The sequence below is a fragment of the Episyrphus balteatus genome, chromosome 2, assembly GCF_945859705.1.
Source record: "Episyrphus balteatus chromosome 2, idEpiBalt1.1, whole genome shotgun sequence".
Taxonomy (NCBI): Eukaryota; Metazoa; Arthropoda; class Insecta; order Diptera; family Syrphidae; genus Episyrphus; species Episyrphus balteatus.
In genome coordinates, this window is record NC_079135.1 from 23,099,127 (window position 1) to 23,171,215 (window position 72,089).

At 33.0% G+C, this 72,089-nt stretch overlaps 5 protein-coding genes and 1 long non-coding RNA gene across 6 annotated transcripts; 2 read left to right on the forward strand and 4 right to left on the reverse strand.

The window, feature by feature from the left end:
• Positions 1-2,135: 2,135 nt before the first annotated feature.
• LOC129910576 (brachyurin-like) lies at positions 2,136-3,354 on the reverse strand. The gene is made up of 4 exons (XM_055988002.1): positions 3,054-3,354; positions 2,822-2,997; positions 2,670-2,768; positions 2,136-2,602 (listed from the first exon to the last, which is right to left on the reverse strand). The coding sequence occupies exons 1-4, from the start codon at positions 3,326-3,328 to the stop codon at positions 2,295-2,297; spliced, it is 858 nt and encodes a 285-aa protein (XP_055843977.1). The 5' UTR covers positions 3,329-3,354; the 3' UTR covers positions 2,136-2,294.
• Positions 3,355-18,458: 15,104 nt separating this feature from the next.
• LOC129909912 (chymotrypsin BI-like) lies at positions 18,459-19,592 on the forward strand. The gene is made up of 4 exons (XM_055987075.1): positions 18,459-18,770; positions 18,832-19,007; positions 19,064-19,162; positions 19,229-19,592. The coding sequence occupies exons 1-4, from the start codon at positions 18,496-18,498 to the stop codon at positions 19,534-19,536; spliced, it is 858 nt and encodes a 285-aa protein (XP_055843050.1). The 5' UTR covers positions 18,459-18,495; the 3' UTR covers positions 19,537-19,592.
• A 3,258-nt stretch (positions 19,593-22,850) lies between these two features.
• LOC129908415 (transmembrane protease serine 9-like) lies at positions 22,851-55,484 on the forward strand. Its single transcript, XM_055984874.1, has 8 exons — positions 22,851-23,125; positions 23,187-23,362; positions 23,418-23,516; positions 23,583-23,886; positions 32,788-32,851; positions 32,900-33,029; positions 54,575-54,815; positions 54,878-55,484. The coding sequence occupies exons 1-8, from the start codon at positions 22,851-22,853 to the stop codon at positions 55,467-55,469; spliced, it is 1,881 nt and encodes a 626-aa protein (XP_055840849.1). The 3' UTR covers positions 55,470-55,484.
• LOC129910249 (uncharacterized) lies at positions 30,935-31,967 on the reverse strand. Its single transcript, XR_008771492.1, has 3 exons — positions 31,818-31,967; positions 31,659-31,735; positions 30,935-30,992 (listed from the first exon to the last, which is right to left on the reverse strand). It is a non-coding gene; the product is annotated as an uncharacterized LOC129910249 (long non-coding RNA).
• On the reverse strand, positions 32,649-33,738 carry LOC129910248 (mast cell protease 4-like). Its single transcript, XM_055987548.1, has 3 exons — positions 33,400-33,738; positions 33,160-33,332; positions 32,649-33,077 (listed from the first exon to the last, which is right to left on the reverse strand). Exons 1-3 carry the CDS (start codon positions 33,630-33,632, stop codon positions 32,686-32,688), a joined length of 798 nt encoding a protein of 265 aa, XP_055843523.1. The 5' UTR covers positions 33,633-33,738; the 3' UTR covers positions 32,649-32,685.
• Positions 40,333-41,585, reverse strand: LOC129910247 (protein tantalus). Its single transcript, XM_055987547.1, has 2 exons — positions 41,414-41,585; positions 40,333-41,353 (listed from the first exon to the last, which is right to left on the reverse strand). The coding sequence occupies exons 1-2, from the start codon at positions 41,482-41,484 to the stop codon at positions 40,555-40,557; spliced, it is 870 nt and encodes a 289-aa protein (XP_055843522.1). The 5' UTR covers positions 41,485-41,585; the 3' UTR covers positions 40,333-40,554.
• Positions 55,485-72,089: the final 16,605 nt, after the last annotated feature.

Here is a 72,089-nt window from a genome sequence, read left to right on the forward strand (position 1 = left end):
AACCAAATCACTTTTCATCAAAAAAGCAAAAAAATCAATCTTTTTTCTCTTTTAACACCATTAAATATATTTTTTTAAATGACAACCTATAGTAAATTTTATATCATCTGAAAGGTTATTTCACCTTTTTTAAGCCAACTATGTCCAAATTTCAAGCTGAGATTACGGTACTTCCTCAACAGATATCCACAGGTGTTTTGAGGTATTTTTCAAGCTTTTCAATTTAAGATTGTGTAACTTGTACGAGGTACAGTTAATTGTGATATATCAAATGGAAGGCTATGTTATCAGCATGCGTATTAAAGTTAAATCAAATTTGTATGTGCACTAGATCAAAAGATCTAACATGTGTAGAAAAAGAACATCTTTTTACCGTTATCTCCGAATTTGACAATGAAATTAATTGAAATTTTGTACATTATTTATAGTTTATTTAATTACCTATCTACAGTACAAATTTCATTCATCTATCTATTAGAACAAAAAAGTTATAACAAGTTGAATGTTAGTGTCGCGTTTTCGTTTCATCTTGTTTCTAATCGGAAAAATTGTGAATATTTCCATTTTTTTTTTTGGCTTTCCCCATATTCCTAACCATTGAAGAATGAAATTCAAGTTAAAAAAATAATGAAATTTCAGGAACTTTTCAGTTGGGAGTTTTTTTTTTCAGAATATGCCTAATTATGACGATTACAACTCAACTTCAACTTTTTGAATCGTTATACCTAAGAAACGGTGGGTCTTTGGAAAAAAAGTGTCATAACACTTTTTATATATAATAATCTGGTCTACAATTTATGCATTGAAAATTTTTTGATAAGACTTACCGTTTTACTGAAAATCAAGAAGTTTTTGTGACCTTTCACCCCAAGTCAATTTTTTTCCAGGTCTCGGATCGATGAGGACTTTTCAGATTAAATTTATGATAGTGTTCCCACCAATCCTGCTAATTTTCAGCTTGCTGGGAATTTATGTAACCTCACCCCCTTATTTTAGTCTAATTTGACTGGACTATTTATTCTTTGATGATATATAGGTACAATTTAAATTTTCAAAAAACGGCAACATCAAATTTAGAATCACAAATAAACATTAGTTTAGATGGGTGCAAACACGAACAGACGCTCGGAGTACATACAAAAAAAAACCACTTTTTTAAACTTCTCCATTTTTGTAATGTTGGTTTTGATTAAAACCCCAAATTTTTTTTTGACACGAAATCAAATTAATACTTGCCTTATAAAATAAGTAAGTTTTACAGAAAGAAAACCGAAATCTTACTTCTTATAATAAATGAATGTATAAGATCTAAAAGAAGCTCGCCACTTGATATACATATGTACATTAGGGTGTCCGTTATTTTCCAAAGTGATGTTTTCGGGGGAGACAACCCCCAGATCGAAAGTTTAGGACCTAAATAAGGGGAATGTAGCAAAAAAAATTTTTTAGAGGTCATTAACCAGTGTCTCTAGATTCATACTTTCCCCATACAAATTTGTATGGGAAATTTTTAACTTTTACATAAAAGTTTTTTTCTCTCGAGTTAAATCATCTATTTTCAAAATGTTTGTTGATTCTGGTTAGAAAATAGTTCCTTTAAAAGATCACATTCACTTTGGGAAATAACGGACACACTAATGTACATTGTATTTGATAAATACTGAAATTTGGTGTTTTAAAATTTAATTTGGGGAAAAACTGGTCATTTTTTTAATGGAATTTTTCAATTAAATTTCAAATAATAACGGTGGCATGGCATCATTCGATCGAAATTTATTTTATATCAACTATCAATTGATAGTTGACTATCATAATACGGGTGTTTATGTATTGTAGTAATATTATAAGTAAAAAACCTTAGAACTAAATTTAAAAATTTATCAATATACCGTGGGGTAAAATCGACTAACGCGATAATCGATAGTTGATAGCCAAAAAACGATAATTTTTAACGGTAACATTTCGACAACGGGAGCTGATTCATTTTTATTTTACCTCGGATTCGAGTTCAGCACACCGAAAACCTTTAGAAAACTATATTTTTGTTCCAGCAACAAAGCCCTTGTAAACTAGTTTTACCGAAAAAAATAAATAAATAAATTAACTACATAGTTCCAAAAAAAAAAATCTCTTCCTCAACAAACATACAATTCAATTCGATTCTTATTTTGTTAAAACGAAATAACATTAACTGATTGTAGTTCAAATACATATTGTATGTGCACATTTTCTATATTTTCCATTGTTTTATTCAAAATGTGCTTCCAAAGATGTCAAAACAATTTTTTTATTTCTTAAGCGTTATAAATTCCAGTATTGATAAATATCCAACTCAAATAAGAAGTTACTCGTGTAAACACAGATGGCCATCCAACTTCACATCCATACTTAACACCAAATGATGTTAATCCAATTATTGTGTTACTATTATCAGCCAATACTAATGGACCACCAGAATCACCATTGCAAGTGGATTTATGTCCCGCGGTGTTAATACAAATATTCGTATCCCTGACTGATCCTCCAAAGTAGGTTAAACAATCTGAGTTGTCCATTATTGGAACTTGAACCCATTGAAGCTTATCAGTTGAACTTGTGGCAGCTGGTATATGTACAAAAAAATATTGTCAATATTAACAAACTAACAAAAGGTTTTTTTTTTTACATACAATCACCGGTTCGTCCCCAACCTGAAGCAATGGCATTTACTCCAGAATAGCTTGAAAAAAATACACTGAATTTTGGCAACTGAGCGGGTTGAATGTATTCTGGAAGAAATTTACTAATATGATGCCAGTTTCTTTATGATAAATATGTATACCATTGAATTCTATGGGTTTAGGCAATTTAATCAATGAAATATCATTTTGAACCGAAACTGGATTCCAATGCTCATGGATAATTATATCCTTTTTAGTAACGCGAATAACTTGTTGTCCCTGTTCCTTACGATTGGTACGATCAAAAGCTCCAAGGTAAACGTCAGCAGAGTCAATTCTTAAAGTTATTGATTGTTAAGTACAAATTTTTATGTTTTTTTAAATGTTTCTTACGAATCAGTACAATGAGCAGCAGTCAGTACCCATTGGTTAGAAATTAAAGTACCACCACACAAGGCATTTTTTTTCTGCAAGTGTACCATCAATCCAACTTGATAAGGGAATTGCTTAGGTTGTGCAAGATTTCCATTAGCAATACGACCCTCTTCTTTTGGTTCTTCTGGAAGGTTTAAACTTTTTTGATCATCACCATCTTCTGGAACAATAGTATCCCAATCAATTGTGGCTGCCACAGAGGCAACACACAGTGCCAAAACTAAAAGTTTCATTTTGTAAATACCTACTGTTCGAATTTTCTATGCATGTTGGAATATTTATAAAGTTTCCAAAAGGTAAATAGAAAATATTAAATCTCACATGGAATTATTTTATGTTGAATTAAGGATTATTTATTGGTTAGTAGAGTGGCTTTTAAAAAAAAATTGAATAATCTCATATACATTATGATGTAACATCATATCAAGTTAGTTACATTTGAATAGATTTATTTTCAAGTATCAAATTTAATAAGTGCAAACATACGCAGACATTTATAAACGTTTTTGCCACGAGCACTTGCAAAGTACCTACTTGAAAACTTAATCTTTGCTGACGTCAAAATGTAAGAAAGTAATGCGTATAACTTTTTTAATATGATATTGGGAGAGGTAAACTTTAAATCTTTGGTTACAAACCCGAGTCGAACATTTGGCACTATTTAAAACCTAAATATTAACTAAACATTCTTTGTTTAGATTTAATAGGTCATAAATATCACTAGATTTCTAAAGGAAATAGCCTCTACTTAAGACCCCAAATAGTCGGTTATCGGAAAAAATCCCATTTTGGGTAGTTATTTAGGACCAAAAAAAATTTCATTAAAGCCTGTTTAAAACCTAAATATTCTACGAAAACGCATTAAGTCCTATTTATTCTACTTATATTTCCAAAAATTCTATAGGCCCTTTTCTTCTCTCTAGGCTTACTTAATATTTGTTTTTAATAGTTTTCATTAAAAAAATGCGACTTTATTGCGTTAAAGGGTCTTGCAGCTAGAATTCATCCGCGGCGGTGGTCCCAGACATAGTAAGAAAAATTCACAGGTCAGTTTTCATGCGTAATCAATAAAAAAAAGTATTAGTTGCAATACTGTGTCACTGTATTGTATCCTCATAAAACACTGAATGTTTAAAAAATAATAGCGGAAAGATTAATGTTTGTTAAATTAATTTACCAACAAGTCCAGCAATGTAAAAACAAATAAAATAATCGACATATTAGTTGTTATAAGAATCATTCCAATAATGTAAAATTTTAAATAGGTAAATAATATATATACGGTGATCATCCGTCCCGGTTTAGCCGGGACAGTCCCGTATTTCTATAGCTTGTCCCGGGTTTTTATTTAAGAAACCCGGGGCGTATAAATGTCCCGTATTTTAAAATTTGTCCCGTAATTGTTCTGTATTTCCACATTCTCTGATTTTTGTATTCAATATTTTAAATACGGAAAACAAGAAAACAGTGGTTTTACTAGTTTTTCGAATAAGCCATTCGTTTTTTAAATCTTTTCGTCAATTGTTTAGTTCTAGCTTGTGTTTGTCAGGTTGAAAAGTTACGTTAGAAAAACTTTTTTCGAATAAGGAACAACATAATTATGAAAGAAGAAAGAATTCAGCTAAATTTCAACAGTTTTAAGGACATAAAAATGTTGAATTAAATATTACAAAATAAAATTAAAATGTTAAAAAATAGCTCTCACTATTTTGATTAAAAAAATATTTTTTTTAGAATTTATTAACAGTTTACCTATTATAAAACCGATTTCTTAATTTCTGACATCCTCGCAAACAACTTAAATGATTTTAACGAAAATGTTCCCATAAAATAATTTAAGAAATCTTGATACAAAACAATTTCATTTATTTATTTTTTTTTTTTAAACCAATGTTTTCAAAACAATCCAACGAATTTTTCACCGTCACCGTTAATATATACCCTCTAATTTTATCAGAACTCTATTTATTTTTTATACAAAATTGGTAGAAATTCAGTGAGGTTTTTTTTACAAAAAAAAAATGAGTTGCCATATTTCAACTATTCGTATATACCCGTTTTCGAGAAAATTGCAATAACTTGAAAAAACTGTAGGCATGAGAGGCACTTTCTAAAGGAGAAAAAAAAAATTCGCAATTTACAGTACAAATTTCAAAAACTTCGTCCATTCGTTAAGTTAAGCTTCTTGTAGGCATTGATGAACGCACGAACGACACACGGACACAAACCGACCGACCGAAGACGCGAAGAACCAAAATCGTATGCATGCATATTCATGTTCGAAAATCATTTGATTTGTAATTAGTAAAAGAATTTTGTTGTTACACTCATACGACTTCTTTTATTTTGTCCCGACCATTAGATTGAAAATCTTTTTTTTTTCACTTAAATATTAAATTTTATTTTCTTCCACTATCACTTCCACTTATTTTTTATTTTATTTTAAACAAATTTGTTTTCACATTTTTCCTCATTTTTTCAATAAATCATAACAAAATTTGAACCGACACCGATCCGCACACTCCGAATGACGAATGAATTGCACGCGGCAATGACCAAGGTTGTTTCTTGTCTGAACTTGTACTTTTAAAACTTAACTACTATTTGGAGTTTTGATAGCCTCACCCTAGATTTAAGAGTACAAATTGAGGAGTTAAACATTTTCGACACATGAAGAATATTTAGGACTTTAAAAGTGTTTGGTGTTTTAATAGTTCAAACCTAGCTTAAATAGTGTTAATAGTTTCTATCAAGCTTAAAGAGCTTTACAAGTACATATTAGGGTCTAAAAATTCTGGACACAAACAGAATATTTAGGATTAAACTAGTATTTTCAGTTTTAACATTCGTTATTTATCAGTCGTGTAGGCTTCTCAGGAGATACTGAGCCTAGTAAGTTTAAAAAGTCCATATTTAGGTTTATTTTAAAATGAAAAGTACTTGAATAGCATCTGTTAAGCATATTGAGTACTAAATTCGTACATAAAGTTCGACTCGGGAATAAACACGCAATATTATGTTTCAAGGAATGCATCTTCATTTAAATCATATAGGTACTTTTTAGCTAAGAAAACTGCTAAAAAAATCATGAAATATGAACATTATTATATCCACTTATTAAACATTTTAAAAATAATTTATACTTGTTAATTCCCCGTACAAATATTTAGTAGTTTTTATGCATTACAAACAATATAACATTTTGTTGGGCGCCATTTAAATATTGCGATGTTTCTTAACGTTTTATTTAATCTTCAGGTTAAAATTTGACTTTAAGTTAACAAAAACAACGAAAATAGAAGATTTGTAAGTTTTTCAAGTTGAGTTTGCGTTAAAATTCGAAGTTTTGTCTGTAGCTCCCTACACAGAGACAGATAGACAGAAGGGCTTGCGGAACCAACTTTTTTTCGCACTCTCTGCCATTGGGTGATATGCATACAAAATAGTAAATGCTTTTACTTGAAAAATTGTAAAGTATGAACTTTTTTATCCACATTTTGTTCATATTAAACCTAGTTTATACTTATTGATTTCCTATTGCTAGTATTTACTATTTTTTATGCCAACGACGGGCCATTGAAATGTCACGTTTGCAGAGTTTCAAAAGATTGCAATCTTTTTTGAATGCTATATCTTTAATGACTTCAATTAAAAGATTGCATTCATTCACATGTACCTATTTGATACTAACACTTTTTTGTAACCATTAATTTGACTACATTCACTGACTGAATGCAGTCTTTTGGGAATGTATTCTATATGTATTCCTTGGTAGTTTTCCCATTTTTTTGCAATCATTTGCATTCCTTGGCAGTCTTTGCAATTTTTTTTTGCATTAAATTTTAATATTCAATAGTTAATAGTACTTTTTTTTATTAAATTTTAATATAAAAGTTTTAATATAATTTGTATTAACTAAAAAATTTAAATATGTGTTATGTATTAAACTTTAGTACATTTCTGGTGTAGACCCAAAAAAATATTAAAAAATACTCCACAATTTTTAACGGTGTACACATATAAAGCTTACCTATTTTTCTCAAGAGACTGAAAGCGACCTCTAGACAAAAAAAAAATTTCTAAAATTTGTATTTTAAAAGGCATCCTTATGCACATTGCGCCTGCACACATTTATCAAAATCCTCAATTCACCAAATAAAACTTCTCACAATTATTTTACAAATAAAGGATTAAATTAAAAAAAAAAAATATTCATTGGGCGCCATTTATCAACATTTACTAGCAATAAAGGTTTATCTTTTAACTTCTTCTTTAAAGTTGATATACGATTTGAATTTTTTGATGAAACTGCGCTTTATTTAGTATATGTTGGATGCCATTTAAGAATTTATGACCGATTTAAGTTCCTAATATTATTAAGCTAAAATAACACATAAGACTCTCAAAATTTAACAGAACTACTGAAACCTAAATTATTGTAATGTTATGTTTGCTTATTATCTGGATTTTATTACAGATGCAGAACTGAAAGAGTCTTTTAAAAAATCTGCTAAAGCGCATTCATTCATTCAATGGAATTGAATTAATGAGTGCATTCTAATGCACTCTGAACATGCTCATCCAACTACATTTTAATGAGATTTAAATCCTTGAGTAAACAAATTGGCCCTCAAACAATATCCTACAAAGGTTAGATTAAATATAAAAAAGTATTCATTGGGCGCCATTTATCAACATTTAATAGTTATCAAGGATTATCTTCGAATTTAATTTACGGTTTGAAATTTGTTGATGAAACAGTGGTTTATTTAAATGTTGGGCGCTATTTAAGACTTTAAGAGCGGCTATGGTCCTGTCCTAATATAGTTAAGCTAAACGAAACCATATAAGAGACTCTCTAAAGCTTACAGAGCTGTTGAAACCATTGAATAATTACAAATAGAAGTGGACACCCAGGGAAACTTCCGCTGTAAAATTGTCGTCGCTAGTATCGTGCGTTGAATTAAAAAAGCAAATCCAACAATCCAAAAGCAAAGCCAACAATCCAAAAGCAAATCCAGCAACCCAAAATCAAATCCTAAAAAGCTTATACATATGGATAAAAGTTTTCCTATTTCAAAAAGTGGAGATAGCCTAAAGGATAAGGTGCATGCTTGTTAAGTTTACCTGCCCAGGTTCGAATCTGACGGGAGATTGAGATTGTTTTTTTTTTTTTTTCATTACTAGAATAAAAATTAATTAAATTTCTCAAAAAAAATCTCCGCAAAAAAAAAAGTTTCAAATTTTACCGGTATTCGAACCTAGGCCAGTAGGAGTAAAAGGCATCGGCCTTGTTCTCTAGACTAATACGACTTTTTAAAATACCAAAACTTATATCAACAATGGACCAACAGGCCCCCGTGTATGCAACAGCTTAGCTGTGCACCACCCTATTAACCTAACCTAACCTAACCTATATCAATATAAGCTCTTTGAAATGTATAATAATAATTATTAATTTTTTTATGAAGGTTTAAAAAAATTATTAGTTAAGATTCAACTCGAAAATACATGATAGTTGAGGTGCAAACCTGTAGTTCATCTATCTTCCGGTACTCTTATAGTCGCATGAGTAATCTGCGGTGTCACTTCTATTTATAATTATTCAATGCTAATACTGCGTGGAAATTTGATTTTTTGGTTATTTGTTGGAAATTTTCCGTTCGTGACTTGGCCTTACATTTATCGCAATGACTTAGGTAATACACTCTAGTGTCGATTTTTTTTTTTTATTTTGTTCAAATAAGTTTTTGAATTTTTAATCTATAGAACTTGAGTAGTTTTTGAATGAATAAGTTATAGTTATTCAAATGTGCTTCTTGCTACCGCCCCTAAAATTTATTTGTTTATTGCGCATTTTTAGAGACGTGACCTTTCAAAGCAAAAGTTACTTTATAAAATAAAAAATGGTACAAATTAAAAGTTATTTGTATAGAAGATTAGCGTATTTCTTCTTAAACCAAAATATTAAAGGACTTTTTTGCGTTCGCTGAAAGAGCGTTGTGTTGCCACTTTCAAAAAATTTGCGCAAAATAAAGTAGATAACAAAATTTCGCAGTAGATTTTGGAGTGAACACAGTGTCCCGTTTTGATCAATTTTTTTCATTGGGAACACCTGAGACTTACCTGAGAATTTTTCTTACTATGTCTGGGGTGCTAGCCGCCCATGGATTCTTGCTGTAAAGGCCTTAAGTAAATTAAATCGCAATTTTGTAATGAAAATTGAACAACAAATAATAAATGTAAATTTTTTTCGAATCAAAAAAACTGAGTAAAACAAATAGAAAATCTACTGACATACAAAAAACTCCATATTCACCTTTAGGGTTTTTTTCATTTTTTTTTTTCAAGTGACTTGTGAACCCTCTAAAACTTCTTTGATCGATCGGAAAATTTTTTGCAGTTATTTAAGTTCCAAATGGCACCCATCCTGGCTATGTATTTAAAAAAGTAAGACCACTTTTTTTACTCCAACCTAGCGTACACATCATTGGGGCAGCAACATAAAATTTAATCTAAAAAAAAATATTACCTCAGAGGTCCCAAAGAAATAAATTTTTATTTTTTAAAGAAAAATAACATAATATCTTGAGGCCTCAAACAATATTACTTGAATAATCTTAGCGACCAACAAATGATAGGTACATCAGGGTGTCTAAAAAAAATGAAAGCGTATACGTACATTTTTGTCTGTTCCCCAGATATCAAAGGGTCCCCAAAATTAAGTCTTGCCCCGGAGCGGAGGCCCCGACAACTCAACGTACGCCCCTGAGGAGTATGTACATTAGTAAAACCATGGAAAATATGTTATTTGTCTCTTTTGATGAACAGTTTGTTTGTCATTTATCATTTATTACTCAAAATATATGTATACGCAAACGCTACACAGCGCTACACAACGCTTCACAACGCTACGCAACGCTACACAACGCGCCATAACGTGAAACAACGCGATACAAAGCGAACAACAAAATTAAAACACCACACCCAGGGGCGGAGGACTACTAGACAAAAATAAAAACATAATTAAATTAAACATTTAAATATTTCTCTGGGGGGAGGGGTCATATTTTCCTATAAAAAGGGCTACACCACACACAAAATATTCAGTCTGTCCGTGGTCGTCGACCAGTGCACATCGGTAAGCAGCTCCTGGAGATCGGTAAGTGATCGCATGTCACATGAGACATGCATGCATGTTGCATGTTGCATGTTGCATGTTGCATGTTGCATGTGCATGTTTCATGTTACATGTTGCATGTTGCATGCAGCATGTTGCATGTTACTTGTTGCATGTTACATGTTGCATGTTACATGTTGCATGTTACATGTTACATGTTACATGTTACATGTTGCATGTTACATGTTACATGTTACATGTTACATGTTGCATGTTGCATGTTGCAAGTTGCAAGTTGCATGTTGCATGTTGCATGTTGCATGTTGCATGCTGCATGCTGCATGTTGCATGTTGCATGTTGCATGGTGCATGGTGCATGTTGCATGTTGCATGTAGCCTGTTGCATGTTGCATGCAGCATGTTGCATGTTGCGTGACACAACGCGACACAACGCGACACAAAGCGACACAACGCGACAAAAAGCGACACAAAGCGACACAACGCGACACAACGCGACACAACGTGACACAAAGCGACACAAAGCGACACAACGCGACACAACGCTACACAACGCGCCATAACGTGAAACAACGCGATACAAAGCGAACAACAAAATTAAAACACCACACCCAGGGGCGGAGGACTACTAGACAAAAATAAAAACATAATTAAATTAAACATTTAAATATTTCTCTGGGGGGAGGGGTCATATTTTCCTATAAAAAGGGCTACACCACACACAAATTATTCAGTCTGTCCGTGGTCGTCGACCAGTGCACATCGGTAAGCAGCTCCTGGAGATCGGTAAGTGATCGCATGTCACATGAGACATGCATGCATGTTGCATGTTGCATGTTGCATGTGCATGTTGCATGTTACATGTTGCATGTTGCATGTTGCATGCAGCATGTTGCATGTTACTTGTTGCATGTTACATGTTGCATGTTACATGTTGCATGTTACATGTTGCATGTTACATGTTGCATGTTACATGTTACATGTTGCATGTTACATGTTACATGTTACATGTTGCATGTTGCATGGTGCAAGTTGCAAGTTGCATGTTACATGTTACATGTTACATGTTACATGTTACATGTTGCATGTTGCATGTTGCATGTTGCATGCTGCATGCTGCATGTTGCATGTTGCATGTTGCATGTTGCATGTTGCATGTTGCATAGTGCATGTTGCATGTTGCATGTTGCATGTTGCATGTTGCATGTTGCATGAAGCCTGTTGCATGTTGCATGTTGCATGCAGCATGTTGCATGTTGCGTGACACAACGCGACACAACGCGACACAAAGCGACACAAAGCGACACAAAGCGACACAACGCGACACAACGCGACACAGCGCGACACAACGCGACACAACGCGACACAAAGCGACACAACGCGACACAACGCGACACAACGCGGCACAAAAAGACACAACGCGACACAACGCGACACAGCGCGACACAAAGCGACACAACGCGACACAACGCGACACAAAGCGACACAAAGCGACACAACGCGACACAACGCGACACAACGCGACACAAAGCGACACAAAGCGACACAAAGCGACACAACGCGACACAAAGCGACACAAAGCGACACAACGTGACACAAAGCGACACAAAGCGACACAAAGCGACACAAAGCGACACAAAGCGACACAAAGCGACACAAAGCGTTGTGTCGCTTTGTGTCGCGTTGTGTCGCTTTGTGTCGCGTTGTGTCGCGTTGTGTCGCGTTGTGTCGCGTTGTGTCGCGCTGTGTCGCTTTGTGTCGCGTTGTGTCGCTTTGTGTCGCTTTGTGTCGCGTTTTGTCGCGTTGTGTCGCGTTGTGTCGCTTTGTGTCGCTTTTTGTCGCTTTGTGTCGCTTTGTGTCGCGTTGTGTCGCGTTGTGTCGCGTTGTGTCGCGTTGTGTCGCGTTGTGTCGCGTTGCGTTGCGTTGTGTCGCGTTGTGTCGCTTTGTGTCGCTTTGTGTCGCTTTGTGTCGCTTTGTGTCGCATTGTGTCGCTTTGTGTCGCGTTGTGTCGCGTTGTGTCGCGTTGTGTCGCGTTGTGTCGCGTTGTGTCGCTTTGTGTCGCTTTGTGTCGCGTTGTGTCGCGTTGTGTCGCGTTGTGTCGCTTTTTGTCGCGTTGTGTCGCTTTGTGTCGCGTTGTGTCGCGTTGTGTCGCTTTGTGTCGCGCTGTGTCGCGTTGTGTCGCGTTGTGTCGCGTTGTGTCTTTTTGTGCCGCGTTGTGTCGCGTTGTGTCGCGTTGTGTCGCTTTGTGTCGCTTTGTGTTGCGTTGTGTCGCGTTGTGTCGCGTTGTGTCGCGTTGTGTCGCGCTGTGTCGCTTTGTGTCGCGTTGTGTCGCTTTGTGTCGCTTTTTGTCGCGTTGTGTCTTTTTGTGTCGCGTTGTGTCGCTTTGTGTCGCGTTGTGTCGCGTTGTGTCGCGTTGTGTCGCGTTGTGTCGCTTTGTGTCGCGTTGTGTCGCGCTGTGTCGCTTTGTGTCGCGTTGTGTCGCTTTGTGTCGCTTTTTGTCGCGTTGTGTCGCTTTGTGTCGCGTTGTGTCGCGTTGTGTCGCTTTGTGTCGCTTTGTGTCGCGTTGTGTCGCGTTGTGTCGCGTTGTGTCGCGTTGTGTCGCGCTGTGTCGCTTGTGTCGCGTTGTGTCGCGTTGTGTCGCGTTGTGTCGCTTTGTGTCGCGCTGTGTAGCGTTGTGTCGCGTTGTGTCGCTTTGTGTCGCTTTTTGTCGCTTTGTGTCGCTTTGTGTCGCGTTGTGTCGCGTTGTGTCGCGTTGTGTCGCGTTGTGTCGCTTTGTGCCGCTTTGTATCGCTTTGTGTCGCGTTGTGTCGCGTTGTGTCGCGTTTTGTCGCGTTGTGTCGCGTTGTGTCGCTTTGTGTCGCTTTTTGTCGCTTTGTGTCGCTTTGTGTCGCGTTGTGTCGCGTTGTGTCGCGTTGTGTCGCGTTGTGTCGCGTTGTGTCGCGTTGCGTTGCGTTGTGTCGCGTTGTGTCGCTTTGTGTCGCTTTGTGTCGCTTTGTGTCGCTTTGTGTCGCATTGTGTCGCTTTGTGTCGCGTTGTGTCGCGTTGTGTCGCGTTGTGTCGCGTTGTGTCGCGTTGTGTCGCTTTGTGTCGCTTTGTGTCGCGTTGTGTCGCGTTGTGTCGCGTTGTGTCGCTTTTTGTCGCGTTGTGTCGCTTTGTGTCGCGTTGTGTCGCGTTGTGTCGCTTTGTGTCGCGCTGTGTCGCGTTGTGTCGCGTTGTGTCGCGTTGTGTCTTTTTGTGCCGCGTTGTGTCGCGTTGTGTCGCGTTGTGTCGCTTTGTGTCGCTTTGTGTTGCGTTGTGTCGCGTTGTGTCGCGTTGTGTCGCGCTGTGTCGCTTTGTGTCGCGTTGTGTCGCTTTGTGTCGCTTTTTGTCGCGTTGTGTCTTTTTGTGTCGCGTTGTGTCGCTTTGTGTCGCGTTGTGTCGCGTTGTGTCGCGTTGTGTCGCGTTGTGTCGCTTTGTGTCGCGTTGTGTCGCGCTGTGTCGCTTTGTGTCGCGTTGTGTCGCTTTGTGTCGCTTTTTGTCGCGTTGTGTCGCTTTGTGTCGCGTTGTGTCGCGTTGTGTCGCGTTGTGTCGCGTTGTGTCGCGTTGTGTCGCGTTGTGTCGCGTTGTGTCGCGTTGTGTCGCTTTGTGTCGCGTTGTGTCGCGTTGTGTCGCGTTGTGTCGCTTTGTGTCGCTTTTTGTCGCGTTGTGTCGCTTTGTGTCGCGTTGTGTCGCGTTGTGTCGCTTTGTGTGGCGCTGTGTCGCGTTGTGTCGCGTTGTGTCGCGTTGTGTCGCGTTGTGTCTTTTTGTGCCGCGTTGTGTCGCGTTGTGTCGCGTTGTGTCGCTTTGTGTCGCTTTGTGTCGCGTTGTGTCGCGTTGTGTCGCGTTGTGTCGCGTTGTGTCGCGCTGTGTCGCTTTGTGTCGCGTTGTGTCGCTTTGTGTCGCTTTTTGTCGCGTTGTGTCTTTTTGTGTCGCGTTGTGTCGCTTTGTGTCGCGCTGTGTCGCGTTGTGTCGCGATGTGTCGCTTTGTGTCGCGTTGTGTCGCGTTGTGTCGCGTTGTGTCGCGTTGTGTCGCGTTGTGTCGCGTTGTGTCGCGTTGTGTCGCTTTGTGTCGCGTTGTGTCGCGTTGTGTCGCGTTGTGTCGCTTTGTGTCGCGTTGTGTCGCGTTGTGTCGCGTTGTGTCGCGTTGTGTCGCGTTGTGTCGCTTTGTGTCGCGTTGTGTCGCGTTGTGTCGCGTTGTGTCGCTTTGTGTCGCTTTTTGTCGCGTTGTGTCGCTTTGTGTCGCGTTGTGTCGCGTTGTGTCACGCAACATGCAACATGCTGCATGCAACATGCAACAGGCTACATGCAACATGCAACATGCAACATGCACCATGCAACATGCACCATGCAACATGCAACATGCAACATGCAGCATGCAGCATGCAACATGCAACATGCAACTTGCAACTTGCAACATGCAACATGCAACATGTAACATGTAACATGTAACATGCAACATGTAACATGTAACATGTAACATGCAACATGTAACATGCAACATGTAACATGCAACAAGTAACATGCAACATGCTGCATGCAACATGCAACATGTAACATGAAACATGCACATGCAACATGCAACATGCAACATGCATGCATGTCTCATGTGACATGCGATCACTTACCGATCTCCAGGAGCTGCTTACCGATGTGCACTGGTCGACGACCACGGACAGACTGAATATTTTGTGTGTGGTGTAGCCCTTTTTATAGGAAAATATGACCCCTCCCCCCAGAGAAATATTTAAATGTTTAATTTAATTATGTTTTTATTTTTGTCTAGTAGTCCTCCGCCCCTGGGTGTGGTGTTTTAATTTTGTTGTTCGCTTTGTATCGCGTTGTTTCACGTTATGGCGCGTTGTGTAGCGTTGCGTAGCGTTGTGAAGCGTTGTGTAGCGCTGTGTAGCGTTTGCGTATACATATATTTTGAGTAATAAATGATAAATGACAAACAAACTGTTCATCAAAAGAGACAAATAACATATTTTCCATGGTTTTACTAATGTACATACTCCTCAGGGGCGTACGTTGAGTTGTCGGGGCCTCCGCTCCGGGGCAAGACTTAATTTTGGGGACCCTTTGATATCTGGGGAACAGACAAAAATGTACGTATACGCTTTCATTTTTTTTAGACACCCTGATGTACCTATCATATGTTGGTCGCTAAGATTATTCAAGTAATATTGTTTGAGGCCTCAAGATATTATGTTATTTTTCTTTAAAAAATAAAAATTTATTTATTTGGGACCTCTGAGGTAATATTTTTTTTTAGATTAAATTTTATGTTGCTGCCCCAATGATGTGTACGCTAGGTTGGAGTAAAAAAAGTGGTCTTACTTTTTTAAATACATAGCCAGGATGGGTGCCATTTGGAACTTAAATAACTGCAAAAAATTTTCCGATCGATCAAAGAAGTTTTAGAGGGTTCACAAGTCACTTGAAAAAAAAAATGAAAAAAACCCTAAAGGTGAATATGGAGTTTTTTGTATGTCAGTAGATTTTCTATTTGTTTTACTCAGTTTTTTTGATTCGAAAAAAATTTACTTTTATTATTTGTTGTTCAATTTTCATTACAAAATTGCGATTTAATTTACTTAAGGCCTTTACAGCAAGAATCCATGGGCGGCTAGCACCCCAGACATAGTAAGAAAAATTCTCAGGTAAGTCTCAGGTGTTCCCAATGAAAAAAGTTGATCAAAACGGGACACTGTGTTCACTCCAAAATCTACTGCGAAATTTTGTTATCTACTTTATTTTGCGCAAATTTTTTGAAAGTGGCAACACAACGCTCTTTCAGCGAACGCAAAAAAGTCCTTTAATATTTTGGTTTAAGAAGAAATACGCTAATCTTCTATACAAATAACTTTTAATTTGTACCATTTTTTATTTTATAAAGTAACTTTTGCTTTGAAAGGTCACGTCTCTAAAAATGCGCAATAAACAAATAAATTTTAGGGGCGGTAGCAAGAAGCACATTTGAATAACTATAACTTATTCATTCAAAAACTACTCAAGTTCTATAGATTAAAAATTCAAAAACTTATTTGAACAAAATAAAAAAAAAAAAAATCGACACTAGAGTGTATTACCTAAGTCATTGCGATAAATGTAAGGCCAAGTCACGAACGGAAAATTTCCAACAAATAACAAAAAATCAAATTTCCACGCAGTATTAGCATTGAATAATTATAAATAAAAGTGACACCGCAGATTACTCATGCGACTATAAGAGTACCGGAAGATAGATGAACTACAGGTTTGCACCTCAACTATCATGTATTTTCGAGTTGAATCTTAACTAATAATTTTTTTAAACCTTCATAAAAAAATTAATAATTATTATTATACATTTCAAAGAGCTTATATTGATATAAGTTTTGGTATTTTAAAAAGTCGTATTAGTCTAGAGAACAAGGCCGATGCCTTTTACTCCTACTGGCCTAGGTTCGAATACCGGTAAAATTTGAAACTTTTTTTTTTGCGGAGATTTTTTTTGAGAAATTTAATTAATTTTTATTCTAGTAATGTAGAAAAAAAAAACAATCTCAATCTCCCGTCAGATTCGAACCTGGGCAGGTAAACTTAACAAGCATGCACCTTATCCTTTAGGCTATCTCCACTTTTTGAAATAGGAAAACTTTTATCCATATGTATAAGCTTTTTAGGATTTGATTTTGGGTTGCTGGATTTGCTTTTGGATTGTTGGCTTTGCTTTTGGATTGTTGGATTTGCTTTTTTAATTCAACGCACGATACTAGCGACGACAATTTTACAGCGGAAGTTTCCCTGGGTGTCCACTTCTATTTGTAATTATTCAATGTTTTTATTCTAGTAATGTAAAAAAAAAAAAAAACAATCTCAATTTTCCCGTCAGATTCGAACTTAGGTAGGTAAACTTAACAGACATATGGATAAAAGTTTTCCTATTTCAAAAAGTGGAGATAGCCTAGAGGATAAGGTGCATGCTTGTTAAGTTTACCTGCCCAGGTTCGAATCTGACGGGAGATTGAGATTGTTTTTTTTTCTACATTACTAGAATAAAAATTAATTAAATTTCTCAAAAAAATTTCCGCAAAAAAAAAAGTTTCAAATTTTACCGGTATTCGAACCTAGGCCAGTAGGAGTAAAAGGCATCGGCCTTGTTCTCTAGACTAATACGACTTTTCAAAATACGAAAACTTATATCAATATAAGCTCTTTGAAATGTATAATAATAATTATTAATTTTTTTATGATGGTTTAAAAAAAATTATTAGTTAAGACTCAACTCGAAAATACATGATAGTTGAGGCGCAAACCTGTAGTTCATCTATCTTCCGGTACTCTTATAGTCGCATGAGTAATCTGCGGTGTCACTTCTATTTGTAATTATTCAATGGTTGTATATGTTAATTTTTGTTTAAGTACCATCATCATTGATATCGTTACTATTGTTACTTTCAATATTTCGTTACTTTTTCAGTATCAGTAACTAAACAAAAGAGTAATGACGTTGTTTAGGATGTGACGTTTCGTTACTCGTTATTGTAACGAAAAACACTTTCCCTGTCACCACAGATCAAAGTCATTTAGAAATGCCAATAAACAAAACGAGTTTTTTTATACGTTGGGCGCCATTTAACTCCTAGGGTACTGACAGTTTCCTTAAATAAAGTTCTTCAAAAGCCGAAGTTTTAAATTGATTGTTATTTTTAGGAAAATAAAGATATAGTTTATTTACTTGTAGGGTGCCATTGAAATCTTAAGTTATGCTAACAAAATCTTCTAAAAGCTATGAGTTTTCTACTCTAGAGCCTTCAAAACATATGGGTGTATATTGAAATGTTCTATTTGACAAATTGAATTAATTTCAGTTTTAGAACAGAGATCAGGACCTACTAGCTCGTTGGGCGCCATTTCAGATCTGTAAAGTACAGATAAACTGAGTGCCAGAAATTCATTCTTTATGTATAATGGCAAGTCATTATCATAATAAACCCTTTCCTCCTTCTTTATCCATATTTTAATCGCAGAACAAGCCCTAATTTAACTCTTCATTAAATCATGTTAGGAATTTTAGCACAAGAGGCTAATTCGTCCAAGAAAAATTTGAAGTGTGTCTGAGTACTTTTAAACCAAGCACACTTACACTTCAAAAAATTAATTTTTCAACAAGCTTAGTTAAAAGTGAAGTGTTACTTTGTAAAGTATAAATAAGCTGAAGAAATTACATCAAATTATCAGTATTCATTTGATTAATTCACAATGAAGTTCTTGATTGCTTTAGCACTTTTCGTAGCTTCCACCGCTGCATTGGATTGGAATCAAATCCTTCCAATGAGCGTAGACCATAGGGTCGAAGCTCTTCGTTCATCTGCAGCTGGTGATAATGGTCGCATTACCAATGGCAACCTTGCTAATCCTAAACAATTCCCATATCAAGCTGGTTTGATGTTGCATTTGGCTAAGGGTTCCGCCTGGTGTGGTGGTACTTTGATTTCAAACCGTTGGGTACTCACTGCAGCTCATTGCACTGATTCGTAAGTTGACTCTTGTTGGAAATAATAGATCTATTTGACATATTTTTTTTATTGTTGATAGAATCAACTCAGTTGATGTCTACCTTGGAGCTACAGATCGTTCCAACCGCAACGAACCCGGTCAGAAGATCATCCGTGTTGACAAAAAAGATGTCATCGTTCACGAACAATGGAATCCAAGCACCCTCATGAATGATATTTCTTTGATCAAATTGCCATCTCCAGTATCATTGAACGGTTAGTGTCCTTTTCCAGAAACCTGTATTTCTTGAACTAAATAACATCAATTTCAGCTTATATTCAACCTGCTAAATTGCCAAAGATGAATGGCAAATACTCCAACTATGCCGGATCCAAAGCTATTGCTTCCGGTTGGGGAAAAATCACCGACTGTAAGTCTCATTACATTTAGCAAAAACTTTGAAAACAATAATTTTGTTCCATGTTTCATTCTAAAGCTGCTACCTCTGCCACTGACAAACTTCGTTGGATTGAAGTTCCAGTTATGACCAACTCTGCTTGCAGCCCCTACTTCGGAGGATCCGTCAAGGACACTCATGTTTGCATTAGCACCAAGGGGGCCAAGTCCACCTGCAATGGTGATTCTGGTGGCCCACTTGTTTTGGCTGACGGAAGCAACACTGTTATTGGAGCCACTTCATTCGGTATTGCCTTGGGCTGTGAGAAGGGATGGCCAGGTGTATTCACCCGAGTCACTTCTTACTTGGATTGGATCCAAAAGAAGAGTGGTGTTGTCAACAAGTAAATTATTTTGTAATATTTTAAATGGTTCATTAAAAATGACATTTTAAAAGCTACAAATGTTGGTTCAAATTACGTAACGTTATATTTTATGTAACATTACACTCCGTAACGTTATGTAACGTTTTCGCTTCAAATTTGTATGAACATTTTTAATTGTTTATTGCTCAATATTTCGTAACGAAAGGTTCAATATTTCGTAATGAAAGTTAACAATATTTCGTAATGAAAGTTACTAAAAGCGGTAACTTAAGAAAATTGTGTTCAACTGTAGGATCAGGTTTAAGCATCGTCGATAAGAATCGAACATTGGAGAAATATAATTGTGAACTTAACGAAAGATTGCATCTTAAAGTTTGGCAAAATAAAAAGTAACTAGGGACAAAAGACAGTAAATAAATTGATAGTTTAACTTTGTAGCAGCTTTTGACATCTTCGTTAAAGATCTTATATCGATATCAGTTTATAGTCAACTTAACAAAAGGCTAAATATTTTGAACATTACTTAGATAAGGGAAAAAGTCAGTCATTTAGTGTTTCAACTGTAAGATCTGTTTACTGACATATTCGCTAAAAATCGGTACCAACTTAACGTAAGACTCATCGTTCCAGTATGTTAATTGCTTGGAGTGAAAAAGTGAAGCAGTAACGCAATATTATTGGATGAACTTTAACAGCAGTTTTTACTTGCCATCTTCGTTAAGTTAAGTATTTGTGGTCAACTTAACGAAAGAATCATCGTTTTATCTTTAAAACTACTTAGCCCTGATTTTTCAATCGTCAGTTAGACTATCAGAAGAATAAAAGTCAATATAAAAAAAACTTTTATTCCTACAAATAAGCTCTATCTGAGGTTTATCTGACTATTGAAAAATTGGCCCTTAGAGGAACAACATAAAAACAGAATATTTGTTTTAAAATTGTCATTAAAAACAGGTAGGTACATATATCAATACCAACTTATCGAAATACTTTAATACCCTATGTATTCTCCCACACAGTCACAACTTATAAGAGTCACAATTTTTCGTGTTGTGAGTTGTGATGTGCTCCATAGGAGATCACAACTTTGAGAATTTTTGTGACTGTCATAAGTTGTGACATTCTCCTGACTTTATTCAAGTAAACTACAATCTCATATAAATGAAACTTTTTCTTAAAACATAGATTAGAAATTTACAGGGATATTTATTAGATTTTTGTTCTTCTTAGACACTACTTAACTTTTTTCAAATTGTGGGAAATATGCTTTATTTAATATAAATAAATATCAAATTTTTCAATGTTAACACAATCTATACTTAGACACAATTTTGACAGCCATGCCCATAAGACAACAACGTTCATAAATAAATATAAAAGTGCAATATACATGTTAAATTATTAAATTGTAAATGTCCCATAAGGATTTCATATAAATTAAAAAAATGTAAACAACATAGTAAGTAGGGTGGGTCAAAAAAATGGAAATTCGTTTTTTTGATTTGGTACTTCAAAAACTCGATTGCTAGACACCTCTAGAATATACTCACCAAATATGAGCTCTTTATCTTAATGGGAAGGTCCTCCGCTTTTCAATTTTCCATTTTTACATCAAGCTTCTACCAAAAAATAAATAATTTTTTTATTAATTGAATTTTTAGCCAATTAGAAAATTGAACGCTCTACAAAAAAGGTTAAATACACTTTTTTGAATTATCTAACCGTTTAGTAGATATTTGAGGTCCAAATATCGAGAAAATCTTTAAAAATTATTTTTTCTTCTTAATTTTGTAACAAATTGAAAAATTATAATAATCAAACGCGCATGACATATTCTTGTAGGAAACAAATTGCTCCACAAAATATTCGCATCCAAGTCGCAATGCATATCATAGGGACCACAAGAAAACTATTGAAATCAGTGGGCATTGGTTTGGATGCGAATATCTTCTAAACGGTTAAAGCAACCAATTTGAAGCCAAGGACTTTTTTGTAGAACATTTAAGCCCCTACAATAGTCCATCTTACTAATTTAATAATAATGACTTTTCAGTGAATTAGAAAATTTTTAAAAGTAAAAAAAAGTTTTTATATTTTTGTTTAACTTTGACCTCGAATATCTTTCAAATCGTTAGATTAATAAAAAAAGTTAATAAGACCTTTTTTGTGAAGCAATTTGTTTCCTACAAGAATATGTCATGCGCGTTTGATTATTATAATTTTTCAATTTGTTACAAAATTAAGAAGAAAAAACGAATTTTTAAAGATTTTCACGTTTTTTGGACCTTAAATATCTACTAAACGGTTAGATAATTTAAAAAAGTGTATTTAACCTTTTTTGTAGAGCGTTCAATTTTCTACAAGAATATGTAAAAAAAATTGGCTAAAAATTCAATAAAAAAAAAATATTTTTTTTTTAATAGAAGCTTGATGTAAAAATGGAAAATTGAAAAGCGGAGGACCTTCCCATTAAGATAAAGAGCTCATATTTGGTGAGTATATTCTAGAGGTGTCTAGCAATCGAGTTTTCGAGGTACCAAATCAAAAAAAGAATTTCGATTTTTTTGACCCACCCTAATAGTACGTCAAACAAAATTTATAACAAATAATCATTTTTAGCAAAAAAACAGAACCGACTTCCATGGCTCAAAACTGGGTTTTATGATTTTTAAAATAGTTCCTATGGCTAAATGAAGATGAAATTGAAATGGGACCACACTGCAGCCACCAGCTTTCCAATACAAAAAGATTTATCAAAATTTGTTCACTCAGTCCAAAGTTACATAACAAAAAAAACATAAAAAAAAAAAAAAAAAAAAAATACAGACGAATTGAATACCTCCTCCTTTTTGGAAGTCGGTAAAAACTATAGAAAATTCAAATATTGTTAAACGTTATAGGCCCAATAAAAATTACCCTTGAAAAAGTTGGAAAATAACCAACGAAACGTCGCGAATTTTTTTTTTAAATGGATTAATTTGTTTTTATTAGGTATATCTGATATTTTATTACATACAAAATAACAGATCAAAAAGCCTAATTAAAATACTTAATAATTAATTTAAAATCAATTGATCAAATTCTTTAAAATAACAACAAACAAGGTTTTTGAACACATTTTCAAATTTAAACAGTTGTTTAAAGTTAAACAACGTTCATAAATTAAGGTGTTAATATACTAGGCTTATTTGTCAAACAAAAACTTGAAGTGTGTCTGAGTAATTTTGAAAATTAATTTTTCAACAGACCTAGTTAAAAGTGAAGTGCTACTTTGTTAAGTATAAATATGCTGAAGAAATTACATCAAATTATCAGTATTCATTTGATTAGTTCACAATGAAGTTCTTGATTGCTTTAGCACTTTTCGTAGCTTCTTCTGTCGCATTGGATTGGAATCAAATCCTTCCAATTAGTGTAGATCACAGAGTTGAAGCTCTTCGTTCATCTGCAGCTGGTGATAATGGTCGCATTACCAATGACAACCTTGCTACTCCCACACAATTCCCATATCAGGCTGGTTTGTTGTTGCATTTTGCTACGGGTTCCGCCTGGTGTGGTGGTACTTTGATTTTAAACCGTTGGGTACTCACTGCCGCTCATTGTACTGATTCGTAAGTTGACTCTTCTTGGAAATAAAAGATCTATTTGACATATTTTTTTTATTGTTGATAGAATCAACTCAGTTGATGTCTACCTAGGAGCTACAGATCGTTCCAACCGAAACGAACCCGGTCAGAAGATCATCCGTGTTGACAAAAAGGATATCATCGTTCACGAACAATATAATTCAAGCACCCTCATGAATGATATTTCTTTGATCAAATTGCCATCTCCAGTTTCACTGAATGGTTAGGTCCTTTTCCAGAACCCTATATTTTTTTAACTAAACATAATCCATTTCAGCTTACATTCAACCCGCTAAATTGCCAAAGATGAATGGCAAATACTCCAACTACGCCGGATCCAAAGCTATTGCTTCCGGTTGGGGACAAATCACCGACTGTAAGTCTCATAACATTTATTGAAAACTTTGGAAACCATAATTCTGTTTCTTTTTTCATTCTAAAGCTGCTACCTCTGCCACTGACAAACTTCGTTGGATTGAAGTTCCAGTTATGACAAACTCTGCTTGCAGCCCCTACTTCGGAGGATCCGTCGAGGACACTCATGTTTGTATCAGCACCAAGGGAGCCAAGTCCACCTGCAATCTTGATTCTGGTGGCCCACTTGTCTTGGCTGACGGGAGCAACACTTTTATTGGAGCCACTACATTCAGTATTGCCTTGGGCTGTGAGAAGGGATGGCCAGGTGTATTCATCCGAGTCACTTCTTACTTGGATTGGATCCAGAAGAAGAGTGGTGTTGTCAACAAGTAAATTATTTTGTAAAATTTTAAATGGTTCATTAAAAAAATGACATTTTAAAAGCTGCAAATGTTGGTTCAAATTACGTTACGTTATATTTAATATAACATTACACTCCGTAACGTTATGTAACGTTTTCGCTTCAAATTTGTATGAACATTTTTAATTGTTTAATGTGATAGTGTACGTTACGTTACTTATTCAACTTATAACGAAAGGCTCAATAAGAATAAGAAAATTGTGTTCAACTGCAGGAGAAGTTTTAAGCATCGTCGATAAGAATCAAACATTGGAGAAATATAATTGTGAACTTAACGAAAGATTCATAATTATTGCATCTTAAAGTTTGGTACAAAAATTAACTTAGGACATTAGACAGTAAATAACACAGTAGTAGCAAATTTTTACATCTTCGCTAAAGATCTTATATCGATAACAGTTTATAGTCAACTTAACGAAAGGCTAAATACTTTGATTATTACATAGATAAGTCACTAAAGGGAAATAGTCAGTCATTTCTTGTTTCAACTGAAAGAGATATTGGCAAATTCGCTAAAAATCTGTATCAATATCAATTTATAGACAACTTAACGAAAACCTCATCGTTCCAGTATTTAAATTGCTTGGAGTCAAAAAGTGAAGCAGTAACTTAATTAATGGTTGAATTTTAAGAGCAGTTTTAATTTTCCACCTTTGTTGAGTTAAAAATTTGTGATCAACTTAACGAAAGAATCATAATTTTACCATTAAAACTAAATACTTAGAGCAGGAACCTAAAAATAGAAAACTTTAATATATGTTTTGAAATTGTCGTTAAAAAAAGATATACAGCTATAAAGCTACAATGTTGATTCAAATTACTTTACGTTACATTTTACGTAACATTACACTGCGTAACTTTAAGGTACGTTTTCATTTCAAATTTTGATGATAATTTTTAATTGCTCTAAATGACTATACGTTATGTTATGTTGGTTTACGTTACTATACATTTTCACGCAAGCTTAGGTAAAATACAACACGTGACTGAAAATAAGAACCTTGCATGAGAAGTTTATGGGAGTCCTTATGTATTGCGTTCAATACATACGGCCCTATTCTGCTATTCGATTCACGTGAAAGTCTAAAATGAGAAGCCTTTAAATGGGCGTTAAAATTAAATTTAAGCAAATTTTTTATTCTTTAGAATTTCTAAGATAGTGAGACACATCCCTTTGCTTTCGAAAAGTTGAGATTTTTCAAAGCCAGTTTGACGTCATAAAATCTTTCGATTCACGTGAATCGAATAGCAGAATAGTGCTGAAAGTCTTTGAAATGAAACTAATAACTGGGTAAATCTTTTTATTAAAACTAAGTAACAAAGATAAACTACGAATATAAATACCCAAAACCCTGCGCTGAATCCAACAACTCTCCACTTCCTCCCACATTGGTTTCCTCATTTGATGTCGTAAACTCACTTTCAATACCTGTTTCATCCGATATCCAGTCTAAATATGATACAACTTTTGTATACACTGCCGGGTATCCCTTATCACACCCAAAAACACTTCCAAACGATGTCAATCCAATCAAAACCCTCTTCTTTGAAGATTTCTTTCGAACCACCAATGGACCTCCAGAGTCTCCATGGCAGGTACTCTTTGCATTCATGCCACTCGTACAGATATTTGTCGATCGATAGGTAAGCGGAAAGCTTCGTGAACACATTTCACCTTCGATGATTCTAAGCCTCACGTAACGCAAAGAGTTACTTATTGCATGCACTCCGGTTGCATACCGTCCCCATCCCGATGCAATGGCCAATTTCTCGCTAAAGTCTTTGTATTCGTAACTTCGTCGTGGCAGAGCAATCGGCTGGATATGTTCTGAAAATCAAATCCCCAGAGAGGCATTTGTAAATGTAAACAACTTTCAAAGCAATATAAGACCTATATATTCTTGTAGATATAGGTACTCACTCACCTGTAAATGTAATAGGCTCAGGAAGCCTGACCAACGCTATATCGTTCCTTAATCTCCGGGCATTCCATTCAGGGTGAACAAGAAAATTCCTACTTGTAACTTCGATGCGTAGCTGACCTTCCTCGTCTCTTTTACGAATTTCATGTGCACCTAGAAAGATCAAAGCCCTTCGTACTCTATATATACGCAAAGGTATTAAAGTGTCGTAATTAAGGTAAGTCCTGGGTTTTGAAAATCCTTTCGATATTTAGATACATACGCATCTACACAGTGTGCCGCAGTAAGAATATATTCATCGGAAATCAACGACCCACCACACCAATAAAGTCCCTGGGCTCGTTGCAACATCATTCCAGCTTGATAGGGAAACGCATTCGGCTTTGCTACAGTTCCTCCAAATATCCTTTCCATGGCATCCAAATCTCCTCCTGCTCCTCCTCCTCCTGATGGCAGCAAATCCATTTGTAAACGTTCACTTTCCAGATTAAATACCATTGGTTGACCGTCGTCCGTGGAGTACATGGCCACCATTTGCATGGGCTTCACTTTCGTCCAGTCGACACACTCTATAGCTCTGATTACAAAGCACCAGAGTGTGACATCATAGATTGAGATTACCGTCATTTTGCTTTGTTTTATCAACTTCGTCGTGGTCGCCGCCGACTTTTTTGTCGTCGTTACTATTGTTGTGTCGGTCGTGTCTAACTGATGTCTAGCTTGAAGTCTGCAAGTGGTGCAGAAAAACTAAGCTCTTCGGGTGATTAAGAGACGGCTTTATAGGTTGCGGTTTCACGCACCCTATTCGTTAACATAGCTCAGGTGGTAAAGTGAATAGAGATTTTCAAGTGAACACTCTTTTTCCTGGCTAGCTACATAGTCTTTGTGGATAGGTGATGGAAGGGATAGGGAATACAAAAAAAACTGGAATGTCTAGCTGATTGTTGTGAAATATGATTCGATGTTACAATCAGCGTGACGATTGTAAACATTAATTGAAGACCATGGAGGGCAAATTACATAAACTGATAGAAGATATGTTGAGGGAGATTTTGTACAGTTACCTTGCGTGAATAAGATGCGTAGCTTTGAACTTAACGAAAATTAAAAAAAAAAAAAATTTACTTTTTTTGCGAAGCTCTTAATATGAGTTAGAAGGTTGACGAAAGAAATTATATATGTAGATCAGTTTTTTTTGACGCCTTCGTTAAAAATAGTAGTATATTCATTTTAGTCAACTTAACGAAACACTCAAAACTTCAATATGAAAATTAGTAAGAGCAATAATATTACGGCAAATTGCACTGTACTAATGGATAGTTCAGAGAGCAATTTTTGTTGCCCTTTTATTGAAGTCGGTAGTAATGTATAGTAAGCTTAACGAAAGGCTACATTTTATGTCATGAAATTTATTTAGTAACTTAAGGGCAAATCATTAAATTAAATTGAATTTAAAAAACAGTTTTTGGCATTTTCGGTAAGAGTCGAATATCAGGACCAAATTTTGGTCAACTTAACGAAAGATTCATCATTGTATCATGAAGCTAACTAAGAAATGTAACTTAAAACAAAAGGCAGCAAATCAATTGATGGTTTAACTGCAACAACAATTTAAGACACCTTCGTTAAAAATCTTATATAAAAAACCAACTTATAGCCAACTCAACGAAAGGCTCAATATTTTGTCATGAAACTTACTTAATATAGCCACTAAAGGGAAAAAGTCAGTTATTTGGTGTTTCAACTGAAATAGCATGTTCTTTGCATCTTCGTTAAAAATTGTATATCGATTTAAACTTTTAGCCAGCCTAACGAATGGCTCGTTATTTAATTACCTATGTAAATTACTTGGAGGGAAACGTAAGGTCAAAAAGCAGTAACCAAATTGATGGTTCATCTGTAACACCAGTTTGTTGGCAGTTTCGTTAAAAATTTTATATCGAAGCCAATTTGTAGTCAACTTAACGAAATGCTAAACAAAAAATTAAAACCAAAAAAGTCATCCAATTGGTGTTTCAACTGTATCATGTACCCAAACCAATTTTTAGTCAACTTAACGAAAGATTCATCATTTTGATCTAAGAAACTATTTAGAGTAGTAGCTTTTAAATATAGGCAGCAAATGAATTGAAAACTTTAAAATCAAGTTTTTGAGAATTTCGATAGAAATCTATAATAATTTGAAACAAACTTAACTAAAGACTCATTATTTTTTATCATGTAAATTTCTCTGAGAACTATCTTAAAGACATAAAGGACATAATCGATTGATGTTTCAACTGTAAGGCCAGTTTGTCGACTTCGTTAAAAAATCGTACATTGACACCAATTTATAGTCAACTTAACGAAATACTCATAGTTTCGCCATGAAAATTGCTTAACACAGTACCTTAAGAACTTACCAGTATATTTTTCATCTTTAAAATCCACATACCAATAGATTATAGCATATAAAGTATTCTTTATAGCTCAACGAAAGAGGATAATGAAAAAATAACACACATACAAAACCAAAACGGACATAATTTCGTATCCTGAAAATTCATATCTAGAAAAAATACAAACCCTGTCGTATTCCTTCCCAAGACGCTGTGTTCCGTTTAATTTGCCTTCTGAGCTGCTTGCTTTTGAAGCAATAACCTCCCACTACACCCATATTCTTTAAGTTCCATAAAATCTTCTATAAAAGACTATATCTATAGATGCTCTCTTACTTCTTTAATACACTATACTATACACTGAAAAGCAAATGAGTTTCTTGTGTTTTTCATTAAAAACGGATGGATTGTCCTTGGGGCATAATATCGAGAGACGAAAAAGAGAGACGACATTGAAATGAGCAGAAAAGTTGAAAAGCAAAAACCACTGAGGCTGATGGTAGATGGTATACATAGTAGCAAATAGAGTATAACAAGTCAAGAGTCAGGGTGGAAGAGAGGAAATATATACTTAGACAACACAAAAAAAAAAAAAAAAATATTCATATTCAAAACAGTTTCAAGGGACTTCTTTTGGTTTCCGCCAAAGGATATTTGCGTTTTTTGTAAGTAAGGATGGCATAAATATATAAAGATTAAATCGGTAGAAAAGAATAACATTGAGATGGGTATGAGAAAGAAAGGCTAAAAAGGGTATATTCCCATGGTAAGCTTAAAAAGTACTGTTTATAGGATAGAATATACCCAATTGGAAAGTGGGTTGGGTCAGGTTATGTCAATGCGTGTTGTGTTATGATAATGGTTATGCGATATAAATAAACTGTGTTTTTTTTTTGTGGTCGGCTTTAAACGATTTATAAGGGAAGTTAAGGTATAAGATTTTTTCCCTTTGGGGGATTTCACTTTAAGCAGTAAAAAGGATTTTCAATTGAGATTTGGTTAAATTGCGGCAGGACATGTCCGAAAAAAAGGATGTTTAATGCATTGCGGAGAAAATTTTATTTTTGTAGAAAAAATGTTACACATACACCACAGTGACCCTCTAATGAAATAAGCATTTATTTATTTATTTCAATTCGTTAACGACTAACGTATAAAATACTGATCGCCACGGTCATAAAATACAAAAAAAGTGGTAGTCTGTAAAGTCAATTTGCGGACGATAATTTTACGTGATAATAAAACATGTTGTATTATTTTGATAAAAAAAAAACTTAGGTATTTAAAAATAAATTTTTTTCAACTTTTTTGTTAAAAAATTGTCTCATTGTATAGTACTTAAGCTAAAGATTAAGACTTTAGATAATTATGTCTGCATGTTTGGTAGGAAAACGGAATATTTTTTTGAATCCAATCATAAGCTAAAAAAATTTTTTTTTCTTTTCTCGTTCTATCAATTTCTTATATGAAAAGCTTACAAAAAAATTATACTATTAAAAAGCTTAATATTTCTTCTAACGAATAAAACCATATTTAAGTCTATACATTACGTTAAATGAATAAAAATGATTGAATGAAAACAATCATTTTTTCATGAAAAAGCCAAAAATACCAACTTTTTTTTTTTCTTCCATCACCCTTAAATCCATTTTTTAATTGCGATATATGTAGGTACTATAGGGCAAGTTTAGGATTCGTAAAAAAAAATCGAACTCGAGATAACAATTTTACATGACATTACGATGATGGAGAATGCCAAAAAAGTGGGTCCGGCAATTCTGTCTGTAAGAACCTCGAGCTACAGCCTAAACTACTGAAGCGATTTTCTTCAAACTTGGTAGTTAACAGTTTTGGGTGATTCCATAGAGGACAAATTGAAGTTTTTTTTTTAGGATAAAAACTAACGGTACCTGTCATATAACGGAAACAGAAAAGTTGATTTATTTCAAAAACGGCTTTAACGATTTTGATTAAAATTTTTCTGCTTACTGTTACAGATAAGAGCCTCCTTTGATAATAAAAAAAAAATATTTTTTGTACCGTTATTAACGGTACCTGCCATAGAACGGTTTTTTGGATTTATGAATTTCTCAAAAACGACAAAACAGATTTCGACCAAATTTTGAATACAGAAACGTTTAAACAATCATTATTTAAAAAAAATTTTAATTTTTCAAAAAACACATTTTTGGATTTTTAAAAAATATTTCAAATTTTTTTTTTGAAAAATCAGTTTTTTGGAAACGAGTTGGTGAAAAATTTTGAAATTTTGTTTTTATGTGTAAATTTATTATTCATTCAAAATTGCATATCGACTTTTTTTAAAAAATGTTAGAAAGTTTTTATATGTATATAAAAAATTATTTTTTTAAAAAACGGCTCTAACGATTTTCGAAAACTTTTTTCTAAAAATTCCTTTTTATACTAGAAATAAAATGGCATACTTAGTTTTTTGTAAAAGATCATTTAACGGCATTTAATTATTTATAAAAACAGATTTTATTTTTTTTGCACCACTAACGAAATTCCGTGAAAATATCAAATTTTAAATTTTCCCTTATTTTGTTCAATGAAAAACTTTAAAATTAGAGTAACTGTTACCATAAGAGCAAGTACGTGCGGCCCCAGTCGTGCAATTTATTTTAAATAAAAACCTTGAATAAATTTAATATTATACATATATGTAAAAGGTTATTATTTAAGTTCAAAATATTCACCTCAGTCATGTCTGCACGACATCTACAAAAAGATTTGGAATTTTTTGAATGCAAACACTTTTCATACAAAAAAAAAAAAAAAAACAAAAATTAAACTTTTTTCTTCCATCACCCAAATGTCCATTTTTACTTGCTCTATAGGGCAAGTATTGGTTTCGTGTCGAAAAAAAAATTTGAGGTTTTAATCAAAACCAACATTACGATGATGGAGAATTTCAAAAAAGTGGGTCTCGCAATTCCGTCCGTGCGTCTGTACGTCTGTGCGTCTGTGCGGTTGTGCGTCCATCTGTACACATTTCCACAGCCTAAACGGGTGGACGGATTTTCTTCAAATTTGGTACAGATGATTTTTATAGAATTCTGAAAGTTGGTTTTTTTTTGTTTTTTTATATCTCGTTTAGAACGTATACCTCCCATACAAAAAAATACGATATTGCGAATTTCTCGAAAACGGCTCTAACGATTTTGATTAAACTTTGTATACGTAATATTTAAAGCAGTGGCAATAAAACTGCATTTTTATTTTTTCTCAAAAAAGTCAAATAACAAAAAAAAAATTTTTCATGCAATAAATGTCGGCTCTTCCTCAATATCAATTTTTTTTTTTTTAATTTAGAGCCAGCTTTTAAAATCTACAAGTAGACTAACATAAAAGTGCTTTGAACTGCAAGAGCAAGTACGTGCGACCCCAGTCGTGCATTTTATTTTTATATAACAACATACAATAACTTTTACATCATCTGAAAACTTATTATTTCAGCTTTAATAAAATGCTTCAGTCCAATCTGTACGACGCACGTCTACAAAAAAGTTAGAATCTTTTAAGGCCAACCATGGCGAAATTTAAAAATGAGATTGTGAATACAAAATTTATTGACTTACTTATAGTCCTTTCTATCCTATCTACAGCATAAATTTCTTTCATCTATCTGTTTAAGAAAAAAAAAAAGATAGAAATACAAAAAAGAACGGTAAAAAAATGGGCCAAAAAAACTTGGTTTTCCCGTTATTCGGTAAAAAAATATTTTAGAAATACATTTTTTTTTCCGATAAGTTTGAAATTTTTTAGACGCTTAGAAAAATTTAAAAAATAAAAAAAAACACATAAAAATTCCCCTAAAAAAAGGAGGTGTTTTTCAAAAACTAATAATTCAATGAATTTTTTTTTTCTTTCCTTTGAAATTACACTTTGTCGGATGACTACCTCATGTTTTTGTTTTAAAAAACCCTTCATATCTTGATTTTGAATTTTTTCAAAACCTTTATCAACCTAAGAATAAATTTATCTAACGATTAAAAAACATCAACTTTCTACTAACGTTTTGAAAATATACACTTTTTTACAATGTCTTTTTACCCCTATTTACCCTATTTTAAGATTGAATTTATAAAATTCCTTTATTAGTTTTCACCTTCAGGTTATAAGCTTTCAAATAAGCTATAGAAGATTTTTGTATCTCTAATAGTTTATTTTTTAATTTGAATTGCAATTTATGCCACACTGCTAAAAATTTCACGCGTACGGGAGAAAATGGCGTCACTTTTTTGTTTATGCAGCCATGGTTTATCGATTTATAAGACGTTATCACCTCAAAATATTGCCTTTATCGTTAAGAATCGTTTACTTTAAAAAAAAGTTACACATACACCACAGTGACCCCCTGACAAAAAATACAAAACCCACATTCCTCATTTTAAAAATGACACATTAACATCAATTTTATTCATAAATTAAAAAAAAAAATTATCATCACACTCCACTTATGACTGCAATCCAATCCAAATATGCAACCACCCTCGTAAGTACCGACACATTTTCACATTTCCTCCCATAAGATGTAATACCAACTAGAACGTGTGTTCCAGTTTTCTCATTTGTTGCAACAATCGGTCCACCAGAGTCACCGAAACACGAAGTTTTCTCTCTATTTCCCTCCAGACAAATATTCAAAGTTGGGTCATAGTGGAAGAATAGATTTTTGCATGTGGCATCTGGTTCAACTCTTAATTTAACCGAGTGCAATTTCGTTGGACGGGCAATGGAGGTATTTGTTGATGTACGTCCCCATCCAGTTGCCACAAGCATTTGTCCAGGTGAGACAATAGTTTGTGGGGTTGGTAGAGGAATTGGTTGAATGGAATCTGTATAAAAGAGTATAGAAAATGAAATTTATATTTAAATTTTTGTGGTTAGTGGTCAATCACACAGACGAGAAAGACTTACCACTGAATGGAATGGGATCGGGCAGTCGTATTAATGCAATGTCGTGAACCGCATACCTAGGTGTCCAGAGATGGTGTAAAAGCATATCGCTTTGTACAACATCAATTTTTATGGCATTGGAGGAAAGATTGTGGACGTCATGAGCTCCAAGGTAAACGGTTGCTAGTTGAATTCTTAAACAAAGAAACAAGATTTTTAGAACTTGTGATATGTTTTGAGTATATTTCTTGTAGAATTTACCCTTTCAAACAATGTACAGCTGTTATTATAAACTCATTTGATATTAGAGCTCCACCACACCAACCTTTTCTCTCTTTTGGTTCTCGTATTGCAATTCCAACTTGATAGGGGTATGAATGAGGAACTACCTCTTCACCACCCACAATTTTTAGATTTATATTTTTAGAAGTTTCCAAAAGTATTCCATTAACAACACACAAAAAAGTTAAAACTAGCACTGTTTTTAGCCACATGTTGAACTAAACTGATTGACAAAAACAGTTTAGAGGAAAAATTTGATACAAGCTTTCTCCTCTATAAAGATTAAACTTTTATCGTGGGCGCGTATATCGTTATTTGTTTACATTTTGTGTTTGTTTAGATTGGAGAACATGTTTTGTGAGTTGTGGTGATGAATAAATTATCATAGAATTGGGTATCTTACCGGGTATCAATGTTTGGTATAGATAACATACTGTCTCGATCTCACAATAGCACAAAGTTTAATCCAATGTCATTGATCTGCCACAGGTCCAATATTGATTTGATTGCCGCATCGTGTCGTAAAACATTAATCAATAATATTGTAAAATAATTGCTAAGAACTTAAAACTCTTTATATGTTTTTGGTTGTTAGTGAGGTTCTTCAATGAGTAGGTACATAATGTTAAATAAGGTTATTACTTAAACTACATCTTTGTTAATCAGTGGCAGTGGTTAAAATAAACACAGATTTTTTTTAAACGACAAATTTAATTTGTAATAGATAAAAAGACAAACTTCTTATACTCACAAAAAAAAAAAAATAATTGTATTTAAGAAGTTTGTCTTTTCATCTTTATTACATACTAGCTGACCCGGCGGACTTCGTTACTCCTCTTCTGCTATTTCCTTACAATTCTGGAGTGTGTCAATCTTAAAAAAAAAAAATTGGGCCACAAAATCAAATATAGTTCTAAATTAATAAAATAATGTGTTTCTTGCGAGTTCTATTGATCGCATTATCGCAAGATTAATGTTTTCAAGCTTAAAGAAAATGCTTAAAGTAAATAAACAGAGCATCAGTTCTAGTATTTAGAATATGAAATAGTACGAATTTAGGCTATTCATATGAGTTGGAAAACTAACTTTTTTGAACCCCTTGAAAAATTTTACAAATTTCGTTCAAAAAAAAATTTTAAAAATAAATTTTGAGTGGACCACCCTTACCATTTAGTGGTATGAAAATAGATGTTGGCCGATTCTTAGACTTATCCGATAAGCACACAAAGTTTCATAAAAATCAGTCCAGCCGTTTCGGAGAAGTTTGGTAACAAACACTGCGACACGAGAATTTTATATAATTGGCAATCCGGAATTGTTCTTCGATTGGGAATCCCAATTGAACAGTTTTTTTTTATTCCGAAGAATCTGATGTTTGGTGTGAATGTATTGATTGAGTTTGACTTGTGTCACATATATGTGTATTCGCGACAAATTTCATTTGTTTTTGTGCTGCAAACATTTTGTGCTGCTGACATTTAAGTCTATGAATGTGTGAGTGATTCTGCTTCTGATTCTGTTTTTAAAACCAGAAGAGAAATTCTCTTTTTTTCAGAATCAGAACTGTCAGTTTTGTCCAATTGAACGCTTTCAGATTGCTTTTTTTTGCTTCTAGATTGCCAATTAAAAACGCCAATACAGTTACAAACGTTTAATTAATGTCGTTTTCTATTGACGAGATTCAGAATCAGATTTGTCACAGATTTCGTACAAAATTACAAAACTAGATTTCATATTCCGATCTTTTTTGTTGAACAAGAAATAACATACAAATCCTTCAATCAGCCCAATTATGAATGAAAATTCCCGGGGAAATGTGTTCGGGAAAAAGACTCAATGACTTTTGTTTTAATTTTGTCGTCATTAATCTTCTTCTTCCTTTTTCTCGGCGCTGTTATGATCTCGATGTCGAGGGGATCATAACTATCCCACGTATCTGCTTCACACTAGTAATCCACCTGTGGGGTTCCAATTCTAAGGCCAACTGAATGCTGGTGTTTTTGCATTTGCTTGTACCAGGAGTTTTTAGGCCTACCTTTCTTTTTATTTCGTTTTGGAACGTTGAATGATATTGCTTTTTTGACGCGGTTCCCAGGATCTCTCCTTTGAACATGGCAATACCAACTGAGTCGGTCGTTTTCAATTTTTTTGGAGATGGTGTTTTTAACATGAAGGCTTCCTCAGATCTTCGTACTTCTAATTCTATCAAGCTTTGTTACTCCTGCTGTCATACGAAGCATCTTCATCTCAGCTGCCGTTAACTTACTCTCATACTTTTTGTACATTGTCCAACATTGTGAATCGTATGTTAGTGCTTAACGCACAACTGCGGTGTAGAGTCTTCCTTTTAGCTTAGGGGGCATTTTTCGATCACAGAAGATAGCAGAATTTTCCCGCCACTTCATCCACCCTACGCTCACGCGATGATTGATATCGTCATCACAAGTACCTTTGTAATTTATCATAGACCCCAGATATTTAAACTTTTCACACTTGGAAAGCACTAAACCATTCAAATAAATGTTAGCTATAGGCCTGTGTGGATCAGAAAATGGGCAGCATAGGTATTCTGTTTTTTTTTCGCGCTTATGCGGTACCCACTACCTTCTAGAACATCCACCCATACATCAAGTGCTCGTTGCAGGGATATTGGGTCTTCACTTATGATGGCTCCATCGTCAGCAAAGAATAACGGATGCACTTTTGGGTCCGTCACTTTGCCTTCAAGCAGGTAATCAAGAACGGCAATAAAAAGCAGAGGACTCAAGACGCTTCCCTGGTGTACACCTACTGTGATTTCGAATTCTTCGGTGACTCCAGCTGCACATCTTACTTTAGTAACTACTCCATCAGTCATGTCCATAATTATCCGCACATAGGTTTCTGGAACACCTCGGTGTCTCAGGGCCACCCATATCAGATCTCGTGGTTGTCGGTAGAATGCTTTTTCAAAATCAACCAACACGATTCTGATACAGTGGTTGATTTACCCGCACTGGTCATCAGATACCCATATTATTTTTCGCAGTCGGCTACCCAAGACTCACTCAACGATCTTCATGGTGCGTGACATCAGCTTAATCGAACGGTAATTATCACAGCTTCGCGTGTATCACCCTTCCCTTTGTATATTGGAAGAAGGTAACTTTCCCTCCATTGATTAGGCATTCGATCACCTCGTATAAGCTTGAAAACAAGAACCAATGGCCATTTAGACCCGATGTCTCCCATCTTTTTCCAAAACTCTGATGGTATTTCGTCTGGCCCAACAGCTTTTCCTTTTTTTGGAGTATTTAACAGACTCACTAACTTCTTCGACTGTGACATCGGATACTTCGCTTAAGTTAGGTGAAGCTATTGGAAAGTATAGCCTCGGAAATTGTTCATTTAGAAGTTCATCACAATCGTGTGTCGTCGTTAATAATGACTAAAAATGGAAAAAAAGCTTAAAATTTTCCTTAACTTTTTGATTGGGAGCCCTTCTCCCTAACGCATTTCGCCGGGAATTTTCATTCATAATCGGGCTGAATATAAATGGTACTGCTGGGGTGAATCAAATCTGATATTAACACAATAAATGCAATGTTTGTCGAACCCCTTTTTGGTACTATCTACTCAATTGTAAATTCAAAAATCGGGCATTTAATGCTTTAAAAGCTCAATTATGGTGTCACTTATCGCTACCACTTACAGTTCTCCCATCAGTGACACCTGTATAGAGGAAAATATATATTTTTCCTTTCGGGGTTTTATATAGGATTCCCAACCGTACTATAATATACAGGGTGTCCCAAAAGTAATGGATCAAACGAAATATGCAGATAGGCCAACTTTAGGGCTCTCAGAATTTGGTAACTTGTTCATCCCAAATCCTTACCGTTTTCAATTTAATGCAGTTTTTGTGAATTATCGAAAAATCTCGACTTTGCAACAGTATTTTGCTTCCTCCGGTCATAATTGATTTTTGTTTTTTACAATTCTTTCACTAAAACATTGGCTAATAAGAATAAATAATTATTTAATCAAAATATTTTTCATTTAATACGCCATTTTGCTGCAAATTATGTAACAGTTCCATGTTTTATAAAAACTCAATTTCTTACTTTTATTTGAGAGGAACATCCCGAAAAAAAATTGTATCGTGTGATACTGGTTTATTATTTTAAAAACTTGCCGTGTTATTGCACTTTTCAAAAATGTATAAAAATTTCCAAAGTTCAAATTAGAACGAAAGATATTACAATTTTAATGCAAAAAAACAGGGGTTTTCAGAGCAAAATAACAAACAAAAATCGAGGCTTTTATTCAAAAAGAAATAAACAAACAACAGTCGAGGAAATGTGTGTTTATTTTTCTTTGTTATTTTTCTCTGAAAAGGCCTGTTTTGTTGCATTAAAATTGTAATATCTTTTGTTCTATCTTCAAGTTTGGAAACTTTTATACATTTTTGAAAAGTGCAGTAACACGGCAAGTTTTTAAAATAATTAACCTGTGTCACACCATACAAATTTTTTGCAGTGTGTTGCTCTGAAAAAAAATTAAGTAATTCAGTTTTTATAAAACATGGAACTGTTAATTAATTTGCAGCAAAATGGCGTATGAAATAAAAAATATTTTGATTAAATAATAATTTATTCTTATTAGCCAATGTTTTAGTGAAAGAATTGTAAAAAACAAAAATCAATTATGACCGGAGGAAGCAAAATACTGTTGCAAAGTCGAGATTTTTCGATAATTCACAAAAACTGCATTAAATTGAAAACCGTAAGGATTTGGGATGAACAAGTTACTAAATTCTGAGAGCCCTAAAGTTGGCCTATCAGCATATTTCGTTTGATCCATTACTTTTGGGACACCCTGTATAGTATAGTACTATATTTGGGTTTTGCGTATATAAGAAATATATAGTACGCAAAAATACTATATTTTAATGAGGTGAAGGAAATCAATAATACAAATATTTCTTATGTTGATTAAGCTTTAATGCTTTATATTGTCCATGTATCTGAAATCGCCTTAACCTAGCCTACTAAGGCCGTGTGTCGATTGCGTTAGTATTTGGGTTAAAGTTTTCATCTCCCTTAAAATTTTAGCCTTCTCTACATTAGGATACATTTAAACTTATTATATACACTACGCTAGGTCAAAATTTAACCAAGGTTCAAATTTTAAAGCAATAACACCTCCTAAATGTTTCTTTAAAATATCATTTAATTTCTGATACTAAGGCGTTCAAAAAAAAAGAATTTTTTCAATGATGAACTCAAAACCGCGAAAATTGAATATGAAAAACCTTACGATAATTTTTTGTCTACAAAAAAAAAACTTTTGAATAATGCAAGAAGTGCAAAAAATACAGGTTACAAACATTAATATGCAACAACTTCTTTATTTTCTTATAAATACGTAGTCCCTCGATAATGTGAATTACCGATAATGCGAATTTCTTGTGGTTTTCTTGTTCGTTCTCGCCAGAGATCAGAAATAACAGTCAACCTTTATTTTCAATTGGTTTAGAGAATTCTCTCTATGAGTTATCACATTACTCTAATAGTTTTCTGTTAAGGTTTGAGATTTATTTTTAAAAATCAAAAATAAAAGTTATCGGTTGAGATGTATTTTTTTATTTTTTAAAATATCCCTCAATGGTTGAGATTTTGACAAAAAAATTAATGGAAAAGGTCAACCGTTATCGCTGAAAATAAATCAAAAATATTTAATTCAAAGGAAAATGTCGAATATGTCAAAAACGTCTTTATTTTCCAAAAAATAAATATAAATAGCATGTTTTTTTCTTAGTTTATGTATTAAGTTCAACTAATAATAATAGACTCTCAAAGTTCTTTGACTCAAGATTATATCTCTTTTCACTTAAAATAAAATGTAAAGATGAAAATGTCCTTTCCACTGTGATTTGAGTTGCTGGGACGACAAGCACAACCAATACAATTTCGAATATTTCAGAAGACCGATGTTCTAATTGATAAATTTGCAGATGAGATTTATTTTTTTCTCTCATCGATAAATCTCACTGGTTGACCGAAACTGAAAAAAATACAAAATAAAGGTTCCTCTCAGACATTGACCGAAATTTTTCTTTTTTAAAAATAAAGGTTATTTTATGACCTTTATTGAAAATGGCAACAAATAAGAGTTATTAAAGAACCTTTCAAAAGGTTGAGATTTATTTCTGATCTCTGTTCTCGCAAAGTTTTGTATATTGGTGTATAAAGAATAACTATTATTTGTTCATACATATCTTTAAAAAATTGAAAATTATGAAGAATTGATTCTTTTCATTATGTTTTGACTCGTAATTACTTGTATTTTATTTATTTATTTTTTTTTTCTGATAATTTTTTTCAATAAATGGTTAAACTGAGCTTCAAAAAATATTTTGTGTTATATTCATGGGTTATATATATTGTTTTAATAAGTTAAATGAGAATTGGAAAAAGTTCCAATAATGTGAATCCCTCTAAAATCCGAAAACGCCTTGTTTTAACTAGTTCACCTTATCGAGGGACTACTTACTATATTTGTTTAAAAAGTACTACATATATTCTTTTACGGTTTTTCCTCAAAATACTTTAATCGTCCCCGAAAATATTGGGAACCCTAGTATTATAATCTACATTCAGTGGAGAATGTTAACTTCCCTATTTCCCCTCAGGAATGTATTTTGCTTGGATAAGGTGTGTAATGGCTGTGTTCTTTTGGGCTTACCAAAGTACTTTTTAGTACTTGTGAACCCATTCAAAGACATTTTTTCTATAAAAGAAATGGAGTTGAACACAACCAGAAGTACTTAGCAGTAGATACTTAAGGCCAAAGGAACACAGACATTCACTCAAAGCTGAAAACAAAATATCTGACCTTAGTAAAGCCAAATAAAAAATAAACCAACCCAAGTCAACAATAAACACTTAAACGAATATAATATATATTTTTTTGATATAATTCAAGGAGAGTTTGATTGGTTTTGGTGTTGAGAGTAAAAACAAAGAAATACACAAAATTGATAGAAAAAGAAATTTAAAACAAATAAAATATAATTTTGGACACATTTGGAAATAAGTCTCTTCTTCCTCTCCAACAAAGAAGCTACACAGAAATAAAGGCACTCTCTCTCTCTTAGTTCAAATTCTCATCACCACATTCCATTCCATCTCCTCCATCTTCGCCATCAGCCTCATTTGATTCTATTGTCTTTGTCAATAAATTAGGAATTTCCTCCTCAGCCTTATCGTCATTAATATTTGTGGTGGGCGTTGGTGTCGCAGGAACACTTTGCGAAGTTGTTGTTGCTTTACTCTCATCAAAACTCGAATTCAGTCGATCAATAAATTCATCTAAAGAAATCTTCTTCAACGCAAATCGTCTGCCAAAAGTCTTTTTGATTTTATTCCTCCTCGATTTGACAATTGTTTTGGTAATATTCAATCCATCCGAACAGGACAAACTCCGACGAATCTTCTTCTCGCCAATAAAACAGAGTTGTTTGTTTTTATCCGGAGTTGGTTCTTCGAATATTGTCTCCAAATTCGAGGGACGGAAATTTCCCTTGATTTTATTGTCCAAATAGATTTTTTTAATTGGCACATTTCGTTTTGGTTTTTGTATGGAACGTCGTTTAATTTGGAACAAGGAACTCGAATTCTCCTTGGATTTGGCTAATCGAGGAGGTAGACTTCGTCTGTAATTTGGTGGAGTTGAATCGGAGTCAATTTGGGGAGAGGATTCGTCGCCAGTGGCAGTGGATTCATCGGAAACAACTGCAGCCATTGGCGAGGAAGACCAACAACGATTGTCGTTGTTAAATACTGAATTGGTTTTAGTCAAAATGTCGTCGTCGTCGTGTTCGTTGGTTTGGTTAATGGGTGAGCACCAATTTTCACTGCAAAAACGAAAATCAGCTTTGGAAACAAGTGGACTGGAATTTTAAGATAAACTTTTTATAATGAATTTGTAGGATTAATATGAAATTATTTACCGCTTTTCAGTTAAATTATCGTTGGTATTATTAAAATTTATTTCGGATATACCCAAAACTATTCGTTCCATTTTATATTTGCATTTTTATTTGATTTTTATTTTATTTTTCTTATTTTGTTGATTTGGATGTGACAGATTTTGTTGATGCTGTGAGTTTGATGGTGAATAAAAAATGTGGTGAATAATGGGAGTTTAGTTTTGACAGCTGTGGTGAACGCAAATTTGTGTTCATGTCGATAATGTAGTATAATGTAGGGTGACCATTTCGATGGAAACTTGAATTTTATTTTAATAAATAATAAATAATTAAATGATTTATATGGAAAAACCGTTTTTAAAACAAAACTATATTTAAATGCTCTAAAAATGACAAATTTAAATTTTTAATTAATGCAAATAAGCCATGTTGTATTGTAGATTGCATTAAAAAGAGTTCAGAAACTTATTTTTCGTTAGAAAACAAAAAAAAAATATATTTTGGTGTCCTGACTCCTGAGCTTGCATCCAAAGTAAAAAAAAAATCCATCACATCACGTTTTTGAAAATGCCGCTTTTTATCATTTTTTGAGGTTATCTCTTAGCGCGTGGTTGTTTATTTTAAATATATAAATGTAACGGTTTCTATAACAATTCTCATTTCTAAAAAATCGTTTTAATCTTTTCAATATCTCTTTTCTTTTTCATGAATTCTTAAGTTAAAGTTAACGTGTTTGGTATATTATTTTGAGATTTTGCTATTAAGTCTATACGCTGCTGAAGCGAAACGAAATTTTCCATACAAAATTTCAAATGAATGATTTTTAAAAATTCCGTCATTTAATAGGGTAAACAGGGGTAAAACGGAAAGATGAAATTTGGACTAAAATCTAAACGCGAAGTTGAAGAGAATTGATTTTTGTTGCTATAGATAGATGAGATTAATTTAAGAATAACTGCGTTTAAGACAAAATTCTAAAAAATTTTGAAACTAAGCTATAATGTTTTTTTTAGAATTTTTTTTTGACAATTCTAAAGATGCCAGGTGAAAGATGAGGAAAAAAAATTAGGCGTCTAATACGGATTTTTTTCCAACACTCTGGCCTTCGAAATATGAATTTTTGAAAAACACCTTGTGTTTTTAGGGGTATTTTTGGGTCATTTTTGATTTTTAGCTTTTTTTTGGAGCGTTCAAAAAATCTCAAACTTATTGGACATGTAGGTTTATGCATACATGTGCAAAAACTTGGAATCGTTTATTTAGTTTTGACTGAATAATGGAAGAAACAAGTTTAAACAAGTTAAAAATACGTTTTTTGACCGTTTTTAAAGGATTTTCATCGTTTTTTTATTTTTATCTTTTTTTCTTTAATAGATACAGGGATTAAGTATATGGAGTAATGATAGACCATGACTACGACTATATGTGTGAACACAATTTTGAGATAACGGTAAGATACAATTTTAGAATTCAACAGGTTATAACTTTTGACCAAGAGCAGATAGAAATTTTATTAAACTTTTATGAGCATCCTGATACAACTACCTTTCATTTGGTATATCACACATAACAATAGACTAACTACAAGCTACACAATGTTAAATCAAGAAACTTGTGAAATACCTCAAAACACCTGTGGAGATCTGTTGGCGATGACCAGCTACCAGTGTAGGAAGTACCGTAATCTCAGTCTGGAAATTCGACATGGTTGACTTTAAAAAATTCTAACTTCTCTTGTAGGAATCTTTGAAATGAGATTGATACGTCATATGAAAGGTGAAATAATAAGCTTTCACATGGTATATATTTTTTATAGGTTGTCAAACAAAAAAATTGATTCCATAGCCTGAGAACATAAAAATAAATGTTTTTTTGTTTTGCTTTTTTTAATGAAATTTGATCGAGTTCAAACAATTCTAGCTCTTTTTGTAGATGTCTCATAGACCTGATCGATATATATATATTTTGAGCTAAGACAATAAGCTTTCAGATGGTATAAAATTTTGTATAGGTTGTAAGGGAAAAAAATGGAATTAATGACGTGAGAAGATAAAAATTCATGTTTTTTTTTAATTTTTTTTTATGAAAATGATTGTTTTCAATAAATTATTTTTATACTTTTTGCGCATTGTAAAAATTTAATGGTTGTATTCTTAAGAAGAAATACTTGGCTTTTAAATTGCATAATTTTTTTGTAAGCTTTTAAAATAAAAAAAATTAATACAATGAGTAAATAAAAAAGGTATTTTTTTTTAGCTTTTTCTTGTAAATTATGATTGTTTGAAATAAGTAAACGCTTCATATGACTCATTTTAAACAAAAGCACACAACCTGTTTTCTGACGACGTTATCACGTAAAATCATCGTGCGTAAACCGGCTTTACAGACAATCTCTTTTTTTTACCGACTTCCAAAATGGAGGAGGTATTCAATTCGTCTGTATTTTTTTTTTTTTTATGTTTGTTCCGCATAACTTTCCACAGAGTCAATCAATTTTGATAATTCTTTTTGTATTGGAAAGCTAGTGGCTGCAGTGCGGTCCCATTTCAATTTCGTTCAGTTAAAGCCAAAGGAACTATTAAAAAAACCATAAAACCCCGTTTTGAATCATGGAAGCCGATTTTGTTTATTTATAAAAATGATTATTTGCTTAAAAAATTGTTTTCTGTTGATTTTTTTTTTTATTTTAAATTAATTTTGAATTTCTCCTCTAGACAATTACCCACAACTGTTAAACTATCAAGTTTGAAGAAAATCACTTTACTAGTTTAGGCTGTATACAGCAGACAGACAAACAGTCAGAATTGACGGACCCACTTTTTAGTGATTGTAATCTAGAATCCTAAATTTGACCTCTATTGCTATATTACCTACCTTTATAGCAAGTAAAAATGATGAATTTTCTTTTTTTTTTTTATCAATAGGTCCAAATATTTCTGTCATAAGAAAATGAGACAACTATTTTACTTATTAAATTTGTTGTTAAAAAAAAAAAACAGAGGGTTGCATTAGTTTTTTGGAACGTGGTTCAGGAATTTAACTTGGCAATTTCAGTGGATTAGCTGTGGTTCAACTGTAGTTCAAGCTTGGATTTAGCAATTTTAATTATATTAACCTTAAACGAGTGATTACCAACGATTTCAGAAGATAAAAGTTGCTGAACCCCAGTTTTAATATTTATACAACTGGCCCTTAGAATATTATAGCCGTGTTCCATTGGGAGGTGGCAAAGTACTACTAGTAGTTTACTAGCGATTTTCAATGGAACGCACTTTCAAAGAATTCAATACAAATCAATACAATACTCGGGAAGAAGAGCATTAGTAGATGATAATACTTAGCCAAAACATCTACTAGTAGTAAACTATCACCTCCGATGGAACAAGGCTAATAAGAAGTAAAGTACTTATTAGTAGTTTACCACATCCAAAGGAACGCGGCTTTTGGTTGTTTCTATTCAAAATTCTTTGCATTTTTCTTATGGAATGTGATAGCTGATAGACATGTTGTGTTCAAAAATCTAATGGAATTTCACGTCATATTTCTATTGTAATAACTTTCTTCTAACACCCAAGAGAACAATAAAACTGCAAAAAAGGTGTTCTGATCCACAAAGCTCCATTTCGATAAAATGAGCGTCCTTGTAAGGTATCATGCTGCGCTGCTTTTCTTAACTCATTCCCTACTTGCTTGGTATTTTGTGTTGAACGAATATTTATTTCGAAAATGAACGGGAGTATAAGATTATCCCATCACAATATCATATCGTCATTGTCGTTGTATATTCTTCGTCCCTGAAACTCTGCTCTTATTTATTGGGCATGAAATGAGCTCTCAGCGTGAGCCCTCTGAATATTTTCGTGTAGGTTGCACATAGAACTTTATGCCTCTGAAGTGAACTCAAAATGATTGTGCCATTTCGTCGTGACAACAATTTTGACGACATAGCTGTGGGGTACAGAGCAAAAACGAACGAGTTTTTGGTGTATAATGAGGAATTTTCTGTCATCGGATTTTGTTGTCGTCGTCGTCGTCGTAGTCGTTGCCATCGACATTGTCATATCGTCAAGGGAACGAGAATTGTTCTTACCCTCAAACACCGCCCGCCGATGATAACTTCTAGAAATGGAAAGGTTTTATATTGAGATAGAATAAGTATGCAAAGGTACCTTTGGAAACTCCAAAACGATTGAAGTTTCACTGTGGTTTTTTGGAGGCAAAAAAAAAAAAAGAAAACGTTCCAAAACACTTGTTTTATGCCGAGGTGGTGGTGAATGGTGATATAGGATTGGATTTGATTCCATATTGACGGTTTCGTTGTGGCGTTTATTTGTGTAAAAGGATAAAGATGTTGGCAAGGGATTTTGATTTGAAAGCATTTCAATATTATGGTAACTTTTAATAAGTGCCTGAAAGTTCTCTTATTTTTTTCATAGAATTGCAAGGAATTTTTCAAAAAAATAAAAAAAAAATGAATATAAAATGAGATTGAAAGAAATATGAAGACATACCAAAATGTACACAGATACAGAGAGTGTTTATTTTGTTGGCTTCGAAATTCATATCACATTTTTGAAACTTAGAAGACTTTTTTCGTGTTAGGCATAATTTTTCTTATTTTTATTTTACTTTTTTTTATCTTAAAAATGCTATGTTGGTAGTCAAGGCATAATCCTACATCAGCAGATAGTTTATTACTGAAAAATTTTATTGGGCTTGTTTCGTTTGCAAATATACCTTTATACTTTTTGAGTCTAAATATTCCTTTTTTTTATATGAATGAAACTGGAATAAGTCTTAGTTGGTTCTGTTTAAAAAAAAAAGTCCATTTAAAATATTCACGATTGCTAAAAACAAAACAATCGGACTTCCCTGAAAAAAGTTCAGGCTAAATAACACTTTATAGTTTGAAAATAAGAACCATCATAGCAAGTTCCAGGGATGATTTTTTTTGAAAAAAAAGTTCATATTTGCTATCTATTTATTGATGCCCTTTGAAGCCATATGGGTCTCATTCGTAAATAAAATGGGTTATAAATCAGGGTTAACAGTGCCGGTTTAAGCACTACCGGCGCCCCTGGGCAAGATTGCAAGTGGCGCCTCTCAAAAAAAAATTCATTTTAAAAAAATTTGTTTAAATCACGAGAAAAAGCAATAGCAGATTATGTCTTACTTCTCATATACTTGTTAATGCATTTATGTAAAAATGTGCAGTTTATTAAAGTACATATGCTTAACTTAAAAAAAAAAAAAATTAAATAGGTATTCATGTTATTTACGCTCAATTGACAAGTTTACCTTTATCTCTGACTTTTTTGTTTAACCACATTTAAAGAGTAGGTATTACGAAGACGCAGAAGCACAACGGCGGGAATGAGAGTCACTTTCGTCAGATTTCCTATTACTGAACTCGCCGGCCGGTGCCGAAGTGATAAAATGACATTTGACATATCGTCCCGTTTCTGCTTGAACCTCGTAAGTACATTTTTTTAAAGATTTTTTTTTTCTGTTAAACATTGCTTTATAACTTACAGAAAGAATAGATACAAAGGTTTAATTGAAGAAACAACTCAGTCAATATGTCTAAATCAAAACCTGATTTCCCTTTGTTCAATTCATAATTTAAATTTTGAGAAAAATGTATATTTATTTTAAGAATTGAACAAAATTTGATCTGTAGATACGTGGTTCAGGCAGAAACGGGACGATATGTCAGTAAGCAGTTAAGGGTGGTTTCGTGGATCGGTAATACAGTTTATCCCGGGGAGCTCACGGATTGAAATTTGATGCGGTTGCGGATCGAGTAGATTCCCGCACGGAGAAAAAAATAAGGTATGAACCACCTTATTTCTGGTATATTTAACTTTAATGTAAAGTTTAAATAGGGATGACTCCCCAATAAAATGGAATTTACCTTACTTTTCTAGTAAATTTATAGCTTATGATTAACTTTACAGTAAAGCCTTTTTTTGTATGAATTTCTAATAGAAATTACTAGAAAGTTAGGTACATATTTAACCTTACTATAAGGCTGAAAATACTGATTTTTAAAGTAAATTGAACTTCTCTATGGAAGGTATATAATTTAGTTACAGATTGGATCAAGTAAAGTCAATTTCATTTTTATTGATGACATTTTCTAAATAAAATTGTATGCATTTATCTTACAAAAACTAAAATAAAAAAGTTGATTTTTGTAATTATTGAAAAGCATAACTAGGTAACACGTACTTAATCCTCAAAGCTATTTAGAAGTAAGTAACGTATGACCCTGTTATGTTTTTCAATAATTACAAAAATCACCTTTTTTTATTTTAATTAATTTCTGTAAGATAAATGCATACAATTTTATTTAGGCAAATATCATCAATAAAAATTAAATTGACTTTATTTGATCTAATAGTTTGCGAATTTTTTATGAATTAATGTAATTATCCCGCACTCGTCACCTAAAAGTTTTGACAAAAAATAAAAATCAAACACAAATGGAGAAAAAATGGCGCACTTTTCAATGACAGCTTTAAGAGTTTTTTCTATGTATCGAGGGTACTGATCTCTATTGGGGAAATTTCCTAGAATTCAGTATTATTATTACTTTAGTGTAAGGTAAAATTTATTCATAGAATAGTTAAATTTGTAAAATATGTTTTATTAGAATCTTAAAGTGAAAAGATTCATACACTTTTTTGGTTGAAGGTATATTTGACTCTACGTAAAGAAAATATTGCTACTCGTAAGGTATATACTACTATAATTTGTTCACCATAACTTTCTTGTAAAAATTACTTTACGGATCCAAGAAATGTTCAATACGTAAGGTAAATTTTACTTAAAATCTAGGGCTTTTTACTTTAATTACCTTACTAGTCATATGGAGTATAAAATACTAGATTCATTTTTCTCCGTGCGGGGAGTGAATCACTGCGTCTTGGATAAGAGGCATGAATATTGTTTCAAAAACTTTTTCAAATAGGTACATTAATGTCGTTTTCGATTGGAATCACTCAATGATTCACTCATTCTGAAATCCAATAAAAAAAGTTTGAATCGCTTGCACCCAATTCTGAAATTTAATATCTGTATTGGTGAAAAATCAAATACATTTTTTTTGTTTTTTTTTTTCACTAGGAGAATAAAAAACTTGCAGCAGGCTTCTGAATGATTCCGGAGGCTTCCGGACGGCCAATCGAAAACGACATACCTTTATAAGTAGGTATTAGATTTTTTCGTTGTGAGCTCTAGGACACTCTGGGTCGCTCCGAATTCGTTGTCAAGCGTCAAGCTCCTTTTTAAACCAGAGTTATTTCCTCTGTGTTCGATGTTCGCTGTGTACGCACCCTGAACAACTCTGGGTATTTTGTCAGAGCGGAGGAATTCAGAGTTATCAAAATGAAATCAGCTGTTTAAGAAAAAAAAAAATTGTTTGGAGTGCGAAAAGTGATTTGTCGTTTATGGATACAAAATTTGTGTGGTAAATATGAGATTTTTCACGAAATTCATGAAATAAGAAACTAAATAAAGTAAAAAATGTCAAAACAGAAATCAGCTGATGAAACTAAAGCTCTGAGGTGTTCGATGTAAAGTGAAAACCCGAGAAACTCAGATTTTTTTGACAGTTAATTGACATGAGTGCCCTGGAGGGGGGAACAACGAACAGACCAATTTTTTTATTCTCACACAAAAACGTAGTTTTTACGAGAAATGGAGAAGCTGTCAATTTTTTGCCTTTCTGGATTTTGGATTTTCGGGATTCTGGTTTTTCGGTATTCTAAGTTTTCGGTAATTTGGGTTTTCGCACCCTGAACAACTCTGGGTATTTTGTCAGAGCGGATGAATTCAGAGTTATCAAAATGAAATCAGCTGTTTAAGAAAAAAAAAATTGTTTGGAGTGCGAAAAGTGATTTGTCGTTTATGGATACAAAATTTGTGTGGTAAATATGAGATTTTTCGGGATTCTGGGTTTTCGGGATTTTGGGTTTTCAGGATTCGGGATTTTGGATTTTCGAGTTTTTGGGTTTTCGGGATTTATTGTTTTCTGGATTTTGGGCTTTCTGTCTATTCTTTTCCATATCTGGAAAAAATTAAGAAACACACTCCATTTCCACATTACCAGCTATGATTAAGTGATTTATATATATAGGGGCGCCTTTGCAAAAATTTAATTGGTTGAAGGAATATTAGGATTGCTTTAGTTTTTCAAAAGATATTGGGGCGCCTTGTTCTTTAAAGATGGACGAACATTTTGGACACCATTGTCCTTCCGGAAGCCAAACAAACTAACCCAAAATTGGGGGGCGCCTTCGTTCTTCAAAAAGTTTAGGACAAAAAATACGAGCGCGGTTGAAAAATTAAAATAGGAAAAAAATTGGGGCGCCTTTGTGAAAGGCGCCCCAATTGGGCGACGGCCCAGGCTGCCCCCCCCCCTAAAACCTGCCCTGAGGGTTAACATACCTAAGACAGTTTTTCTAATGAAAAACTGTAATCACCGGTGATTTTGATGCACTAGAAAATTCTTATCCTTTTTCGTCATAAGAAAACCTTTTCCTGAAAACGAACTCTGTGTCTGAGGTTTTGACATTCTCACAACAAGAAAAGTTCTCAAGAAACATTTTGAACCGGAGGAAATTCCTACAGAAAATGGCTTCGTTTATGTTTATAATTATTGTACCTTGATCAGTTTTTTCACTGTAAGCATTCAAACGACACTCTGTTTGGATTGTTTTCAAGATATTTTGAGTGAACAAATAAACAATTGAACACGGCCGACAAAAACAGCAGATTTTTTTTCCAAATGAAATTGAAAATTAAATTTTTCCTAATTCCAATCACGCCTTCTGTATCTCATTCTTTCTCTTATTTGAAGGTTATTTTTAATTAACTTTATAAGCAACATTTCATTCCCCAATGAAAACATTCTTATTCCTTCAAGGTCATACCCATTATATCTCTAGAGACAATTCGCAATTAAGTACTTACATATATCTCTCAGCAACAACAACGCCTTTCCAATATTATATTTATTTACGTGACAAAAGCCCAAAACCTATTCGAAAACAGAGAACTTACATAAACCTACCTAAAAACAATTCCACAATCGTCATTGTCAGCACAAAAGGTGGACATTGGGCACACTAACGCCCTAACAATCTTACAACTAAACGAAAAAATAAAATTCATGTCCAACTAAAGTCCAAAATTAGCGTGGGATTGCGATTCCGATTCAACAACAACAAAAACACTTAAAACACCCATCCTCTCAATGCCAAGACCAAGATACACGACACCTTCTGATTCTCTAATCCGAAAATTGATATCAAATCACATTACGTGACTCGAATGTTGAAAAAAAAAAACGAAAAAGAATTCCAAGGTTCCTCTCTGGCCCATCTCCACATCTCCTTGAAGCCAATATCCTTCACATTTTCCCATACCTTTGGATTTTTCAATTTTCCAAACTCTTGTCTCCTGTGCCATTCCTATTAGCTTGGCTAACATACACACAACTAAACTCCTGATAAACTGATGGTATAAATGCTCAGGCACACAACAGCGAGAGTTTATCCGAATGAATTCTTTATGTGTGTTGACATCGTTCCAAAAGATACTGGCAAAACATTAGGATTCTGCTTATGTTGGCGGAATCCCTACACATTTTCACACAACCATAGTGCTATATTGAGACCCGCTCCAGCAGCTCTTCCTCCTTCCACCAGTGCACACGTAATATAATTATGTTCTTCTGATTAAATTTTATCAAACACTGAAGCTGAAAAGGATGAGTAGCGCGCTAGCTGGAAGGCTTCACAGACTGCCAGACACAAAATAAAGGACGAAAAAAAACCAAGACAAACCGAAAAAATAAACTCCCTTCATCAATCTGTGGGATACCCCCAAGAGCTTATATAGAAGAGGTGCAGAATAAAGGTTCCTGTGGATTAAAACAGCAACAAAAACAAGACTTGGTGTTGGGATAAGGTTAAATGAAGCAAATCCGAACGAAGGTCCTGTGACCTGATTTTTTAATTAAATCGAATTATTCGAGAAAATTAAACTTGGGTTATTTATTTACTCTCATACAACATAAACACCTAAAAAAAAATAAAAGAAACTACTTAATGATCCTTTTTTGGCTTAACTGTTAACTCAGTTCATGGTCCTTTAGTTAGTTGTTACTCTGTTTGGCCAAATAATAATTAACATCCCTGTACTGTGTATATTCTCACTTTATCTTCGTGTCGTGCTTTTAATAGATATTGTCCTGACGATTAATTACAATTATACAATTTTATCCCTTTCTCTTGCACAGAGTTAATTGAATTAATGTCTATTTAACGATATAGATGAGGATGGGTTACAGTTACGGTTACGTTGAAGTTTCTACCTCACTCATGTTACATCCCTGCACAATTCCAACTCATGTGTATAGTGATGGGCTATGTGTTTGTTATTTCAAGCGCAAGCAAGGACATTTTTTCGGATCATCTGATTGACAGCTAGATTAATGACATTTGTCTGAAAAAGATACAATTCAAGTGGCCATTGATGCATGGTTGGCGTAGTTGGTGTGCGGGATATGTCAACGAAGTTTTGCAAAGCGTTGTTGTCGTCTGGTTGCTGCAGATTGATCTGCTAGGACTACACAAGTCATCTGATGTTCGATGTTTAAAAAAAAACGATGTACATTTGTCCAAACTTATCATCGTCAATTAGAGTGTACGCATTCAATTTGTTTATTGATTTTGAATTTGAAGTGCAGAGGAGTATATTTTTTATGCTGACACATGAAGTTTGGTTATAGGAGGATAGATTTCATGCAGAAAAGTTAATTGTGTGGTTGAGTTGTATTAACCTGCTCTTTTACTCATGTAAGACTCCTATAAAAATGTAAGGGACAGTTTCACAGTAAAAACCCTTAGCTTAGGGATGGTAAGGTAGTGCGAAATCCGCCATGGTGACATTTCAGCCTGTATTCTCTAAACATTTGAGGTATAACTTAAGAGGTTCATAAGTTAACTTTTGCTACTTTTTTCGGAGCTACCCTTCAAGCAAACAAGTCCGACCTCGGTCCGAATCCGCTCCGCCTCAGGCGGAGCTGTGTCCAACTTCGGCTCAGAAACGGGTCCGAAGGCGGCTCAAATTAGTATGGAAATTATAATCGCCGATTTTATATGTATTGGTTTTTTCACCACGATTTCTCCTTCGACTTTGTGTTCATACACAAAAAGTTGCAAGTGTGTGAGTGCAACCCCGTTTTTCTCGGTCGGAGATCGGAGTGTCTTTTCTGAACTCCGTTTTCTTGCTTGAAGGGTAGCGATCATAACTTAAGAGTTTTCGGTTCCATTTATAAATTGTTTAAAAATAATCGTTGTAGTGTGGTGAACGCTGCCGAAAACGTTTTTGTTTTGGCAGGAAGCCTTAGGAAAGGGGCCATTTTCACAGCCGAGTGAATGGAATACTTGAGTGACCGTTATTGTAAATTTAAGTGAAACTTTCCACACAACCATGATAACTGCCTTCTCATCCCTAAGCTCAAGTAGTGTTGACTGTGACACTTCACAGCACACTGGCCTTAGGTTTGCAACTTCTGGAACTTTAGAATATGCCATACTTACTCGACTGTGCAATTAGGTCTAGGTGTAAAAATAGACACTTCATTACCGACCTTCAACTTAATTGACTTTGAAAACATTAAAGCGGTTATGTGACGCTTTAATGCCGCTTTAATGTTTTTTCCACTGTAAAAATTTTCCTTTTTACATTTTTTTTTTCTCAATTAACCATGGTAATTCTAACAAATTACATCATTTTTTTTCGTTAGCCCACTCTTAGTTCAAAAATGATGACAATAGGACAATGTTTACACTGAAAAAAAAACAAATTTTGATTTTTAAGAGATTTGTAATTTGAAAACAATTTTTTTTGTCCTAATTTTTGAACGAAGAGTAATGGAATTTGTTGGAATTACCATTAGAAAGTACTAAAAAAGTACTATTAATGTACTGAAAAAGAAATCGCTCCACACACCATTTTATATTTGTTGTTACTTCTGAAAAAAGTTTGGATAGATTATTCTAAGCATGTAGCTTTTCTAGGTGCTCATATGGCGAACCATAAAAATCAATGATTTTTACACTTGAAAAAGTATTTGTATTTTGTGGAATAATACAAAAAATCAAACTAAGCTTCTTAACAGGAATGTTATATGGTCTACATTAAGTCAAAAAAGAACTAAGTCAAATAAAAAACATTTGAGGCGCAGTGCCCACACCAGTTTTTCTAAATTAAAAATTGAAATAGTCACTGTGGTGTACGCGTACTTTTTTTTTTTGAGGTGAATACAAAATAATGCTTAATTTTTAAACTAAGGGTAGGATAGCGAAAATATAAGTTGGCCTAACCTTGGGCAAACGAAACACTTTTTTAAACTAAAGATTTTCTTACAGGAATAAAAAATCATAATTTTTTCGGTTTCTGTTTCAAAGTTGGACTATCCTGGGCTAACGTTTGGCAAACGAACCACAATGAAAAAAAAACTATTTCGTATGATTTTTGGGGTAAAAAAAACAATTCTGTTAGAATTTTAGAACTAAGGGTTGGCTAGCGAAAAAAAATCTTGGGCTATCCTGGCGGTGCCTATAAAAGTGTTAAAAATAAAACTATTAAGAGAAAGAAGAAAAAAACTAATTAGTGTCTATCAAAATTTAAGACATATGCCTATACCCTCTTTGCTTAGCTTTATTTATAAAATCCATAGAAACAATGCTGTATTTTCTGCAAGTTCTTGGTAAACATAAAATGCATCAATATGTACCTACTTTCTTGTTAAAGTAGGTACATACCTTAAAATGATAAAATCCAATAAACACGCATTTTTTTTTTAAATCAAAAATACACAATAATGACCTAGTTTCTAGAATAGAATCCTTTGATAAATAGATAGATAAGATGAACCAGTTTTAATGACCATTAACTGCGTAGTTTTCCAGATTTCAAATAGACTCTCAGACTAACTTAAACACGCCTAACACAATTCATCTGGATATGACTGGATATAGATTAAAGCCATCCACTTCAAAAATAAAAGAAAAATTGATCCAGAATTTCCCCCTGATAACTTATCAGCTTTCAAATCGGACAAACTTAACGTATAAAAGTTGAAGATTCACACCGATCATTGATCAGTTGTCAATATGACGTCTTTACTTACTTTGACCGTTTTTTTTGTTCAGCTTATAAGCTTTATTTCTGCTTCACCATTTGGCGATAGTCGAATAATTGGAGGATTACTTGCTCCAGAACATAGTTTTCCATATCTTGTCGGTTTGAGTATAATAAAAGCAAATCAAACAAATGGAGCATTTTGGTGTGGAGGATCATTGATAGCACCGAATTACGTTTTGACAGCTGCTCATTGTGTTTATGGGTGAGGATAAAAATTCTAATTGTGTAAACAAACAAAACTTTTTTGTTTTTTTTTCTTTAAAGTAACATAATTGGTGTTCAAGTTAAATTTGGAGTTCATAAACGAAAAAGCCTCAAACCTCATGGTAATATGATTGACATTCTACCCAAAGACATCATAATTCATGAAGCATTCAGCACCATTACAACGGAAAATGACCTTGCACTAATTCATTTACCTGTAAATGTCAATTTGACAGATGACATTCAGTTGATACATTTGGCTTCAAGTTACATGGATCAACAATTTCTTGAAGGCCAATATGTCACTGCAGCAGGATGGGGAAAAATACTTGATAACATGACAAGTATCTCGGAAGTGTTACGTTACGTAGATGTCACAATTATCAGTCAAGAGAAATGCGACAAGGCCTATGATGAGGGTTTGATTACATTGAAGAATATCTGCATTGATGGCAGTGAATTGAAGGGAACTTGTAAAGGGGATTCTGGTGGGCCATTAGTTTATCAGGCAGTGGATGACAGTATTTATTTGGTTGGAATAACGTCATTTGGTAGTGAACATGGTTGTTCGAAAGGATTTCCTGCTGTCTTTACGAGAATTACAGCATTTTTGGATTGGATTCTTGAGCATATGAAGATTGCTGACAGTTAAAAAAAATATTTAGTTTGTGCTTTGAATTTAATATTTTGTAAATAACTTTAAAGTTGTGTTTAAATGTTTCAATAAATATGTAGGTACTTTAATACAAAAAGTTCAAAATTTGTTGAATAAGTTTAATTTTTTTTTTTTGGAATGTCCTTTTGCATCCGATAACTTTTTGAAGTTATACCTACTTTATCTAAGACATTTCTATCAGTGTGAAAAATAAGGCCGTGTGTGAATTGCTTTAAAGTGTTGGATAAAATTTGACCTTTCGTTAGATTTTGACACTAGTGTGGTGAATAAAATGAGTAAAAATTTATAGAGCTGTGGAGGAGTTTAAATGGGTTAAAAATTTGACGTTTGTAATGAATGAAAAAAGAGATGAACAATCAAGAAAAATAACGCAGAAAATTTGTTAAAGAAATCCTTTTCATTGCAATTCGTACAACAATTAACTAAATTTGATCCCATCAAATTTTAATCGTGGTCAAAATTTTAACTCAAATTTTAACGCAATTCACACACGGCCTTACTTTTTGGCATATGTCAAATTTGACAAATGTCAAAATGACATTTACTTATATTAAGGCCGTGTGCGAATTGCGTTAAAATGTTGGTTAAAATTTGACGTTTGGTTAAATTTTGACACTAGCGTGGTGAATAAAATGGGTTAAAATTTACCCAGCTGCGGAGCAGGGTAAAATTTGACACTAGTGGTTAAAATATGACGTTTCTCATGATAGAAAGATCAAGAGAGATTTGGAATTATTTTTGTTATATAATGCGTTGATTTTGTAAGAAATGTAAAAGTATTAATGCTATTAATTAATACAAAGTACTTCCTCAAATTATTATTCATCTTGAAAAATTGAAAATGTACGAATTGGTTGTTTGTTTTTTATTTTTTATATTTTTTTTTTTTTTTGGCAGCTGATGAACTATGAATTAGTGTTCGGAGACTGAATAAAAATTGTCTTTTTGATCGTAAAGAAGTGGAAAATTATCGATACAAATTAAAAAAAGGATGTGAAATTGAGAATTTCTTATATATTTATACTAGAATATTTAACTTAATATATTTTCAGCTGGGTTTTGTTATAAAAAATAATTAATTGAACATAAGAAAAACCATTTTTGAGGGTAATTTTGTTTTACCATGAGGGAATTTTAATCAAAGTAGTTCAAAAAAAAGTCCCATTTAACACATTTTAACCCAATTCGCACACCAAAAAAAAAAAAAATTTGATCCCTTTTTTAACCAAACGTCAAAGTTTAATCGTGGTAGAATTTAACCAACATTTTAACGCAATTCGCACACGGCCTAACTAACCCAGCGATAGATTATATGGAATTTTTATGGTGTGAACCTATTACATTTTTAAAGATATGTTCACACGAGTACGAAAAAAAGTTTTTGCTTAAAGTGAGTTTCAGTGAGTGAGAAGTATAACTCGCTTAAAGAAAAGATTCATAAAGTTTTTCTTGAATTTCCAGACAAAGATTTATTTTCGTAAGACAACTTTTTCATAATTTACAACCTAATATTAAGTAAAACGTATTTCCTTGGTAAATTGCAAAATTAAATATTACAAAGCCTGTGGGGCTAAAGATAGAAAAGATCCTATGCTATCCATTTCTAAAAAGAGCCTCAAATTGAAAAGAAAAAAAAAACCACTCACTCGACCCAAAACTTCCCCAAAGTCTCTCTGTCCCTCAAACATCAATCAGCTGTAAATGTAAATAAACTTTTCCATTACAAAAATTAGCTGTGAATTAGTGAGGATTGCCCTAATTCAATTCATGGCAAATCTCACGCAACGCACAGCAGTCTTCTTCCATTGTCCTCTGTTTTTTTTTCTTCTTGTATGTGTTTTCATTCTTTTGGATTTCAAGCAAAGAAGCCTGACAATGGTCCCATCAATCCAATTGATGTTCATTCTCAGCTCCAACCCACCCATCCCTCGTTCTTTCTCTTTACACACTGCCTTGAAGATTTTAACATAAAAGGACGAATGAGGATGGCATAGAAATGAACAGTATAAAGGCGTATACATGTAATACGCCCACCACCGCACCACCCACCGGAAAACAAAAACCTTTCTCAGGCATTGTCGTCGTTTTCTATCCTTTTTTTTTGTGTGGACTGAAACTGAACAGAAAAAAAAAGCAAAGAATAGAATCAAGAACTCATCATTCGGGCCAGCTCCTGTGCTTTAAAAGCCAATGAATAGAAAGGAAATGGTTTTGCCATAAAACTGGCAAAGATGAACCATGAAAAAAAAAATAGAAGAAAGAAGAGCGAAAATTTAACAAAGTAATAGTCCGTGACTATGACGACGACGGAGATGGAGATGGCAATGGCGTTGGCATCGGTAAGGAGAACAAGGACTTTTTAGAGATATGTATTCCAGAATAAGGACTCGCAAACGCGATGAATGGAATGTAGACAAAAGCGAATTTCTGGTGCGTCCTTGGCATAAGGATACACACACTTGTGATTTTTTTAAAAAGAAAATCTTTATCCGGAAGACCGGGACTGGTAAAATGGATTTATCGGCTGCGTGGCGGTGTACTTCGACATCGATTGTAATCGAATTTTATTGATATTGACACAATTCTTGTGATTGCCGGATACATGGCGGCCGCCTCCCTTGCTACCACCATTACCTCCAGGCCCTCTACCGACAACAACACGCAACAGCAATAAAGCCCAATCGCACGATACTCCAGCTTTATACACATAGAACATCGTCCAGGATATGGGTCTTGATTTTTATTTAAGATATTAAATTGCCCTCGGGGATTGGAATAGATGGATAGGCGAAGAACCCCGAAGAAGAAGATATACACACCAAGGACCAGCCAGCGAAAACAAACGAATAAAAATCAAATTAACTTGTGAACCCCCACTAAGCGTTCTTGTCATAGTCGTAGATCCTTCTATAGTCAAAGTCGCGTAGGTCGAAAGGAATTTCAAAGATACTATCATCAGATTTAATTGTTTTGTGGGAATATACAAAGAGGAACAAGGAGGTCATTTATTTTAATGGCGTCGATGGAAAGCGATAGACCGGATGGCAATAATGCCACTAATTGCTGAAGCAAAACAATCATTTTTCTCTCGTCCTTTTTCATCATGCTGGGAAAGAGAGTGCGAGGATACGAAATGGCAAGCATATTGGAATTTGGAGTTTTTGTATAATGGTCCAATGTTGATATCACTTTTTGAATTTATTGAAGAGAAGTAAATTTTATTTTTGTTTTGACCAAACTGAGTTTGAGCAATTAATTTCTTTGGAAATTACAAATTTTTATATTTTTGTTTTTCACAATGTGGATTAATTATGGGGGTCTTAAATAATAATTAAGACATCGTCAAGTTAGATTACTCAGCATTCTTAATATTGAATGTGTCTTAATAGGATTTCCAATAGATTTCACGGAGAAGTAAACACAATTACAGAAATTAATTTAACATCATTTATGACTTATGAGTCTGATGATACTACAAAAACGGCATGTAAAAACCAATTTTTCCATTTTAGATTTTTCTGTAGAAAATTAGTCTGACAAACTTTCTTATACTTTTCAAAGCTGTTTCTACTTTAATTCAAAATAAATTTTTTTTGAAAGTCCTTTCAACTTTGAATCAACGTTGAACATTTTACGTTACGTTTTTTCATCGGTGTCGTTTTATTGTGATTTTAAATTAGTAATGTGAATGCCTAGTTTTTAAACGGCCTGCTGAGTATTTTGAATAAAATTGTATAAAAAATAAAATGCACGACTGAGGTCGCACAGTGGCCCGTTTTGACTTTTTTGCTTGCAAAATTAATATCTTCTAAACAAATAAAGATATCGCCACAAAAAAAAAAACTTTACAGGGTGTTTCAGAATTTGGTGTTAAAATAAGAAGTTTTAGATATGGTTGTAAACATAATGGTATTTTGATTACAATCGTCAAAAATCAATTTCTGAAGTAATCTGAGCTAGGTGACACAGTGGGGAAAAAGGAAAGGAATCAATTCGAGTGAAACAGTGGGGAGAAAAGTATTTTTTTGTTTTTTATTTTTATGCAATTTTTTTATTTTTCTTTATAGAAGAGTACATTTATAATGTATTTCAGTGATATATTACAAGTCAAACAGTGGAAAAAGATAAAAGTAACAAATTATGGGCATTCATGATTTAACCTGCCGTTGCGTTTTGTTAATTCTTAACTTTCGCTTATTAATTCACGAGGTCTTATAAACTTATAATTTAGTTTTTAACTATTTTTAATATTTACTTGTTCATTAAAAAAAAGAGGCTTGTGTAAACGGAGGGGCTTTCCTCGGTGGGCTCGGCATTATTTCTCTCCTCTTCTTTCTCTTCCCAATATTCTTCACATAAGTTCAAAGTCGATTTATGACTTCTAAGGTCTTTAAAAATGTTGAAACTTCACTGCCCGGGCGCCATTTTTTTTTATGTTTTTAATAACCCTTCTTAAATTTCTTATACTAAAGTACATTTATCCCTCATTACTTTTTTCGAATCGGTATAACATATAGCCATATAACATATAGCCAAAGAAACACTCACAATAGTATGATTGTGATCCCATAACCAATAATGTTTCTGTCACATTTTTGTTGGCAATAGAGCACGATATTAAAATGAAATAACAATCGAATTTCTATCTTTGGCGAATTTATTTATGTATTTTTTTTTGTGAATTGAAACCAACAAAAAAAAATCCCTAACATAAATCAAAAAAAAAAAAAAAAAAAATCATAAATCCTCAAGAACACATTATGTACACAAACAAAAAAAAAATATAATACAAAAAAAAATGAAAGTTTAAGTTTATCCTTGTTACAATGTAATAAAAATAAGAAGAACTCTGAAACATTTTGTTCAGGGATCTTTTTCTTTTAAAGAAAGCACAAAAAGAAAACAAATTCTATGCCAACATTAGAGTGATCCTTTTTCTCTTCGCATACCGAAGTTTAATATTCTTGAGAGACTTCAAAGATGTATCCATCTTTTTTGCATTGATGGCTCTGCCTGCCTGCCTGCTAGTGATGTGAAGGAGAAGTTGTCTTCTTCTCTTATGTGGAGTGTACAATCATGTTCACATGTGTGTGTTCGCATCATGTCCTCGGATTTGAAGGATATCATCAAAATAATATCTTTGTTATTTCAATAGAAATCGAAAATCCTCTTATCGACTTTGGTTGATAGGGTGATGTGGGATTGATGACTATAGTAAAGGAGTGGGTGAAAAAAAAAAAAATAAAACGAATCGAATTGATGTTGCTGCTGGTAGTAGATTGTACTTCCGTCAGTTTTTTTTTTTTTTTTTTTCATTTTGATTCCCTCTGTGATGCTACTTATTGCAAATTGTAGAAGCTCTCATAGAATAAAGTATAGAAAAAAACAAGATGAGTGCAAGGGTGGACTTAGGTTACAAACATCAGCTTTTGAGAATGAGATAGATTTGTCATTTTTTTTTTATTTTTTGCTCATATGTAGGACAACGAGAGGATTTGATATATTTATTATTGGAAAATGTGACAACTCAATACAAGATATTTTTTCATACATATACGTAATATTCAAGTGTATCGGATATTTTGTAGGATTATGACGTATCATTTTGCTTATTTTTAAGAAAGGAATTTTCCCTAACGAAAGGTTTTTTTGTATACAAATATTGGGGACATCATTTTTAGAAATTCGAAATATGATGACCCATGAAGTCCAATTACTTTTTGGATTACAATATACTGGACTGGTATTAGATGGGCTGTGTACTGTACTTACAGAAAAGCATATGGTTTTTGTTTTTTTTTTCGAATAAATTGAAACTGGCTGAAGAAGCTTCCATAAATTGCATGATAATCCATAAATGAAGAAAAAGCATTTTAAAATAAGATGATGCCCACTTTAAAACCTATCTACTAGAAACAAAAAGATTTCTTATTAAAATAAATGGAACCCGTTTAAAATCTGTTAAATTTAAAGTGAACTTTTCTTTTCAAGATAACTAAACGAGAAATGAAAAGATTTCTCATCAATTCTATCAAATTTGGCCCTTAATGATTAGTTTCATTATTATCGAATGATGAACTATATAATTTACGCTTTAGGAGTTTGAAGAAAAAACGATTTTCAGGTTAAATTTTTGTTTAGATATGTATTATTAAAGTTCTGGAAATCTTTTTTTAGAGGATCCTACCTGAAACCAAAGTAATATTAGTAAATTCTATCTTGCTGTATTGTGTTTAAATTCCTTACACTTAATTTTAAATGGAAATTCACATTAAAATAAAATGATTTCACGTAGGTAGTTTTACAATATTTGTTAAAATAAAATTGCAAATAAAATTCTGTTTCTTCTTCACAGAAAAAAAATTGGACGACTGGGTTAAAAAAAATTTAAGCACAAAACGATTTATTGTAAAATTTAATTTTTTGAAATATAATTTTGAAAATTCTTAGAGTTGTTAAAAAAAAAAAATTGGAATGCCATTTTTAAGAAAATAGATAAATTAATTGATGAAATCACTTTCCTTTCCCTGAAGTTCAACATACCTAACTGAATTTTCAGAAACACCAAATTTAGGAACCGATGCCGACAACTGTAAAGCACTAAAAAACAATCTTCCACTTGGGTGTTCATTTTTGTAATTTTTTTTTTTTGTGATAGTTTTGGAATTTTTAAATTTTATGAAATTTTAAGTGAGTTCCAATTGAGACATAATAAACATGAAATGTTGGCTTTGCCGAACTGATTTTTCAATTTTTTTTTACTAAATTATTTCCTTTTGTTTTCGACTGCTCTCACGAGAAAATACAACTTTTATAATGAAATGTTATCCTTCTATGCAGTTTTTGAACGACCTTTCGCTAGCAAAAAAACCCTTAGCCCACAGAACATTAAAATTTACATTTTGAAATAAATGAATGAAGTTTAAAAAAAAACTTTTTCTTTTGAAATTGTTCTTTTTTTGAAGACTAAATTTCAGTTTACCTTCCCCAAATCCAGTTTTTTTTTTTTTGTCATTGTACATAAATTCTATGATTTAATTGGTACTTAATCTTGAGTAAATATTATCCATAACAAATGGACTTCATTACTTTGTCAGCCATAACAAATCTTATAAAACTAAAAAAAGTTCACTATGGCGTATGCGTAACATTTTTTTTTGTATCAAGATTTGTTCAATTTTCTTTTTAATTAATTTCTCCTGTTCTTTAAAATGTACTTATTTGCAGGTGGACGTTGCAGTTTTCAAAATACTATGTATTTGAAGTTATCCCTCGCACTTGAATATAAATTGTACAAAAGTCATTAGCTAATTTATCCCGGCTACATTCGATTTTTCGATTTTTATTCTTTTCAGACTTGGCAAACAACAATGATAGGTACTCTTCTAACTTCTCATCGACATTCTCTTTCTCTTCTATAAACAATACATTCCTCGACAGACAGACATATATATGTAGTACAATGTACACACGGGAATTTACTAATATTGTCATTTCTTAAGTTGTTTTTTTCTTATTAACAGTAAAACCTACTTAGCTTCAACCCAATTTTCCAAGTTTATTTTTTATTTAGACTTTTCTTAAGAACATTTAAAAACTCCATGAATTGGTGAAAAATCGAATTCGATAAGCGACATAAAACTGAATTATCTGAGTCGAAAAATATATTAAAAGTAGAACCTTCCAAAAAATGGCGGTCTTTTTTAAGTAAATCTAAGTGGGATTGACTGTATCCCAGCAGAAAACAAAAAGTTTTATTGAAGAAAACAAAATTTATCACCCACTCTTGTATAAAAAAATTTATATCAACATATTGTTGGCACACAAAATGCACAAAGCACAATCATAAATACACTTCAATACTTGAGTGACAAAACAAGGATTCCAATCCAATATAATCACGTATCCTTCAGACACCAGACATACACCAAACACATCACATAAATATTTTCCAACTTATATATATAAATGGTTTTTCCCCCGCATTCGTCTGTTCAATTTATTCGCTTGAATGCAGCTGGCTCCTCAAAAGAATACGAAGTATAATAATCTTCAATTTGGAATCGTTAATCCCAAAGTGCTTCTTTCTCCTCCAAGGATTCCCTTTTTAATTTGTACTAATTAAAAAGTTACAAATTCTTTCGATAATGTCCTTTGAACAATTTTTTTTTTTAGAGAAAAGTGAAAAATAAAATATAAAAAGAAAGTTTTATAACTTCAACAGGACAACAGAAGAAACAAAAAAAAAAAAAAAAAAACAAATAAGACGAACTTCTCTTTATTTTCTATTGAAGGTAGGTATAAAGAAATGTTTTTCATTCAACTGCATCACCTGGAGAATGAAATTCCGCAGCTCACTTTCGTCATATTGCTGACGACGACGATACGACACGAGAAGGTAATGATGATGATAATGATGGCGGAGGAGTACGGCAAAGGGAAATGACAAGTACGTAATCAAAGGAAGCTGAAGGATGTTAACTTGGTAACATACACTCCCACACTACGTACACACAAACACAAAACCACTCACCTGTAGACAGCAAAGAAAAAAATCTTTTCATCTCAAACATGAAAGATTCGCATTCGGCTGTGACAAGTAGTGGAGTACCCAGCGCAAGTTGGTAAGTTCGATGGCTTCTTCATCTTTGAAATACAGGGTTGGAGTAGTTTTTTTTTATTTTTAACCCTCTGTAGACACACCTCTTTTTTGCGAATTTGGTTTACACTTTTTCATGTCGCTAGAACTTTTTTCGGTCTCACTATTTTATAGAGTCATATATGAAATTGATGTAGAATTTTCCAAAGAATTCGAATATTGTATTCATAATTCCAAAAACATTTATTTTCACTCTTATAACGACACTTTTTTATGACCACTTTTTATTTTTTTGATATTTGATATTTCATAATTCAAATGAGGCACATTGAGACGAATATTAAAAAAATATTTTCTTTATCCTAAAAATGTGTGGTTTGGACGCCATTTTAAAAAAAATTTTTGATTTTCTCGGCTCCTGGTAGAGTACGTAGAAAACGTATTTTATAATTTTATAAAAAAAATAATTGTATAAAAATTTATTGACGAAAATTATGTAAAATTTTCTGAGATGATCGTGAGTTTTACATTTTTTTTTTGCGATTTAGGTTCATCAGGGCGAAAAGGTTCTCAAATTATTTTTAGTACAACTCTTATACATTTTGGTATATTAAGTTTTCTTGTACGTTCAAAACTGTTTCAGTTGTAATCTAACGAATTCAAGTTTTTTGTTGGTTGGCTTCAGTGATAATACCTACTGTTCAACAAAATAAAACTTTTTTTTTGCTGATTTCCAATCCGAAGTCGGAAAATTTATTGTGGTTCCCGTTTTACAGCCCGTAAATTTGTGTATCTTTGAATTCATCTGCACGCATTTCCACTGACTGAACGGGTTACCGGATTTTCTTAAAATTCGGTAGAGATATTTCAATGTAGTTTTTTTTTGCAAAAACGACTTTGATAAAGTACAAGTTTTTTGACAAGATCTATCTTTTTATAAAAAAGTTCTTTTTCGCAAATCATTATTTACGTGACCTCCCAACTTTTCTAATGTTTAATGCCTTTTTGTATTTTTAAGAAAAACTGTTTTTTTTTTTTTTCATTTTGAAAAAAATCAATTTTTCGAAAATGGACATTTCGATTCCCAAGGCCCTTATAATTCCAAGTTCGATTATAATAAGCTTGTCATAATTTCTTGGGGGATAGATTGCTGATTATTACCAAAATCAAAGCTAAAATCTCAAATATCAAGTCTTGAAAATTCAAAAACCCCAGAAACCCAAAAAAAAAGTCCCGAAAAGGAATCTAGAAAAATAATTTTTTGTATCCAAATTTGACATTTTATATAGTTTAAGCCTTTCGGGATTTTGGGTTTTTGCGTTTTTTTTTTTGGAATTTCGGAATTTTGTAGGTACCTACTTTGGGATTTTGGATTTTCAGAATTTTAGATTTTCGGAAAGTATGGGTTTTTGGAATTTCGATGCCATATACTGCTTCAAATCTGTACGTTTTGTTAAATTTGAATAACTTTTTTCAAATTTTTCCAACTCGAGGGAAAATGCGTTTTGGGATTAGTTACGATAGCGAAATTGCAAGTTAAAGTTAAATGCAAGAAAAGCCCCAAACACCTCCCAAGACCACAACTGGAGTAAATTTTTTTCATTCTCAAGAGACTCTTCTTTTTTATTGCACCAAAATAAAAACAAGTGAAATAAATTAAACGTCGTAGGTAAGTAAAAGTATATGAAAAACTTTTGGTCGCGTACACAATATTTTCTTTTCGTTTTCTTTCTTGATTTTACTTTCTTTTAAGTTTTTTTTTTTTGCCTCTAATTTTTTTGTGAAATTTATAAAAGAAAAGATTTTTTTGAAGGATCCCCGGACTGGACTATAACAAAAGAATTTTTCAATTTGTGTATAGGTATGCATTGTCCTTTTTAATTAAGAGTTTCAACAAATGGTTCTTGATGACGACTACGAGCGAGAGGATGACTTCTCTGAGTCCGTGTACTCAAACACGACGACGATGACCATTGTTTGATGTTTTTTCTTATTTTCTATATTTTTTAAAAAGAATGGAAAATCATCTCCACCTCTATAGACCTTGAAGATCATTTATTTAACCAAAGAAGAAAGAGAAAGGAAAGAAAGTCTCTCTCTTTTCCACATCTTCGTCAGGAAAAGGTTTTGGAATATGAACGACTTTGGCAATTGAAGCTAAAAACCATGAGGATAAGACCTAAAGGTATAGCTTTTTCAAAAACCAAACCCAAAAAAAAAAAAACAAAACAAAGAAAATCACAGGGAAGACTTGATTTTTTTTTTTTTTGGTTCTATGTGTACCGGTTTTTATTGTTGTTCAGGGCAGCGTTAAGGAATTTCCGGTTTTCCTCCGAATGGTTTCCTCTGCTCAACGGGATACGATTTTTCTTAGTTCTTCCTTATACCTCTACCTAGTCTTGGTCGACTTTTGTTCTACTATTATAAGCTTTCTAAAAGAGTTAGAGATGATGGTGATGGTGGGGTTAAAACAAGTAGTCTTGTGTTGGACAAAATCTCCTACCTTTTACCAGAGTTCTGCACACATAGCTCTAGGGAATAATTCGTGGATAAATTTCATCTGCACTGCATTGAAATATTTTCTTCGGTGATGCATTTGCGTGTTGTTGTGTTGTGTGTGTGTGGGAGTGGTGAGAAGCTACCAAAAGAATTGTATAGAGCTCTAAAAATATAGATTACACAAAAAAAAAGAAAAGGTTATATAAGTTTTCCAAAATGAAACCGAAACAATGAACGAAGAGAATGAAAATCTTAAATTTTAAACGAGGACTTTTTTTTAAAGCTAGGTGTATGAACAACGAAAAGACTGCAAGAAACCAAAAAAATAAAATTAAAAGAGCACCACAAAACCTAGAAGAATAGTAAAGAAGTTTAAAATATGTAAGCACTCTAGCAGGTATAGACCAACCACCATCTTCCTTCCGGAATGGTTGAGTGGGTGCAAAAGAATGAGGTTCGCCTTAGGAGCTTATGTGCCTTGTGGAATGATGTCTTAAAGCAAATTAAGTGCTAAGGATTTTATTTAAGAATTTTAAATGAGCACCAAAAAGATTGATAGTTTGAGCGAAACAATGTGATTAAGGACCAAGGAGACATTTATGGACCATGTTTTCGATCTTATGAACGATCAAAACGTGTTTAGGTAGATTATCTAATTCTTTATTTTTTTCTTCTTTTTTTCTTTTTATTTATTTTTTTTCTTACAATATTTTTTCCTAAGAATAAGGACATGTCATTGATAACCGTCTGCTTGAATTGACATTTCATAAATGATAAAAAGAATATTAATTAAAAAGAAAATGTAAAATTCTCATGTAACATAATATTTAAAAATTCGTAAAAAATATTCCATTAAATAATTTTTTAGGTTTCGATGGTTTATTTGAAAGATAATAATGTCTAGTTATGGGATTAGTACAAAAAATAAGTCAATAATCATACTTTTAATTTTTTTTTATCAAAAAGGGGACTAAAATTCACAATTTTTTTTTTGCTAAAAGTTTTTTTTTATACACGGAGAAAAAAGTGTCACCTTAAAATAAGATAATGCGCACATTAAATTTAACCACCTTAAAATAAGGTGATTCCACTTAAACTCAGTTAAATTTAATGTGAACTTCATTTTATTTTAATGTGAATGTTCATCTTTAAAAAACCGACCGAAAATAAAAATATTAAAATTATAGTCACACCTTAGCTTTACTTGCAGTTTATCATACTCATTTGCAACAGTGAGATATCACAGTGGTAAGGCACTGGCCTAGTAACCCAATAGTCGTAGGTACGATCCCCGGTGGCAGCCAGTTATTTTTTTTTTTTTTAATTTGAGCATTCAAGAAAATAATGTGACTTGTCACATTAATTTAAGGTGAAAGTCATCTTAGCAAAAAAATATGCAGAAATCCGCTTAAATTAAGATGCGATCCGCTTAATTTTATGTGGTCTGTTTTCTCCGTGTATGGTTATAGTTTTGAAAAAAAAAAAAAAAATATAAAAATGTAAATCCAGAAAGTGTTTTGTTTTTGACGTGATAACGTCTTATAAATCGATGAACCATGGCAGCCACCACAAAAAAGTGACGCCATTTTCTCCCGTTCCACTCTAGCACTTTCACAGTGCGGCAAAAATTTCAATTCAAAATTAAAAATAAACTATTAGAGATACAAAAATCTTCCATCTTCTATCTTTTAATAGGGTAAATAGGGGTAAAACAAAATTTCAAAAAATTTGTATATTTTCTAAACGCGACAATGTAAAGAATTGAATTTTTTTTTAAATCAATAGATAAATTTTGTTGTCCCAAGTTTTTTTTGTTCCAAGTTTTTTTAGCTTTTTTAACCGTTTTTTTATTTTTATCTTTTTTTCTTCAACAGATAAATAAATGAAATTTATACTGTAAATAGATAATAGACAGGACTATATCTTTGCAAAAGTTCAATCAATTTTGTATTCACAATTTTGAGATAAGGGTAAAATAAAGTTTTATTATTCAACAGGTTCTATCTTTTGATCTAAAGCAAATACAAATTTGATTTAACTTTATTAAGCATCCTGATGATGTTACCTTTCATTTGGTATATCACACATAACTGTACATTCAATACAAGCTACACAATGTTAAATTAAAAAACTTGCGAAATACCTCAAAACACCTGTGGAGATCTGTTGACCATGAACAACCAGTATTTGAAGTACCGTAATCTCAGTTTGGAATTGCGATTTGGTTGGCTTTAAAAAATTCTAACTTTTTTTCTAGGCATCGCAGAAATAAGATTGAAACGGCATATGAAAGGTGAAATTATAAGCTCTTACATGATATAAAATTTTGTATAGGTTGTCTAAAAAAAATTGATTCAATAGCGTGAGAACATAAAATTATATGTTTTTTTGCTTTTTTTGATGAAAATTGATCGAGTTAAAAAAATTCTAGCTCTTTTTGTAGATGCCTAATAGACATGATCGATATATGAGGAACTAATTTAAAAACTACAATAAAACTTTAAAAATTAATTTAGGAAGTGAAAACTGTTTCTTTAGTTGTAAAAAAATCAATTATAAAAAATGCATTTGAAATTAAAAAAAAATATTAATTGCAACCAAAAAAAAAAAAAAATTGCATTAAAAAAAATATTTATTTCAACTGAAAAAAATATGTGTTAAAATAAAAATTTGTTGCAAGTAAAAAAATTTTGTTTAAAAAAAATGTTATTGCAACTGAAAAATATCTGCATTGAAAATAAATAAATAGGTACACAAAAATATTTTGCACAAAAAAATTTTATTGCGCAAATAAAAAAAAAATCAATGCAAAATGTGTGCATTAAATATTTTTTTTTAAACATTCGCTTACATTAGATTGAATATTACCTATAGGTACCTAGTTGAAATAACTTACGTATGGTCAAATAGCCAAAATCGGAAAAAATTCGACGAATATTAAAAAAAATTTAATGCACACATTTTGCATTGAATTTTTTATTTGCAATAATTTTTTTTTAATGCAAAATATTTATATTGCAACGAAATTTTTTTTTTTTTAATGCAAATATTTTTCATTTGTAATAGGTATTTCGTTATAATGGAAAAATTTTTTATTTGCAATGAATATTTTTTTTTTATTTGTAATAGAAAACAAATGCATTCAAAGAACAAAAATTATTTTTTACTACCCTGATAATTTGTCATTCTAAAAAGCTTTAAGTAAACAAAATAGCTTTTGCAAAGATTTCTGCAGTGTTAATATTGAAGCTCGCAAACATAATAATCGACTTGGATGATTATGTCTCCAATCTCGCAAAACATATTACATCCTTTATGTCAATTTTGAACAGAGAGAGATAAAGGACACCACTGGATAAGGACCAAAGGTATAACGATTATATATTGTATTTTACTGCAAATGGCTTCCTTTTGTATCGCTAACTACCACTTAGAACTGTTTGGATCAAAATTAATTACTTGCCATTGCCAACTCCCTTTTCTGCACTTAATTATACCATTAACACTTGCTTGCAGATAAAATTTGGACTCTATTCATTGATTTCCCATATATTTCGAGAATAAAAGAAATACTCCTTCGAATGCATAATTCAGTTTCAGGACTGTTGATGGGTTATCAACAACACAATGACCTTTCCATTTGCAGAAGTGTTGTACCGGTAAAGGTATACTACCTTTTGTACCTCCTGCTGATTAAGTTTGGGACATAAGTCTTCCGCACCCCTTTTTTTTCAGTACATAATCTATTGGTGGTAGATGTAATTTATGCCAATAATTCTCTGTTTTTTTGGTTTAACTTGTTTTACTGCCGAAACAATAAATAAAAGGATTTCAGCAATAGAACCCCGAATGTCCTGGGCAATAACAATTTATCTCGAATCGAAATGTATGGTGCGGTTTGAAAGTTTATCGGCTGCCGACGAGAGAGTCGAGTCGAGATATACTTTTTTTTGTTCTACCGGTAGATCTGTATAGGTTGAGAGGAGGAGTGGGACGTTTATTTCCTCTGGAATTCGGATGTTGTCGGTAACGATTGTCAGAGGTAATTGCATAAATTATTTCCGGACATTCAATGTGGTTGGAAACGGGACGTGTGTGCGGTATAAAAGTGATTTTGTCGTTTTTTTTTTTGCTTTTGTTGTTGCATTTTTTTGTTTGGTCCTTTTATTGAATAAGGATGTATTTTTTTTTTTTGGCTGTGTTATTTACAGTCAGGTTGTTTGTCGTTCGCAAAAGACTTGAATGGGCATCCATAAATAGACCACAATATTGTTCGAAATACTTCCTTTCGTTTTTTTTTTTGTGCCAAACCTACACAAAACGTGTACACCACAGAGAGAGAGAGAGAGGAAAAAATAAGTATCATTGTTGACAAATCTGTGGTCATTTGGGAGAGACATCGATAAACTTGGTCTTAAATGTTCATACATACATTCAATTTATTAGGTATATTGAATTAAGTACTGTTAAAATCTCTTGATGGTGATTTTTTTTTGTCAACATTATGTTCACTTGACATGTGGAAATGGTCTTTTGATGTACAAAAACTTGGCGAATTAATATCATTAATTCTAATGGGAAAATAAATCAATTTCTTGATGTTTCGTTTGGTCGTTGACACGTTTTTCAAGTTTTTATTTTTTTTTGAATAGATGTGAAATATCTATAGGCCTTTTCACGAATTTCATCAAATTTTGTAGATTTGTTGCAAATTCAGCAAACACCTAGCAAAGAAGCTTGTCAACTAATATAGTTTCGCAATGAATTTTAACGGTGTCGTGAAATAACGCCAAGAGAAATAAGGCATATAAGGTCCAAATTTATTAAGGAACAATGGCCCCAACATAAATTTGGAACTTATGTCCATCCCATCGGGGTATAGGTTCCAAAAAAGTTTTTTTTTTTTCTTATGTGTCTCTTAATTATTCATTAACCTAGATTAGTTTTAAGAAGTGATAAAAACGTGGCGTAAGGACATAACGCCCACTTTTTATTTATGGGACCTATGTTCCACTTGAGTGGCCCGACATTTCATTTCAGGATTATATCCCACTTGAGTGGAACATAAGACCCAAATACTTTTTATTAAACTGGGACATAAGCCCCACACTTTTCGAAATATAAAACAATAATGTACAATAACTTTTGTTATATTTTATTCGGGAAACCTACACTATCTCCAAAAAAAAATCTCAATCGGATAAAATCTCCAAAAAATGTTTAACCCAATGGACAAAATCTCCATGGGGAAAGCCATCCAATGGACAAAATCTCCAATAAATAATTTTTTCTCCTATTTTCTCCAAATCCCCAAAAATCTCCAATTAGCAAAAACAAAATAGAATGATAAAAAAAAAACACTGTAAGTCAAAGTAAAATCAGAACTAAACACGACAATTTTAAAATCATAAAGGATCCTCTTTTAAAACGGAACAGAAAAAATAAATTATTTAAACAACCGTGACTTGAATCTTCGTTGTTTGACCTACCATTAGTGT

Coding starts and splice junctions, on each gene's coding strand:
- LOC129910576 (XM_055988002.1), bottom strand. CDS start 3,328: ATGAAACTTTTAGTTTTGGCACTGTGTGTTGCCTCTGTGGCAGCCACA. Junction 2,998..3,053: donor GCTGCTCATTGTACTGATTC/GTAAGAAACATT, acceptor AATAACTTTAAG/AATTGACTCTGCTGACGTTT. Junction 2,603..2,669: donor TTGGGGACGAACCGGTGATT/GTATGTAAAAAA, acceptor TACATATACCAG/CTGCCACAAGTTCAACTGAT.
- LOC129909912 (XM_055987075.1), top strand. CDS start 18,496: ATGAAGTTCTTGATTGCTTTAGCACTTTTCGTAGCTTCCACCGCTGCA. Junction 18,771..18,831: donor GCAGCTCATTGCACTGATTC/GTAAGTTGACTC, acceptor TATTGTTGATAG/AATCAACTCAGTTGATGTCT. Junction 19,008..19,063: donor ATCTCCAGTATCATTGAACG/GTTAGTGTCCTT, acceptor CATCAATTTCAG/CTTATATTCAACCTGCTAAA.
- LOC129910248 (XM_055987548.1), bottom strand. CDS start 33,632: ATGTGGCTAAAAACAGTGCTAGTTTTAACTTTTTTGTGTGTTGTTAAT. Junction 33,333..33,399: donor GCTGTACATTGTTTGAAAGG/GTAAATTCTACA, acceptor TCTTTGTTTAAG/AATTCAACTAGCAACCGTTT. Junction 33,078..33,159: donor CGATCCCATTCCATTCAGTG/GTAAGTCTTTCT, acceptor TCTTTTATACAG/ATTCCATTCAACCAATTCCT.
- LOC129910247 (XM_055987547.1), bottom strand. CDS start 41,484: ATGGAACGAATAGTTTTGGGTATATCCGAAATAAATTTTAATAATACC. Junction 41,354..41,413: donor GATAATTTAACTGAAAAGCG/GTAAATAATTTC, acceptor TTAAAATTCCAG/TCCACTTGTTTCCAAAGCTG.
- LOC129908415 (XM_055984874.1), top strand. CDS start 22,851: ATGAAGTTCTTGATTGCTTTAGCACTTTTCGTAGCTTCTTCTGTCGCA. Junction 23,126..23,186: donor GCCGCTCATTGTACTGATTC/GTAAGTTGACTC, acceptor TATTGTTGATAG/AATCAACTCAGTTGATGTCT. Junction 54,816..54,877: donor GCTGCTCATTGTGTTTATGG/GTGAGGATAAAA, acceptor TTTTCTTTAAAG/TAACATAATTGGTGTTCAAG.